Source organism: Carya illinoinensis, chromosome 3 (genome assembly GCF_018687715.1).
Source record: "Carya illinoinensis cultivar Pawnee chromosome 3, C.illinoinensisPawnee_v1, whole genome shotgun sequence".
In the NCBI taxonomy this organism is placed as follows: Eukaryota; Viridiplantae; Streptophyta; class Magnoliopsida; order Fagales; family Juglandaceae; genus Carya; species Carya illinoinensis.
In genome coordinates, this window is record NC_056754.1 from 39,819,222 (window position 1) to 39,891,310 (window position 72,089).

At 33.3% G+C, this 72,089-nt stretch overlaps 3 protein-coding genes and 3 long non-coding RNA genes across 10 annotated transcripts in view; 5 read left to right on the top strand and 1 right to left on the bottom strand.

The window, feature by feature from the left end:
* The first annotated feature begins 243 nt into the window (after nucleotides 1–243).
* On the top strand, nucleotides 244–6,216 carry LOC122304216. Of its 2 annotated transcripts, XR_006240964.1 has the most exons (5): nucleotides 244–436; nucleotides 535–570; nucleotides 663–1,183; nucleotides 5,091–5,189; nucleotides 5,294–6,216. It is a non-coding gene; the product is annotated as an uncharacterized LOC122304216 (long non-coding RNA). The 2 variants fall into 2 exon arrangements; XR_006240965.1 differs by having other exon boundaries at nucleotides 5,091–6,216.
* An 11,806-nt stretch (nucleotides 6,217–18,022) lies between these two features.
* On the top strand, nucleotides 18,023–20,639 carry LOC122304217 (pectinesterase-like). Its single transcript, XM_043116335.1, has 3 exons — nucleotides 18,023–19,197; nucleotides 19,480–19,640; nucleotides 19,783–20,639. Exons 1-3 carry the CDS (start codon nucleotides 18,272–18,274, stop codon nucleotides 20,475–20,477), a joined length of 1,782 nt encoding a protein of 593 aa, XP_042972269.1. The 5' UTR covers nucleotides 18,023–18,271; the 3' UTR covers nucleotides 20,478–20,639.
* A 537-nt stretch (nucleotides 20,640–21,176) lies between these two features.
* Nucleotides 21,177–24,818, top strand: LOC122304218. 2 transcript variants are annotated; one of them, XR_006240967.1, is made up of 3 exons: nucleotides 21,177–22,009; nucleotides 24,124–24,495; nucleotides 24,578–24,818. It is a non-coding gene; the product is annotated as an uncharacterized LOC122304218 (long non-coding RNA). The 2 variants fall into 2 exon arrangements; XR_006240966.1 differs by having other exon boundaries at nucleotides 24,124–24,818.
* Nucleotides 24,819–36,218: 11,400 nt separating this feature from the next.
* Nucleotides 36,219–40,491, top strand: LOC122305668. Its single transcript, XR_006241197.1, has 5 exons — nucleotides 36,219–36,410; nucleotides 36,556–38,066; nucleotides 38,158–38,201; nucleotides 40,119–40,211; nucleotides 40,294–40,491. It is a non-coding gene; the product is annotated as an uncharacterized LOC122305668 (long non-coding RNA).
* Nucleotides 40,492–62,851: 22,360 nt separating this feature from the next.
* LOC122304219 (DNA repair protein RAD51 homolog) lies at nucleotides 62,852–66,346 on the top strand. Its single transcript, XM_043116336.1, has 9 exons — nucleotides 62,852–63,076; nucleotides 63,569–63,713; nucleotides 63,839–63,949; nucleotides 64,135–64,226; nucleotides 64,650–64,744; nucleotides 64,833–64,946; nucleotides 65,300–65,429; nucleotides 65,605–65,726; nucleotides 65,815–66,346. The coding sequence occupies exons 1-9, from the start codon at nucleotides 62,981–62,983 to the stop codon at nucleotides 65,936–65,938; spliced, it is 1,029 nt and encodes a 342-aa protein (XP_042972270.1). The 5' UTR covers nucleotides 62,852–62,980; the 3' UTR covers nucleotides 65,939–66,346.
* A 2,383-nt stretch (nucleotides 66,347–68,729) lies between these two features.
* LOC122304221 (dnaJ protein ERDJ2A-like) overlaps nucleotides 68,730–72,089 on the bottom strand; it is a 14,055-nt gene continuing 10,695 nt past the window's right edge. For all 3 annotated transcript variants that reach the window (XM_043116337.1, XM_043116339.1, XM_043116338.1), the window contains 3 exons: nucleotides 71,312–71,398; nucleotides 70,109–70,219; nucleotides 68,730–69,701 (listed from right to left, as the gene is read on the bottom strand). In XM_043116337.1, the coding sequence (XP_042972271.1) occupies nucleotides 68,868–69,701; nucleotides 70,109–70,219; nucleotides 71,312–71,398 (1,032 nt within the window). In that variant the 3' untranslated portion in view covers nucleotides 68,730–68,867. The remainder of the gene's footprint in view (nucleotides 69,702–70,108; nucleotides 70,220–71,311; nucleotides 71,399–72,089) is intronic.

The following is a 72,089-nucleotide window of genomic DNA, read 5'->3' on the forward strand; positions in this document are numbered from 1 at the left end:
TTTGAATTAAATTATAGGAATGGAGATGAGAAACCGAATAAAAATGCTCTTATAGTTATTTAGTAAGAGAGACTATCACTATACCGGATCTCAAATTTACCACTAAACTGTAAAGTGGACTTCAAATCTCGTTCCCTTTGAATAGTTAATATTTCTCTTACCGAAACTGCCCCTAATATTGAGGTAGAAAGAAGAGCTCCAAACATTACTTTTCCGTCCATTCCCTTTGCTTGATGTCTCTGTCTTCGCAGCTGTAAACCATTTCCTCATCAAACTCGAACTCGTTCACTTTACTCTTCAGGAAACCTGTTTCTTTGATTGGTTTCACTTTGCTTTCTTATTTCTAGGCAACTGACCAACACAACGGACGAAAAGGGCTATGGGAAAATTTTGGGCGTTGATTACCCATTATACTACTCTTCCTTTCACTTCCTGGGTAAGCTTTTGTTTGTATTAATTTTTCTAATATTTTGTTTTCTGATCTTGAAGTGTTGCCACAATATAAATTATTCCTGTTATTAATGATTTCTGCAGGCCGGTGTTGATGCTAATGTGCTCCTTCCCTTATGAGTATGTGAATACATTGTAATTTTGATATATTACTTCTTTCAGCATTCCATTTCTTTTTATCTTAGCTTTCCGCATGGTTTTCTCTTCTCTAGGTAGCTGACATTTCTTCAACTCCAAGATACTCAAAATTATGCAGAAGCTGAAAGAGAAAAAGGTCGCTGAGATGCAGGATAGATTCAAAGGAGCTGGCTATTAACGTTAAAGTGGTAGTGGAGAGCATTATGCATACAGCTCGCCATCTTGGTGAGTATCACGAAAATGGAAGTACTCACTACTTGGAAGAACACCATGGGAGGCAAAGTGCTTGCTCCTAAAGTAAGTATCATATAGATCAAAAGTGCTCGCTACTAAGAAGAGCATTATGGGAGGCAAAGTGCTCGTCACTTTGGTAAGTGCCTTGAATGAAGCACAACGCTCTTCATGTGAAGGGTATAAAACTCGTCATATCAGCTCATGAAGAGAGAAAATATTAGCCTCGAGGCGAGCACCATGGAGCATTGTTGAGCTGAAAAGTGCTCCCCCCAAGTGAGCATCACATGAATAAAAGTGCTACACATCTCGGCGAGAACCAAGGGAAGCAAATTGTTCCCCACCCCAGTGAGCACCATGGAAGGTAAAATGCTCTCACCCAGTTTCAGTATTATGAGAGCAAAAGAGCTCGCCCCCAACTGAGCACCTTGGAGAGTAAGGTCTTATTTGTGTAAGAAGGTATTCTTAAATATTCTCAAATATTTCCTTTTAAAACATCACTCAAACAATAAAAACTTTTTAACTTCAAATTTTTAATTTTTCCATATAATTATTACCTAATCAATATTAAAATACAAAACCCTATACAACTTTTCCAAACACCCAAACAAAAATTAAAAAAAAAATACAATTTTTTTCAAGTAGCAAAAAAAATATGTATTAGAAAAACATATTTAAACAATTTTTTATTTTATAATATTTTTATTTAATTTTTTCTCTAATTTTTCAAAACGTAATAAAACATTTTAATTTAAACTATTTTATTACTATTTACTATTTACAAAATATTTCACTATTATTCATAAATATTATAAAATATTATAAATGTCCAAATGAAACTTAAAAGTGCTTGTCACCTTGGATAGCACCATGTAGCATTAAACTTGCCACATCGGTGAGCATAGTGGAGAGGAAAGTGCTCTCCCTGTTAGCAAGCACTATGTGGAGCAAAAGTTCTCACCACCTTAGTGAGCATCATGGAAATTGAAAGTGCTTGCCCCCTGGTTGATCATCCTGGGGGCGAGCACTTTTGCTCTCCATGGTGCTCGATTCAAGTATAATAATTTTTCCTCCTACGATGCTCACCACTTGGGACGAGCACTTTTGCTCAACATAGTGCTCACCTGGGGGCAAGTGTTTTTCCTCCCTTGGTGCTCGCTCTGGGAAAGAATACTTTTGCTCTCCCGTAATGCTCATTTAGGGGGCATGTACTTTTGCTCTCCACAGTGCTCACCACTTTTACTCTCTCTGATGCTCGCCTGAGAGATTACACTTTCCTGACATGGACCTCACCTTGAGGGGCGAACACTTTTGTTCTCCCGTGATGCTTGTGTAGGAGGTAAGCACTTTTACTCTTCATAGTGTTCTCCAGTGGGCAAGCGGTTTCCTTCTCGTGGTGCCCATCCCAAGGGGCAAACACTCCCATGGTGCTTGCCTAAGGGACGAGTACTTGTGCTTTCTTTAGTGCTCTTCATGAGGGAGATCACTTTCCCTCCCATGGTGCAAGCACTTTAGCTTTTCATGGTGCTCCTCCGAATGAGCAAACACTTTTTCTTTTCTTGGTGCTCTCCTCAAGGGCGAGCGCTTTCCCTTTTCTGGTGCTCATCCCTGAAGGCAAGCACTTTCCCTTTCACGGTGAAAGGAAACATGCTTCCAAAAAGATTTCCCTTTCTCGGTGCTACTTCGCTTCTTAGGTAAGCACTTTTACTTCTGAAAACTAATTTGAATAGAAAATAGTAAAAATAAAAATTTATCATTACAAGGATCGGGCTTTGAAATTTATTCATAGTAGATGCTATGGCATTACAATTTTTTTGAAAAATAATTTTTTTTTTTTCATCAGATTTCGAGTAATCTTTACAGGGGAACAACCCCTAATGGTCTATAAATTACCATGACATTTTCTATTAATTTCTTGTTTGTATGGACAATGCACAATCCCAAACACACCGAAATGCCTTGATCAAAATCTTTTTCATGAATAAAAAAAGAAATATGATTCTTGAGAAAAAATTATTTCATTCACAACAAAAAGTATTACATGGAAGATCAATGATTGGTGGACCTAGGATTTCAAGGAAATAGATTTACTTGGACTGATGGGAGACATGGCAATGCTTTGATTCAAGAAAGATTAGACAGAGCTATTGTCAATGGGGACTAGAGGATCAGATACCCAAGAGCAAAAGTTAGTGATCTCCAAAGCTCTATAGATTTAAAGCAACGTGGATTAGAGATATGAATAACAAAGAGATCGTTTCAAAGGCGTACTGCACCGGCTCTCCTCCTGCCTTCAGGCTATGTTGGAAAATTAGAGGGGGCGGGGGGGGGGGGGAAGGCTTTCAGGAAATGGAATGAAGAGAAATTGGGCACAGACCACCAAAAGATTAAAGAGATGACTGAAACCCATGATGATATCCAAAAAGCCAATAACTTGGAGGATAGAATTGAAGAGGAAAAGAAGCTGAGATCGAATATCATGGAAGAATTAAGAAGGGAAGGGTCCATAAGGAAGCAAAAGTATGGAATTACATGCCTCAGGACATCGGATCTTTAACTCCTAGTTCTTCCATTTATCTGTCGTTAAAATGAGAAGGGAATACCATTGAAGTAATAAAAACAAACGAAGGAGAGTGGCTCACAAATAGAACATAGAAGCGGCAACGCCTCCATGTCACATAAATAGAACATACTAACAATTCTAGACTTTCTTACTAGATTTATATTATAATACAGTCTAATTATAAATATGTAATTAAATGCTAGAAAGTTTGGTATGAAATTAAGTTGGAAATAAGTTAGACACTAGTATAATAATATAATCAAACATTATAGTATAAGGCCCTATTTGAATGTTGAGCTAAGTTAATATGAGTTGAGTTCTTTATTAATAGTGACGAGTTGAGATGGTGGAATAAGTTTTATAAGGCCACCTAAGATGAGTTTAAATGTGTTTAGATGTTAAGATAAATTTATATAAATTTATAGAAATTTGAAAAAGATTGTGAGTCTCGCATGTAAATGAGTATTAAGTTGAAAAATGTTGTAGGTCCCACGTGTAATGAGGTTTTGAGTTGAAATAAGTTTAGTAATTTGAGATTTTAGTGTTTAGATATTAGACCTTAATTTAAAATTAGATTGAACAGTCTAAGTTCCAAATAGGGCCTAAGTCTTGTAGAGAAATAAATTAGACACTAGTATAGAAATAACTAATAAATCTAGTATAATAAATTAACAATACATAATATCAATTTACTAAAGTATAATAATATGTAATTAGGCACCATAGTTATAAAGAAGTTAGTGCCTAGAAACAAGTCTAGTATAGGAATAAGTTATAAATAAGGTGGACACTAGTATAATAATATGTAATTAAACACTATAGTATAAATCTAGTATAGTAATAAATTAGATACTAGTATAGAAATAAGCCTAGTATAATGTTAATAAGTTAATAACACGTAATACTATAATATAACAACATATAATTAGACACTAAAAATTAGTCTAGTATAGAAATAACTTAAACACTAGTATAACAATATGTAATATTATAATATAATAACATAAAATTAGACACTATAATATAAATCTAGTATAAAAATAAGTTAAATACGAATATAGAAATAAGTCTAGTATAATAAGTTAATAATACGTAATACTATAGTATAATAATATATAATTAGACACTAATGAATTAGTATTTATTAATAATTAAACTTGGTGTTGAAAAAAGTAGAAAACCCATAACTAAATAAAACTTGTGGCTAAAACATAGATTAAAATTAAATTTAGGGTTTAAAAAATAGAGTTTGGTATAGGGTTTAAAGCAAAAAAAAAAGGGGCCCAAAACAGGGTTTAGGGGAAAAATGGGTTTAGAAGCCCAACACTGCAGTAGCCCAGCCCAAAATAGGGTTCAGGATCAAAACGGCATCGTGTCATCAAGGTAACCGCACAACACAAGTCCTATAATGAAGCAAAACGACATCATTTCTAGAGTATAAAACGGCGCCGTTTTAGAATTGTTAGGGTCTCTAAGAGATACCGATCTCGATTGAGTCGGTGCCCCACCTAAGGCCCTACAAATTCTTCACTCCACAAAAGGGTCTAGGACAAGGAGAACCTTTATATGCATTCTTGTTCATCCTTGTAGCTGAAGTTCTTTCGAAACTTATTTTTAAGCAATGGAAGGATTCACGTATCAAAGTAGCAAGAAGGGCACCTGCTACAACACACTTGATGCTTGCTGATGATCTGATTTTGTTTTGTAGGGCAAATATGTTAAAAAGGAAATACTAGCAGATCCTCCATCTTCTTCAGCCAAAAAATCCAACCCAGAACGGCAATGATAGAGTATTCTATCAAAAATGGTAGGGTGGAAATCAAAAGTCACTAATTAGAGCAGCAGCAACCTCTATACCCATGTACTGGATGTCTTCTTTTCTACTAACAAAGGGCTTTTGTGGTTCTGTAGATGCCAAACTCGAGACTTTTGTAGATGTCTTCTTTTCTACTAACAAAGGGCTTTTGTTTTTATGGAAAATAGCATGGAAGGCAATACCATTTAGAGCCCATGCATGTGTGAACAAGAGACAATTGAGCATATATTTCTGAAATGCCAGGTTACGATGGTGGTATGGAGGGAATAGCCATTGCCAAAAGCCGTCACACTTGTCCATGGAAGAGTGGATAAACAATGTACTGCATCCCTAAGAAAAGCTGAACCTTGATGGAGAAAAAGAGCATGAATTAACCTTGTGTGCTGCGATAATCATGGACTCAATGTAGTTCAATAGGAATCAGAACGTGCACCGTGGGAAACTTCTAAATGCGTTGACTATTGCTAGAGATGTAAAAAGAACTCCGGAAGAACATCCACTGGAGGAATGGAAAGAAGACAACAAAGAGAAAGGCACATGCTGGTTACATCCAGAAGAAGGCAAATGGAAAATCAACTTCGATGTTACAGTAAAATCAAACTGCTCAGCCATTGCTGCAGTATGCCGTAATCACAGGGGACAAATAAACAGGGCATGGATGGAAAAAGTTTATATAAATTCGCTGCACTGAGTGAAATGGAAATCAGAGCTGCAAATGTAGCATGCAGGATGGCAAGCAATCTAGATATCAAACAGGTCCAATTAGAATAAAGGATTGGGCCGAGGAAACCAGAGCAGTTCTGAAGTACAAAGTAGGCACACAATTTAGCTCAATGGGCAGCAAAGGATAATATTCTTGGTTTCTTTTGGGGCTTTTATATTCCACGGCACATTGTAAAATGGGATCGGGTCATATCTATATATTCAGCAAAAAATAATAATAATAATAATAATAAGGAAAGAATAAGGTTTTCTTAGTTGGATTTGTTTATAATTTATATGATTTATGATTTATCTATATAATTTATGATTTATTTTTATTGTATGCTATTGAGTTACCTCATAATTTCATTTTTTTATTGATCTGTCTCAAACATTTCACGTGCTAAAAGGATCTTTCATTTTATTTTCTTCATCACTATCATAAAACTCACTCAATTTTTTGGAAGTAAGATTTTATTTTAAAAAATAAATGGAAGACAAAAGGTTTCTTACCCTTTAATGATTACTAATTCAATAGAGAGGAAAAAAATTTCATCTTTTAGTGTCATGAATTTCCTATTACGTGTATCTTTAGCTTTCCCACCACTTTTAACTCTTCTATCATTTCATCATTACCTTTCCAATAAAGAAAAAAGATTATTCAACTTATTGTAACTATTGAATATTTGTCATTTACCTCTTTTATTTCCTCTCTTCTTAACTATTATACTTTAAATTTTTCTATTCAGACTATCCTTTTTTTTCGAGAAAAAAAAAAAAGATGAACGACACCTCTAATTTTATTCATAACTCTCACTTTTGGCGGAGAAATACCTTTGACAAGAAAAGCTCGGGGATTACAAAAAAATCCAAAAACAAGCTTTAAAAAACACTATCTCTATATTATACTAATTACAATAAAATCTATACTTAAAACAGAGTTAAAAGCTACAACCATCTAATTTTAGTGCCCAAATCAAGGTAGTCTCAAAACATCCAGTCTATACTCTACCAAAGCCAATGTCGGCAATTGACTAGCCAAATAAGAATGTTGAATAGAAAAGGAAAGCAAGAAGTCCTCCCAAATGTTATATAAGTGCCATGGTGGAGCAGTGGAATTATGAAAACATTGAACAATGATTGCCGAATGAGTTTCAAACTTTCAAATATTACACGAGTGGAATCTAGCTGCAAACAAAATAAGAGGCTTTGTTTTAGAGCCATCAACTCAAAGTATTAGTTCCGTGTCCAAAATGGAGAGAAAAGGCAAATGCAAATTCGCCAGTTGCATTTCTCAAGATACCTCCACATCCTGCCATACCAAGATTCACAATCATAACCCGTTATAACATTCACAGCCCACATCCATATTGAAACCAAGCAATATGATGACGTGTGTGTGCTAAATAGAAACACGGGGTTTAGATAGTTATATTGAATTTGTACTTATATGGAGAATTAACATGTTAGTGATTAACTTACTGTTTAGGTTGTAACATTGATAGAGCTTGAGTCCAAAACTTTAGTAACTCTATGCAAGAATTAGGTAAACAATATTTCTATACTAGACTTTGCATAAAAAGAAAATGAACTGAAATTGATTTATGAAAATGTGCATGATATGTTTTGAAAAGAAATGTGTAAACAATCTCATATATATGTTATGCATTACTCATGAAATATGTATAAAAGAGAAAATGTTTTCTGACATGACCGATGTAGACATGAGCAATATTTTGACATATTGTTTTTTAAAAGTACAAAAGAGCGAATATGAAATCTGGAAATTTTCTACATGTTATATAAAGATATTCTAAATTTGATTATGTAAAAAATGATATGAATATGTTCAGCACTTTATTTGATATGATATGCATCTGAAAAATCTTTGACATGACTTTCTGATTTTGTTCTGATTCTATATTTAATTCTATTTATGGTTCTGATACAACGACTATGATTCTATTATATGGTTGCATGTACCAATACCTCTGATATGAGTATACCCACTTTGAAAATAAAATATTTTTTTTTGCATGTTCTTTCCTGTGTGCACACTCAAGGCTTCAAAAATGAATAAGAGAAAGATTTACATTCTGATATTATATGGTTTGGCTACCAAGGATAGCACAACTCTACCATTGGGCTTGAACATGGTATGCATCTGAAAAATATTTGACATGACTTTCTGATTTTATTTTGATTCTATATTTAATTCTATTTATGGTTCTGATACAACGACTATGATTCTATTATATGGTTGCAGGTACCAATACCTCTGATACGAGTATACCCACTTTGAAAATAAAATAATTTTTTTACATGTTCTTTCCTGTGTGCACACTCAAGGCTCCAAAAATGAATAAGAGAAAGATTTACATTCTGATATTATCTGATTTGGCTACCAAGGATAGCACAACTCTACCATTGGGCTTGAATATGGTATGTGATATGGTAATATGATATGATACAAGACGATATGATATGATAAAATGAAAATGTTCAATCATGTTATGCTAAAGGGTTTTTAAATATGAAAAGTTAATTTTAGAATATGAACTGTTTGAAATGTCGCTCTGATTTTCTAATAACACGTTTTGAAATATGCATATTGAAACTGAAATGTTTTGTTTCTGCATTCTGAACTCTTTGAAAAGACTCATGTTTATGTACTAGTATATATTTTTTACTTACTAAGTTATTGATAACTCACTCTATTATTTTCATAATATTTTTAGATAATGTTGATGGTTCAGTTGGGGATTAGGAATAGAGATTGTGAGCAAGACAAGTTAAGGATAGGAAGTTCACCTATGGGTACTAGTGAGTAATAGAGGAGTTTTAATTAGTAGTCTAGATTTCAGTTTGTTATGGTTTATGGGGATTTATGTAATTAATTGTTCATTATATCGGGGTACTAGAGATTGTGGAAATGTAGATTTATGTTTATTGGATTTATCATATTGATGACCTTGTGAAGGAATTAATGCATTACGTTGAAATAGATGAATTTATGCTTTCATGTTTTGGAGCTTTTGGAAATGATACATGTATTTTAGGGCTGAGCAACCGGGTACTGGACCGGGTATTTGGGTATACCCGGCTCGGAACCCGGATTCCAAATCCGGGCCGGAGTCCGGCCCGGATATACCCAGGTTATGACCCGGGCTGGAACTCGGATTGATTCGGGTTTTTACAACTCGGAAATCCGGGTTCCGGCCTCTACTCAGATTTTTTTTTTAAGCCTATATTATCAAACTTTTTTCAGAAAAAATATATTGTGACACTCTTTTTATTTTTCAGATCTTTGCACATAATGTTCCTTCAAAATTCACTTCAACAGAAATAAAGCATAATATAAGCAGGCTTAAATGATCAGCAACTTACACCAACTACTTGGGTGGTTCTGTATATTGAAAAAAAAAATGATGGAACCGCAAAAACAATGAACAATACAGTTTCTTTCTTAAGCATTATACATAATACAAACGAGTAACTTCTAAATGTAAGGATCACAGGCACGAATTTCATGTCTAAAAGGAAATGGAGAGACAAAAAAGAAGAAGGAAGAAGAAAGAGATCCTGGGGCGTTTGACTTGTATAGTCTGAGGGGGCACTGCAAACAGATAAATAACAGTGAACTTGATCAAAAAATGAATATATACATGAGAGAGAGAGGATTCAACAACCACGCACCAATAGATATATGCTGAAATTGCATGCTTTTCCAAGCAGAACACATTATTTATTTTGACTTTCTAAAAATTATAGCATTGGGACAAATTCAGATCATTTGGTGGAATGGAAAAATTCTAATAAGGAATTAATTATATGCTTTTTTTGGTCCTCGGCTCAAAGCATTACCAAATGGTTGCACAAGTTGCTGAGATATGAGGGCCCCTAGAACCAGTTTGAAGGCATAACAACTAATTATTTAGTTGGAAAAATCAGTTGGTTAATTGTAACCAAAATGAGTTGGTATTCTAAATCCAAAAAAATCAAACTGAAAATTTGGCAAATAAAGAAAGGCTTCAGGTTCAAGATTTGAACTTTCGGAGCAAATATGGTTCATTTGCAGTTAAATGGTCCAGTCAACTAATCACTGCTCATCTAACGACTCTTTATTGAAATCGACATGTGAATATCAATACTTTCAAATCAATATTAGCATACTTAAGTAGGACGGATTTGTATACAAATAAATATTAGCATACCTAAAACACCAGCAATCATATATCAAAATGGATTGGACAGTCACTATTCGACACAGGATTTATATGAACAAGTTCCTAGATATTAGGAAGTAACCACACTCCAACTTAAAATTAGTTAAAATTTTGAATAGGTTACTTCTGTACCACAACACCACCAATCATCCCATAAATTGTTTGCATCCAATGGAAAATATTCAGGGGAAAAATTAAAGTCGTGCACTGATTATCTAAGCCTAACTAAAGAAATCAAGGGTGTGCACCATTATTCCGTGGCTGTATTTTAAATATCACACCGATCAATATAGGCATAAGATGTCTAATAATATAAGCAACTACCAAGACAGCCCACACGCACCAAAATAGACAAAAATAAAGGGACATGAACAAGACACTCACATAACAATCTTTGCCTTCTAATCCATACTTTGTCTCCCTCAGATCTGCAACACTGCGCCTCACCTGCTCACCACGATACTCAACCACCTGGAGACACATACGTAAAATCAGTTGTATCACACCCAAAATCAGAAACCCTAAACAAATCACACCCAAATCAGAAACCCAAAACAAATCACACCCAAAATCAAAAACTACACCAAACAAATCACACCCACTAAAAAAAACCACACCATAAACTAAAGAAACCAAAATGGAAGAAGAGTTTATCAAAAACTAACCTGATTTGTAGTGTTTCTGAGGATGACCAGATGAAACGACGACAGGATGACGGCGACGATGGGATGACGGCGACGACGGGATGAGTGGATGACGGCGATGGGATGATTTGTAGGGTTTCGGGAAGATTCTTTGAGAGAGAGAGAGAGAGAGAGAGAGTCAGATTTGGGGGGGGGAGAATCGTGAAGCCGAAGGCGAGGAAGGGATATAACCCAGTGCCAAAACGGCGTCGTTTTGGCACTGGGTTTGGATTTTAAAAAAACCCGGGTACCGGATTTAAAACCCGGGTACCGGCTTTTAAATCCGGTACCCGGCCCGGGTGCACCTGGGTTTTAGAAAACCGGGCACCGGCCCGGGTGTTTTCCGGGCAGGTGCCCGTAACCGGAACCCGGTTATCCGGGTTCCGGACCGGGCTGGAAAAAAATCCGGCCCGGTTGCCCAGCCTTAATGTATTTTTGTACTAAGAGACATGATTATAGGTGACAGGTAGTAACTCTCTAACCCATCCGAGTATGGGGCGTTAATGGAAACCTCTTACAAAGTTCCACAAATGTTATTCCAATATGCAAGATCTCCACGTAAAGTGAATTTAACCAACTTCTATTGAGGATGATGATTGAGGGTTCTCAAAAATAAAAGATAGTAAAATGAAAGAAATGTAGTTGAAGAAGGTGAATGTGGAAGAATGTATATATGGATAAATCAAAGAAGATCAACGAGAAACATATCTAATGATTTGACTCGGTCCACTAATGTATCGGCAATTGGGAGGGGTATTTCCCGCCCGGCCTCAGCACGATTGGGCCTAAGCCCAACACTGGTCGTCTAGGTTTGGTCTCATTATCTTGAGGTCCCAATTTCGTCCAAAGGGCCCAAGCCCTCAAAAGTTGCATCGGAGAAGGAACACAAGAAACCTTCCATAGGGGACAAATGTGACCCACCGACTCTAACATCTCCTATTACATCTAGCTTTAAAGACTTACATCAGTAGAATAAACGAAAGACCTGGATGACACTCCATTCTTTGACGAAGGGGACCAAAAGTGACCGCTCCGTTCACATACTGCCGGGACTCGCCCTAGGAGTCATGCCGCATTAAAAGCACCATGCCAGAAGCCAAACCACATTAAAGGCCCTTACCCAAGCCATCATATTGCATTAAATGCTTAACCTGACCTACACCACAATATGCATGAGGAGACTAACTTAGGCAACAAATCGGAGGCTCTCCGAACGACCCTGAGTCCACTTTCTTCTTTGTATTCACAGGTGAAGATACTGGCCTGAGTTGCTAGAATCTTGCCCAGGTGTACAAAACACAACGTTAGCAGCACTGCTAGGTATATATAAGTGGTTATTGTTTTGTTTCAGATTTTAAGATCTTGATTTGATGAATTAATTATCATCAAAAAATATGAAAAGTCCCACCACTTGCTCCCAATATGTCAAGTAAGGTAAGAGGCCCAATCCAAGAACGGCACAATATCGAGGAATATATATAGCCTTTATACCTAATATATATGAAGGATGTGGAACGATGGATTCATGCACTACAAGAGATATGATTTTTTGAGACAAAAAATTTTGTCTCAAAAAATGGAAATTTCGTCCCTAAAAGTTTTGGGAGATGAAAAAATTTCGTCTCTATTTTGTCTCAAAAAGGCTGTCTCAGAAAGTTTTTGGAGACGTCTCTGAAAAGTATTTTTAGGGACGAAATTGGGCAGAACCGATCGAAACCGTTCGAACGAAAAAAATTTTCTGAGACAAAAAAATGTCGTCTCAGAATCAAGTTCGAACGAAAATATTTTTGTTCGAACAACATGAAATGTTAATTCGAACCAATAACCATATCTGACCAAGTCCGTTCGAACAAACAAGTTCGTAAGTGACTTTAGTTCGAAGAAAAATATTAACTGTTCAAACAAATAATCTATTTACAGAAATCTTCTGTTCGAACGGACTATTAGAAATGAATTTATTCGAATGAGTATTTAATTGTTCGAACGAACGCATGGATTGTATTTCCCGGTAAGTTCGAATGGGTATATTTTTGTTCGAATGGGAATATTTTTGTTCGAATGGATATTTTTTTATTCGAATGGGAATTTTTTTGTTCGAATGGATATGTTTTTGTTCGAATGTATGCATAAATAGTAATTTACCATTCGAACGGTATTGATCAAACAAAATGAAATTGATACTAATACAAATTTTAATCTATATACATCAAATTGTAATTTATATACATCAATTGTTCAAATGTTTACAAACATCATAAATATTAAAGGTAATTAAAAAACACCAAATGAATTATGATTGTGGTGGTAGTGGTGGTATAGGGTTTTGAGACATCATTAATTGAAATTGTTCAAACATTTTTTGGTTATTTAATTGTAGCCTTTCTTCTAATCTTGCTTCTAAATCTGCTGCTTGATCTAATCGGGTTAGCAACTCTTTTTCCTTCGATCTCAATCATTCTATCTCAAGTGCAGCTTCCTCTAATTTTTTAGTCTTGTCGTCATTCGATCTGGCTTTAGAAGATGATGAAGATGTTGAGGATGGCTTCACGCAACGTTCTAAGCCCCTCAAATATCCAGAACGTGATCCAAGAACTTGAGAAAAGATTTGAGCATCGTTGACAGATGATTCATCAGATAGATCCACAACAGTGTCTTTAAGAGATATCATCTTGTCCTGGAAAAAGAAAAACATTAAAATTAGTATATGTAACAAAAATATATTTAGACAATGAAATTAAATAAACTTAAACTTACATAATTTGCCTCTGCCTCAGGATTGCTCCAAACACCATCACGATTTTTATGTGCTTTAGCATACAATTGGGTCAGATCATAATCAGTAAGATTTTCTTCTTGCTGCAAAATGAAAATTAATATCATAATTTATACGAAAAAAGTGTATATATTAAGATTTAATGGAGACAATATGAAAAAATAATATCATATTTTATTTAAAAGATATGCAGTGATAAAATACCTTGTTCTAGCTTTGGTGATGTTGGCCCACCATTGTTGACAGGTGAATCACACGGGAGTTAGTAAGTGGTGGGGATGTCTCACGTGTTCTTTTGCGTTTAGGAGGCATTTCTGTTTGAAATTATAATAAATGTATAAAATGAAGTATTAATCTATTTAATTAGACTACTTAAATATTTTTAATTATACATTATAATTCTTTAATTAAATATTATATAAGTATATTCCATCATGTTAATCATCTTAATTAGAGTACTTAAATATTTTTAAATATTTAATTATAATTTTTTAATTAATTATTTTATAATTATATTTTAACTAATTAATATTTTAAATGTCGTCTCAGAATCATATATTTTAATTATATTTTATTAGAGTACATAAATATTTTCAATAATTCATTATAATTATTTAATTAATTATTTTATAATTATATTTTAACTAATTAACATATTTAATTAGAGTACTTAAATATTTTCAATAATTCATTATAATTACTTAATTAAATATTTTATAAGAATATTTAGAGTATTAATCTATTTAATTAGAGTACTTAAATATTTTCACTAATACATTATAATTCTTTAATTAAATAATGTATAATTAGATTTTAAGTATTAATCTATTTAATTATAGTACTTAAATATTTACAATTATACATTATAATTACATTTTATAATTACATTATAAAATGTCTACGTAATTGGTATTGTTCGAACAAACACTCAAACTGTTCGAACTAAATTCTGGTCGAGTTAGATTCCGTTCGAACGGAGAAAATTCAATTCGAACGGTATTCAGAGTGTTCGAATGGGACCAAGCCAGAAACCATTCACGAAACAGAGCAAAAAACTGAACCACAAAACACAATTTTCACATACACTACAACATATTTCAATATAATACATTGAAAACTAAATGATTATCCCTAAATATGATTATTAAATAACTTAGAAAACTATAAAAACTTACCTCTAATTTTTGCAATCTAATAAAAATATTAATCCACAATACCTATATGTATAAAACACATTAAACCGTTGTTCTATCACAACAAATAAATGCAGCAAATATCAAGATACTTGTAAAAGAAAATTGGAATGAAAAATAACAAAAAAAAAACATATTACCTCTTGTCCTTGTCTTTTCTCCCTCAAGAATCTCTTTTCTCTCACTTCTTTAAGCTCTCTCTCTATACAACACTCTCTCAAAGCCTCTGTCGCTCTTTCTCCCTCTCTCAAACTTCAATCCGAGTGAAAATGAAGTGAAATGATCGGTTTAATAATATGTGAATTTACGTTCTAACGGATTTTTTAGCAGTTCGAACGCAAAAATTCAAAAAGACCGCTAATTTTTCCCACAATATTTTCTCGTTCGAATTAATAATATAAGCGTTCGAACAAAAAAATAGAATATTCTCCAGCATATACTGATAATTTGGCGCGAATTTTCCCTCCAAACAAAAAAAATTTGTTCGAACATACTTTATCTCTATTCGAACTCTTTTATATTCGTTCGAATAGATAATTCTAGAAATATATAAATATACACATAATATTTTCAATATTATTATTAGTATTTGTAAAAAATATATACACTATATAATACTAAGTGTCACTAATAGCATAATACTAAGTTTCTTACCAATCTATAATATTAAGTATTACTAATAGTATAATATTTTATTTAGTATCACTTATAGTGTTATACTTATAATTAGTATCACTATAAGTATAATATTAAGTATCACTAATAGTATAATACTAAGTGATATTATAGTATAGATAGCATAAATATATGAAAACTAATAGTACTATAATATTTTATAATATATTCTAAGTACTTGGTTTATTACTAATATACAAACTAAATATATTAAATATATGTATTTTGTACTTATATTTAATGCAATGTTTTACTATATACTTAGTATATTACTTTATAATGCAATGCTTTACATAATACTATTTTATACTCATCTAATGCATAATATATATACTATTATATATATACTAGTTACTTACAATATATATAAGTAACTAATTAAATACTCTATACTATATAATATAGATATCTAATATATATTATATATATACTATATTATATATACTAGTCCAAAATTTTTTTATTAGTACTAATATTAGTATTATATACTAGTATTAGTAATATAAAATGTATTGTTTTACCTCTTGTACTTATATATATATATTTTTATGAATTATTATATAATTCATTCGAACTTATACCCTTTTCGTTCGAACGAAATTATGTTATATATGCCGCAATACAGTTTCTTCTCTGACCCTATTTTGTTGTTTTTTAGACTAAATGACACAAAAGTAATCGGTAGAAATGATAGAGCTTTACTCCTAAATCATTTATACCAATTAAAATCTTGAATTATGGTGAAAAACTAGTTTGTAGATTCGGGACTGAGTCGACTCAACCATGTCTGTTTGGCTTAGTTCCGTTCGAATGAGCCTAAATTCCATTCGAATGAAATTCAAGACCATTCGAATGGAATTTATTGTCATTCAAATGGAATAGAAGTTCATTCGAATGGACTTTAACGTCATTCGAATGAAATTTTCGGTCATTCGAATTGAATTTTAATCATTCGAGCTAAAGATAATATTTGGTAGCCCTTATTGTTATTTATATTGAGGGAATTCATTTAGCCCATCATGGAAAAGTTAAAGGACCTGGAAGGATGCTTACATACCTTACATGAAGATTTTGATTTACTTAATAAATAGATATTGTTAGTTATTATTTTACTATTTTTATGTTGTATAGAACGTCTAACTCTTTTTGGAATGTAATTAATGTATGGTTTTTATTTTTAGTATTTGCTAGCCTCTTTATTATTAATTATATTTTCTTCTCATTACACTTAATGTTCACGATAATTAAAAAAATGACAATATCTTTAAAATAATATTTATTTAACTAAAATGTTTTTAAATTAATTATTACATATTTTTTATATTTTTTAATATAAAAAATATGTATTATTATAATTTTAACAATATATCTTTTCAATTAAATAATACCGTTCGAACAAGGTAATACTCATTCGAACCAATTATTTTACATTTGAATAGATTAATTATCTGTTTGAATTAAATTTTATTAGTTCGAACGGTTAAGATTTTTGGAGACGATCTAATTCGTCCTAGAATCTCCGGTTCTAACTAATATGTATTAGTTCGAACAGATTTATAAGGTACTCCATATTTTGAGACGAAATTTAAATTTCGTCTCTGAAAAGTATTTCGTCCCTAATAAATTTCGTCTCTAAAAATTAAATTTCTTGTAGTGATGATATTTGTGATCAACAGCCTTGAACAAGAGCTAGGGACCGGTGACAAAGTGTGCATAAGAAGCTTGGGCGCGCCCCCCTTAACTTTATCATTCTTCGAAAAGGCCAACTTGAGTTAGCATCAGAGTAATCACCCATCGACGTTCCTCCGACAAGTTTTGGTGCGCGCTAACGTCTTTTGTTTTGCAACTTCTTTCAATCGGTGATGATCATGTGACGACAACATAAATTAATTTTAAGATACGAGTTAGTAGGAATAAATGCTTTCCTTTTTTTCCCTTTGTTTTTTGATGCAGATCTCTCAACTCACAAATTTTCAAGACTCTCCATAAAGCTAACAAACGTATAAGCAATTAAATAAAAACATATACAAATCATTATCAATATTGATAAAAGCTTTTCATTAACACTACAAGGATGTATTAGATTCACATCTTCTTAATTCAAGATGAAGAGTAACATTGCTCTTATTATCATTATTCTTATTATTATTATTCTCATTTTGGGGTTGGATTGAGCCGATTATATAATCATCTTGAGTTTCAATGGGATGGGTCAGATCCTGGCCATACATCTCGACTTGCTTTAATCCAGCCCCCATAATCTCTTGACATTGATAATCAAGAGAGAATAGGAATAGTAAACCGATCGATCGAGGCAATGATCTCTTAATTAGTGCTATGATTCTTATAAAAAAATATTTGGATTTATAATTAATCTCAGTTAGTCATGGATTAATACTAATCACACACATAAGGAAACAATAATATTGTTTATAGCAGCTTCTTTATTTGCTCTTTTGTGTTTTGGGAGGGAGGGGAGGAATGAGCTCAAGTAGGGAAAAATGTATATAATCAAGATGAGGTGGAGGAGAGGATGTAGAACTCTTAATTACCATTACTTCAAAGCTCCTTAACCAACTTTTAAAAATAGAACGAATGCCTTGAAACTCTCTTGTCCAGACCTCTATTTTCATTTTTTTCCAAGGAAAACAGATTCAGGTATCAAGATCCATGCAACAGAAAGAAACACAAAAGGCTTAAAATTAACATCTTTCTTTATTTTTTTGGCTCGGCCTTAATCTCCCATCTCTTTCCACCTCTGCCTTGGGCCTGAGTCTAAGGCAGAGCTAGCTACGTAGCTTCTGCCATAGACATTCCCACAATGGTATTTCAAGATTTTGATCAGATAACGGAACGCCGTAGAGCTGAGCGGCAGCAAAGGATCAGGAAGAGGATTATCGTTGGTGCAGTTTCGGCGTTTGTTTTTGTTGTTCTTGTTGCCGGTGCAGGCTTTGCGATAGCTTCTAACTCCAGCCATGTTGGCACCCAACCTGCAGCTCAAACTCATGATCATCAACATGGGACGACGGGGGTTTCGCACGTTAGTCGTGTTATAAAAATGGTTTGTAACTCTACAGATTATGAGCAACAGTGTGAGAATACCCTTACCAAGGCCGTGAAAACAAACCCTAATTTATCTCAACCTAAAGACCTTCTCAAGACTACAATATTGGCAATTGCGGTTGAGATTGAAAATGCCATGACCAAGACCAAAACGTTTAAGTTCAACACCCCATCAGAGAAAGCAGCGTTCGAAGATTGTAAGGTACTCGTGAAGGATGCCATGGAGGAATTAAACGAGTCCGCCTCCAAAGTTGGCAACAATAGTTTGGCAAGCCTATCCTCGACAACCCCTGACTTGAACAATTGGCTGAGTGCTGTCATGTCTTACCAACAAACATGCATTGATGGTTTTCCTAAAGGAAAGTTGAAGAATGACATGGAAAAGGTCCTCAAGGTTTCCAAGGAACTAACCAGCAATTCCCTCGCCATTATCTCAGAGCTATCATCGTTCCTGTCCACATTCCAGGTACCAGGACCTAGCCGTCACCTTTTGACACAGGAATCTAGCTCACCGACAATGGATAATGATGGATTTCCCACCTGGATGACCCCTGAGGACCGGAGGATGTTGAAGGGAAAAGCTGATAAGCCCAGACCGAATGTAATTGTGGCAAAAGATGGTAGTGGAGACTACAAAACAATTTCAGGGGCATTGGCAGCCATGCCGGAGAAATATAAAGGACGGTATGATCCTTTAGTATTGCAAGTACTCCCTATTATCAAACAATATCCGGTTTGTATGTGGGATTGGAGTAGTAGGTTCAATATTGAAATTAAATCTTATTTTCTAGGTAAAAAGAGAAAAATATAACTAAAGAGAGTGTAATTATTTCCATCTTTTGGCCAGATTAATGTTGATGATGAGACCTCATCGCCCTTTAAAAAATTACTGATTTTTATTGAGGTTCAGTTCATTTAATTCATACGTAGTTCTTCTTTTCTCATTTCTTTTATATGCTTATACAGATATGTTATCTACGTTAAAGGAGGAATATATGAGGAGACTGTGACCGTAACAAAGAAGATGGTCAATGTCACAATGTACGGCGATGGATCACGAAAGACCATCATCGCTGGAAGCAAAAATTTTGTCGATGGATTAACCACTTTCAAAACTGCAACTTTTGGTAAGAAATTCCTCTCGTTCCTCCCCACCCACCAACTTCTCCCCAAAAGGAAAGGAAATTAAAGAATATATAGTAGTAATTAATAATAAAACAACAGATCATTCCCTTTTCTGATCTTGTATGTAAATGATGCCTAATGCAGTGGCTTTAGGAGAAGGCTTTATAGGCAAAGCTATGGGATTTAGAAACGCTGCTGGCCCAAAAAAGCACCAGGCAGTAGCTGCAAGAGTCCAAGCAGATCGTTCAGTTTTCATCAACTGTCGTTTTGAAGGGTACCAAGACACCTTGTACGCACAAACCCATCGCCAATTCTACCGAAGCTGTGTGATTGCTGGCACTGTTGACTTCATTTTCGGTGATGCAGCCGTTATATTCCAAAACTGCATGATTGTATTGAGGAAACCTTTGCCTAACCAACAAAACATAGTCACAGCACAAGGAAGGACTGACAAGCGTGAAACCACGGGGATAGTTCTGCAAAATTGTCGTATTTTGCCAGACAAGAAACTCGTACCTGTAAAGTCAAAGATCAGGAGTTACCTTGGGAGGCCATGGAAGGAATACTCAAGAACCATCGTGATGGAATCAACAATTGAAGACATTATTCACCCAGATGGGTGGCTGCCATGGGAAGGAGATTTTGCACTCAAGACCCTATATTATGCAGAATTTAACAACAAAGGACCTGGGGCCAAGGTTAATGCCAGGGTCAAATGGTCTGGTTACAAGGTCATTAAAAGGCAAGAGGCAACCAAGTATACAGTAGGGCCTTTCTTAGAAGGGGGGTCTTGGATCAAGGCATCTGGAGTTCAAGTTCACTTCGGTTTATATAACTAAAGCTTCCCAGGTTTCCTTCTCATTCTACAATGCTTGTAATTTATTTATCAATCAGAGTCAGAAGAAAGTATTTGAATGCAAGGTTATATGCATACCAGCTATATATAGCATAATGTATGAAATTAATGAGCTACCGGATCAATAGATAACATAAATTGAGAATTGCTATTCTTATAGATGGGGGATCCTGAGAGTGTGACCAATCGCTCTAGTCACGAGTTTCGTTTATCCATTTTAAATATTGAAGCCGTGTTTTTAAATATCAAAACTGTGTTTTTAAATTTATCTAGTAATTTTGAAATGAAGTTCAATGTTTTAAACTACTCGGAATATTTTAAATGTTCAAAAATTATTTTAAATATAGATATTTTGGTATTATTGCACCAAGTCTAATTTTAAGTTAAGCTTTTTATATTTCGAAGTCCTGAATAAAAAAATAATTTTAGTACTTCAAAAATATTATTTAATATTTATTGTTTTATTTTTTGATAAAAATTCTAATTATTTAGATGATTTTATTTCTCTTAAATTATTTAATAAGCTTTATTATTTTATTTTACAGTAAAGACTATTATTTTTAAGACTAAGAAAATAAGTTAAATTTTTAAATCTAATTTTATTTTATTTTTATTTTATTTTATCTAATTTATTTTCACTCCTTATGTTTTTAAATCTCTATCAAAATTAAAACTGAAGATCAAAGGCTACGATTAAAACCTAGACCCTTATTTTTCCCTCCCCTCTCTCTCTCTCTCTCACCCTCCAGCCGACATCCCCCTCTCCGTGGGTCTTCCCCTTCACGCAGCAGCCACCCACGCCTCAGCCCCTGCTCAGCCGCGCGCCACCACTACCCACCGGCGACCTCCATCCGCCTCCGACCTCCACCCCACCGCAGATCCCCTTCCAGAAACGCACCCCGTTCCTCTCTCCCTGATTTCTCCCTCACGACACCTCTCCTCAGCCAGCTGCCGCCGCGAACCCTTCCCTAAGCCTCTGTCACCGGCGAATTCCCCATCTCAGGTGCTCTTCTCTTTCCCTTCCCTAAGCCTCTGTCTCTCTATCTCTCGGTACCCACCGTTTGCCGCCGCCCAATGCCACCGTTAGTCCCACCACGAGTGATCCCCAGCCCTCCACTAAAGCTTCCCCTCACTTTTCCGTCGAGTCCCCCCTCCCCTCACGGATCCTCCTACCCACGCCTAGCGCATCCGCGAGATCCCTTTACGCCACCGTCGTCCAGCCACCATGGGTAGCCAAGCCCCCGATCCCCCACCGTGCGAAGCTCTCCCTCACCCCTTGCCGACGTTCTCTCTCTCTCTCTACCTCTCGGATTTGGGTAGATCCGTGTGCCTCAACCTGTGCACCACCCTTGGCCACCCACAGCCGCCGCTCAACCCTCCCAGGCCTGTCAGCCACCTTAAGCCACCAGTTAGCACGAGCCCGCCATCCACGACCAACCAACCAACCACCACCCCACGTCGGGAAATGCCCAGCTTTGCTGTCACAGCAACTGTAAAGCTCAGCCCCACACTCCGGTATAATTTCTATTTTGTTTATTTTGCTATATTGTTTATGTGATTTGACTGTGGGTTGTGTAAGTGTTGGGATTTGGTTGGTGCACTGTTTGGTAATTGTGAAAGGAGTTTTGTTAAGTATAAGTAAAGTTGCGTACTAATTTGTATATCAATATTAATTTTTTCATATTTAAAAATTAAATTAGTATTATTTTTAATAAAATTTACTTTTTGATCAATCACAATAAATTAATACACATATTAATGTATAAATATATTTACAACTAGACTTTTCCTTATGAAAGTGTGTCGTGAATATACCGTATTGTGGTCTGTAAACGAAGAAGTTGAGATTGTTAAAAATGAAGTGTTGGGCACTTTTGGATTGTTGCAATTTGGCTCCACAGGCTGTCGAGCGTGAAGTTGTGGCGTGGTTGTGTAGCGTGGCTATAAGTAGCATGGAGCCATGGGGTGTTGTGCCGTGTGAGATAGTTGGTGATGTGATAGTATGTTAAGAAGTGAAGGGTTTAGGTGGAGATGTGACCGTGATCGTGTTAGCTATTTTATTGGAGTTTAAATGTGTTATGGATTTAGCATGTGTTTTGGTGATTGGGTGTGTAGGTGCAGTTGCACGATTGAGTGTCGGATTAAGGAAGTGGTAGTTGTGCTTATGGTAATTGGAGTGGGGTGATGTCAGTCAATAATAATTACTGAAGTGATAAATGGTTGTAGTTCAATGGAGACATGATTGAAACTCATAGAGATTTGTAAATGTGTGGTTTAGATGTATAAACAGTATAGGCGAATTTCATGTATCGAGTATATTGGTTAGCAAGGGAGAAAATAGTGTGTATTTGGGAGTGTACGTACTTTGAAGATATTATGTATGAATGGTATTATGAATACTTAAATAGATTGTATGTTGATCTTAAGTGATAAAAGAGTATAACACTTGTATGTTTGGTAAGTAAAACCAATAAATAATAATTCTACAAAACCAATAAATATAATCTCACATACATTTGCTATAAGAAAAAAGACTATTCGAAACAAGTTATTAATTTGTGATAAAAATAACTATAATATGGGATAAGAATTGACTCATTTTATGAGAAAATAATTATTTTCGTCACAAATGACTGACCAAGTGTTCATCATGATAATCATTTGAAGAGATTTGATTTACTTGAATGTACATTTATCTATCAGGATGAGTATATATAATGCAATCCCTAATTTGATTTTTAGAGATGAAATATGTTAGGGATGAAATGGAAGAAGTTTTTCGAATAACTATTTGAACACTTAAAAAATTGTTTGAACGCTTAAAAATACATTTGAACAGTATTTTACTTATCGTTTAAATGGTTACATAACTATTTGAATAAAAGTCGTGGCAAGAAAGTATATACAATTGTACCAAGGTAAGGTAAAAATCATTTAAACAAAAAATTTGAATATGAACTGTAATTTTGGTGGGAAGTTATAAATAAATATAGCGGGAAAGTTGCTATATTGTTCGAACTAACTCATACAAATTTGAACAGTATTTTAATTCTCGTTCGAATGTTAACATAACCGTTTGAATGCATTTATTTTTTTGTGAGAAATTATAAATAAATTTGGCAAAATGGTTACTACATAATTCGAACAATATTTTTATGTTTGAACCGAGTTATAAATCGTTCGAATACTTATAATAAGTGTTCGGATGGTGCACTCAAATATTTTAAAAATAAATATTATTTGAATTTATTAATTATCATTTTCTACCTATATGGATTTATTATTATTTATGTTAAATAAAAGTATATCATATTCCTAGGAATTTTATAGAATTAATTTAAAAATTAATTAATAACTCTATTATGCTAAATAAAAGTTTGCAATTAAAAAAAGATTACCTTCTACGGATTGTCATTTCTTACATTATCATAAATTAGTAAGTAAAATAAGGAAAATGATTTTTGATAAGAAACAAGTTAGCTATATATAACAAATAAAAAAAAAAGAAATATTAATTAAATCAATAACGTTCGATACAAAACAAAAAGTTAAATAAAAAAATACAACTACTGTATAAGATTATCTAGGTCATCTTGGATGATAGCAATGCGCCCCTTAATCTCTTGCAGTCGAACCGTGATGGGCACAGTGTTCTTTTCCATCTCCTGAATTAAAAGTGTGCGATGCTCCTTCAGCATGGATCGTATCTCTATGATAGTAGCCACTACAACCTGTCTATCAACAGCAGTATCAGTTGAAGCTGGATCACGCTCTATGCCACTATCTTGTGCTGCTAGAACATTAATGTGAGATTTTCGCAAGTGGCCCTCGCTCTTGTTGAATGTGATCTTGTTAAAGGGCTCAATCTGTGGTTGTCTCTGTTGTCATTAGCACATTAATCCTCAATTGCACTAGGAGGTTAGAGATCATCGACGCATACGGTAGACTACATCTACTCAAATACTATGACTCAGATCAGATGCGAATGAGGAAGTATAAAGGTAGATCAATCGGAGCTTCTCGTGCTATTCATAACATAAATTGAGCTCGTTTGATATCGAAATCAGTCTTATGTTTCTTCAGATCAATATTATGTGACACAATCAATTGATGAATCTTGGCATGGGTGGGACCCTCATCTGTTGGAGCCTCATCCTCAATGACACACCATCTATCCTACTGTTGATTGTTGTGCAAGGTATACACTAATCTCACGAGGGATCGCAAGAAAATCAAAGATAATATCTACTGATGTAGTAGTGGTCACTCCTCTTTAGGCTCCATTTGACACATGCCAATAAAACTCAATGACCATGTCTGGATATGCCACGCCCCTCTAGTGACAAATCGGGCCCCATCTTCTATCGCTGATAATAGAGAAGAGGTTACAACTATTCTACACAAAATCATAAAAGTCTTCTATAATAATCTCCCACTTGACCAATATTGGCATCCTCGTCTCACTACCTTCACTGCTAGGTTGGCTCTCTCTCCCACGTTTTTTTCCACCGAATATCCTTAATTCACTGTTCATAAAAACAAATGCACGACAAATATAAATAAATAAATTCAAAAATTCTAATTATACTACTGTGATGTTCATATTAGAAACAACTTCATTCGAACAAGAACAATTCCAAAATAATACCGTTTGAACAAGGTGTGTGGAACTTTTTATAACCATTCGAACAACATTCTAACATGTTCGAATGCTTACTACTCATTCGAACAGAGCAGTATGTCGTTCAAATGTTATAAATCCTATGAGCTTCAAAATACATTAATGTGTCATACGAACAGGGAGTCAAACCTATTCGAACTAAATGGCAACTCAATTTTTAGCATTTGAACATATGTTTCTCATTCAAACGCTAAAATGTCTGTTTGAATAATTAGCATTCAAATAGGTTTGAGGTTGTTCAAATGCTATCAATCATGAAATCTATGGCTAAGTCAGCTTAAAACCGAACGTGCAAACCAAGGATTCATGATGAATCTTTGGTTTTAATCAGTCTAAATTAACATGGAGTGAAGCCTAGACGGAAGTGTGAGAGGTTGGAAAACACTCAAAAGAGGTCAGATTGATTTAAAATACGACCCTTTTTCAACCATCATTTTTGCATCTGAATTTACACACTAAAATGGGAGTGTGAGAGGAGTGATACCTCTAAGATGACAGAAAAGGTCTTCGAACAGTGAAGTTAGTAGCGTACAACAGAGGTTTGATTTTCAAATAGCGAGTTGGTGCGAATGTAAACGGTTCAACATTTGAACTGGGTATTTTGCATCGAATAGTCGCGTTCAAACGAGTATTTTTCCAATTCGAACGCTTTTTCTATCTAAATAATTTGTTTGAAAGGAATTTTTTACGTTCGAACAGGATACTTCGTTTGAATGCGATCAGTGTTTTGAAAATACTAATCTATCAAAAAAAAAAAGTGTTTTGAAAATACTAGTATGCTATATTAACTATATAAATAAACTATATTATAGTATACTATTATATACATATAAGTATATATGTATATAACTTGCCTTACGCATGTACAAAGAGTAATAAAAGACAAAAAAGATATATGATAAAATTAAATTTATTAAAAATATAATACTTACAAGAAAATTAATTTCATAAAGATTGGAAGTAGAAGATATGAACAAAAGTTTACAAGAGAGTATTTTAAAAGTAAGAAGGACGAAAGAAGGAATGGCTTCAGTTGAAAGTTTATGAATGTCTTTCCTTGTTTACAGATTCTCCTTTTATAGACATTTGCACAGTATAGGTCAATAATATGTGCCGCCTAACACTAACACAGTAAAAACTAATAATATGTGTCATTTGACACTAACACAGTAAAGACTAATAATGTGTCGTCTGACATTAACATAGTAGAAACAAATAATATATGCCACCTAACACTTAGGCCCCGTTTGGTTATACAGATGAGATGAGATGAGATGTTTTAAATAATAATAAATAAAATATTGTTATAATATAATTTTTTAATATTAATTTTGTATTGGGATTTGAAAAAGTTAAATTGTTTATTATATTTTGTATGAAGATTTGAAAAATTGTAATGATGAGTTGAGATGAGATTTTTAATTTTTGTTAACCAAACAAGGCATAACATAGTCAAGATCAAATATACAAAGTCTCTTGTCCTATTAGTCTCTTGTCTTCCTTTGTCAATTGAAAATAAAATAAAAAATAAAAAAATAAAAAGAATGTACAAAGTCCATTATCCTATTCTTGAATAGTGACTTCTTGTCTTAACTTTTCAATAATCTAATAAGAATGGTAGACAATAATTTTGATAATGGACGAAGTTGTATGTCTTTATCCTTTGGAAAGATAATGATTCTGACGTAGTTGTCATTTTGAATAATTAAATGAACAATACTCTTCTGGAATCACATAATATGTGGGCCATAATTTGCAAGTCTCAAATCAAATGGATCTTGAAAGTCTATCAAATGTAGTGGATAATAAGATGAGTTGCCTGAGAATGAGAGGCATGTTGAGAATGAGAGGTCTGTTGAACTAGTGATGATGTTGCTGCTTGCTGTAATGGGGATAATTTGATTTGATGATGTGGATCTTCTTCATCATCATTGTCTGAGACTTGTGACATTAGCTTAGCTAATTTTTTTCAAGTCTTTTTTTGTTGATAATGGATACTAATTGGTCCTGAAATCTACTCCATTGGACTATAACTTCAGGGGCTTTGGTATTTTTGAAAACATTTTTACAACATGATCATAATTGTATTTTCCCTTCCATTTGACAAAAACTTGGCGGGTCAAGAACATAATATTTTTGAGAGAGGGATAAGATTTAATGACATATTCTCACTTCATAATCCAATTTAATTTTGTTTTGAGAAAAAAGAGAAGAAGTGATGAACAGTGCATTAAAGATGGTAGACAATCATTTTGTAAAGTGAAAATCTAAACTTTTTTGGAGAGGGATAGGAAGAAAAATGGATTCAGATCCATAATATTCCCGCCCATAGTAGAAACCATCGTGAGAGTGTCTTAATTTTTTGTAATTTATCAAAATAGAGAAACCAAGAATGGTGCAAATCTTTATGTTGCTTAAGAAACATTTTTGTCCACCTTTTGATAATCATAATTGTGATGATCTGTTTTTACGTGTATTTTCACTGAATAAGTGTTTTTAATTTAATTAATATAATAATTCTTTTATTTTAAATTATTATATTTTAAATTAGTTTTTATTTTATTTGATGTGGTGTTTAATTTATTTTAGTTGTTTCATGTTTTTAAAATCATTTTCGGCGGATCAGTTTTTGGTTTCCGGAGTGAGGATTGGACCTCATTTTTTTCCCTCATTTTTTCTTTTTCTTTTCTCTTTTTCTTTTTCTTTTTTCTTTTTCTTTCTTTTCTTCTTCTTTCTTCTTTCTTCTATCCCGCGTGCGCACAGCAGCCCCTTTCTCCCATTCCCGTTGCCGCCGTTGACCCGCCCAGACCTGCCGCCGCCGGCCGACACAGCCACCGGTGTTCGATCCTCCTCCGGCCGGAGCACCACCCCACCGAATCCTAGCCCCATCCGGCCAACCGTTAGCCCCCTATGCCCCTTCTAAGCCGCACGGATTCTTACTGATTCTGGCGCCGTCGCTCCACCTCCAGCCACCACCTCTTCACAGCTTCTTTCCCTACCTCTTGCCGACTCAACCCACCCATTTTCGGCCTCGATCTGTTGCCAAAGTAGCTTCCACAAGCTCAACTCCGATTTGGGCTTTTTCCGTTTCCACCGCCGTTTCCACCGCCACCCACGGCCAAAGCTCACTTCCTTTAACTTCATAAACATCTCAAGACCATTCCCTATCAATTTCGTGTCTTGGTTTGTCCCCGTTCGAAAATGTGTAATTTATTACCCACGGCCACAGTGTAAATTACATTGTTGCGTTACTTTTCCTCCGCCGTTTGCAACGCCGCGAGCTTTTGAAAAATACCGTATAGCACTATAAGTATTTTCCAAACTCTACTTTTAGATTTAAATATATTATGCTCTTACAATAATTATTTATCTGCTGGTTGGTTGATTCCGGACTGAGTCCGAGGAGTTCGGGGATCGGATGGATTGAGGACGGAGTTGCTTGGATTGTTGATTTGTGATTGGTTGGTTGTTTTGTGCATTGAGGTTGCATTTACATGGTGCATGCACGTGCATTTTATTTAATTGATAAAATCATGTTTTATTGGCATAAATGGATTTTTGGGTGCGTGTGTTTCACGACCCCAAGCTGAGATGGGGTATGATCTCGGTGGAGCTCATTTGTTCACTCGAGAGCGTAATCTACTAAATGATGTCCCCTGAGTTGTCGCTGGGCGACAACGGGAGTGGGCGGGATGGTAACGCTCTACATACCGACTCCGTGACCCTTCACTGGCGAGGGCTAGAGAATGCCTGGCTACGAACGCGCAGGGCGCGGAACTAGGCATCGCTCGTTTAGGTGTCACACGCGTGGTCGTTACCTGCGGTGTGTCACAGGAGCCAGGGTGTGCGGTTGACCCCTAGGGGAGGTCATGGTGCATACGGATTAATTGGTTAATGGATTGAGTTGGATATGGGTCAAATGAGACTTTTGGCGTGAGTTAGAAAGTAATATGTTTTTGGGCCAAATGAGATTTTTGGCATGCGTGCAAAAAAATATGGTTTTATGGGTTATGTGCATTAGCATCCTTTCATGCATATTGTATGAGTTTTAATATGTTTTTATCTTGTGGCTTTTGGATTATTACTTATCTGCGGCATCATTTTTGGTACCGTAGATTTTGGTGCAGAGTTCGAGTAGGAGGAGGAGGTTGAACCCGAGGATACGGCTCCGCCGGAGTTCTGAGTTAGAGTTATGCTTTATAGTTGGCTTTGAAACTATGTTTATATCTTGTAATATTTTATGTATGTTTTGAACAGTTTTGTATTAAACTAAGAAAAATTCTAGTACTTAGTTATGAGACTTTTGTTATTCGCTGCGTGTTTCTTTTTACACATTTGTTGCTTTTACACACACTTGGCACTTGTCGATAGGGTGGTGACCCGTGTTGTCATCATCCGGACGTCTCGATTTCCCCGCATCCGTATGTGGGGATTTGGGGGCGTCACAATAATAATCAAAATAAGATGAATCATAAGGTTGAGAAAATTTTCTTATTAAATAGCGATATTTTCCCCATTGTTCTAATGCGAGAACTTGTTTAATGGTGACTTTGTGAAAAGCTATAATTAGATATGAGGGTGGAGAAGATTGAGTTTAGAGAGAGCATTAGATTTTAGAGAGAATAACAGAATATATATATATTTACTAATATGAATTCATAAAAATTCTGGGTTTTCTTAATCTTTTACGGAATATAATGCCAGTTTGGTAAAAGAAATGTATCAAATAATTTTTTAGGATCATATAGGTGTTGAAATTCAGATTCAATAGGGAAGAGTGGGCCAGTGGGTCTTAATGATAATGGGAGATGTAGAAAGTTGAGATAATAGTGGAGAATTAATAATTTGAGAATGGGTAGAGGAAGAAGGAGAAACAGCCTTGGAATAAGTTGGTAATTTCTAATAAGCTAATGGTGAAAATGAATTTTGAGGATGACATGATTTTTCCTGTAAAAATTCTCGGAATAGAAAATCGGGAAGAGAATTAAATTCTCCCTTAATATGTTCAATATCCAAATAGAAAAATACTTAACATAACTTGTCATCTAACAAATACTTGTTTAGCAATCAAGTTTTTTACATTTTTAATAAAAACTTACTTGGCTGATTTACAATCTATTCTAAGTAAAAACTTTTGATTTAACAAATCATCTTAAAATTTGGAACTATATAATACAATAGCTAAAATTTCTTTTTTAATAGCATTGTAATTATTTTGGTTAGGATTCCAACATCCTAAATGGAATTGAATAATTTGTTCAGAATCATTTGATAATTTTTGTTTCATAATTCCTCCATAACCAAGATTAGAGGCATCTGTTTCAACAATTTTAAAAGTATGAAGAGATGGGAGCCCTAAGCATGATAATTTCTTAGCATGGGACATTCTCTGTTTTATAATATTTGTATGCTTTTCAATCCATGGAGGTTGATTCCTTTTTAATCTTTTAAATAATAGTTTGCATAATGATTTAAAAGATTGATAAAAATTTGCAATATAATTAAGGCTTCCTAAAGATCTTTGTAATTGTTGCTTATATTTTATTTCATCAGGAAATTTATTATCAAATACTATTGCTCTACTAATTTGTGTAATAGTTCCTTGATAGATATAATGTCCAATAAATTTAATTTTATTTTGAAATAATTTTATTTTAGGTAATGAAACAACTGATCTATTTTGTGTAATAATTTGAACAAAAGTATTTAAATGTTTCCAATGTTGTTCAATAGATGAAGAAAAAATTAATACATCATCTATATAAACTATTGAAAAATGAATTAAATGAGTAAATATTTCATTCATAATATTTTGAAATTCACTAGGGACATTTTTAAATCTAAATTGCATAACATTTCATTCATAATATCCAAATGTGACTGTGAATGATGTTTTATATCTATCTTTTTAAGAAATTTAAATTTGCCAAAATCCACTTTTCATATCAAATTTTGAAAATACAGTAGCATTATAAAAACGAGGTAATAAATCTTTTTTATTAGGAATCAGATACCTAATCCATTGTAATATTTTATTTAATGACTAATAGTTAATTACTAATCAAGGAACTCGTTATTTTTTACATAATTTCAATAATTCATTATTCTTTTAAATTGGTCTAGTTTTAGTAGAAATATTCTTTTAAGAAAATTCTTTTTCATAAGGTAATTCGACTATATGTTACTTTCTACTCTGAAAAGCATTAAGAAAGTTGGAACATACTTCTTTTTCAATTATAATTTTAAACTTATTAATTTTTTAAATTAATAATAAATCTTTTAATTGTTTTTCAATTCTTTTGTATTTTAATTCTTGTTTTAAGAAATTAATGTGTTTTTCTTTTCTTTTAATCTTATTTTTTGTTAAAAAATTAATTTCTTTGGTTAATGAAAATCTTTTTAGTGAATTCATTTCTTTCGAAGTCGAAGGAAATAAAATTTAAATTAACTTTCTTGTCCTATTATTTTAGTAGAAACTCATTCTTTTGTTACAAAGTAAGAGTAAAGTAAGGCAATGAATGGATTTCCTAATATTATTTTAGCGTTAATATTTTTTACTAAAATAAATGTTATTTTAAAACGAATTCTACTATTACAAATATGTGCATTAGATCATTTATAACTTATATTTAATTTTGTTCCATTAGTTTGAGTTGATGTTTCTTTTGTTTTTACAAAATATTTGGAAGGTATTAATCTTTCTTATATAGAGTTTAAATCTACTCCTATGTCTAATAGGACAATTATTGTAAAAGAAAATTCTTGACTAATAGACATTGTTACTTCAATGTACCATTTTTGAAAATTTATTTTATCAAGGATATTAATAAAATTATCTGTTTCATCTTTAATAACTATTGTTGAACATTCCCCTTATTCTTTATTAAGAGTATTAACATTTTTATCTATTTTTAATAATATAATTTCTTATAATAATTGTTCATTTGAAACTTCAAGTTTATTAATGTAAATCTTGTAATGTAACTTTTTGTGTTTCTGTTTTAAATCTATTTATTATTTCTGAAAAATTATATGATGATGGTGTTGAAATAATATGATTAGTGAAAGTATCTTTTAATTTTACTAAATAATCTTTTCTTTTTTGTGGATCATTAATTTTATCAATTAATTCTAATATAATATCCTCATGTTTTGAAAGAACATTAATGATTTTGTTACAAATACAATTATGCTTATATAAGCAATTACAAACATATACCTTGTATTCGTCTGATTCACTATCAAAATATTGTTATGAGAGGTTTAATTTTTTTTAATTGATAAATTTATTCTTCCAAAGAACTTTCTACCTCTTCACTTAAAGGTATTATAAAAATATTTAATAATTTTTCTTTTAAAGTTTCAAGTATATCTACTCATTAACCTTACAATTTGACTTGTAATGTCCATTTTTTCCACATTTTTAATAAACAATTTGTTTTTTTCTTTTTATTATACTTTTTTTGTATTTTTTTATAGGTTTATTATATATATCTTTTTTCTTTTTATAAGATCTTTTATATTTTCATTTTTTGTTAGAATGATTCTTATAAATTCTTTTTTCCTTTTGTGTCTTCTAGAAAGAGCCAATAATGGAGTATAGTCAAACTGTTCACAAAATGTACCTAACTCTTTTCTAGTAAATTTCTTTTCTTTATCCATTTGTTTTTTTAATCTTAGATCATTATACATAATTAAACCAGTTATATTAATAGTAGTTATTATATCCCATATATAAGATTAATAAAATCAATAGTATCATCTGGTTTTTCTAATAATTCTCGTACCTTTTGGGCGAAGTAATATAGAAGTCCACTATGAACTTTTCCTTTCAGTATGGTTGTTGACAGTCATTTCTAATCATAACTTTAGTTAGAAATACATCTTTATACCAACAAAAATCAAATAATTTAGGACATCTTAAATTAATTAATAAATCACTAGTTCTTTCTTTAAATTGAATAGAATCATTAACGAAATACTTGGTCAGTATAAATATTAAAGTATAATTACAAGCATCTTCTAATGGTTGACCATTTTCTATTTTAATAATTTGCATATTTTCATCACGTTTATATTGGGATAATATTTTAATCTTTGTTATTGTGAAAGATAATGATCCCACCAACCTTTTAATTCGTCAGTGAAACCTATAACAATAATATGAACTACTTGATGATCTGTTTTTCCATTTCCTTTATAAACATTAGCAACCATAATTATTTATTGAAAATGATTTAAGATTTTATATTCAGATAATCAATTTATATTCCATTCATATAGTACATTTGGTGAAAAAATAGATCTTACTATATGTTCCATTTTTTCGAATTGCATATCCGGTTGAACCCTTGGATACCAATTACGAGTAAGAGAAACATGGTGTTTAGAATCCCTAGCTGAATATTCATTAGCATAATCTCCTCTAATCTTATTTATTTGTAAATCTAAATTTTTAAATTGATTTTCAATATTACTAATTTTAGAATTAGATAAGACATATAAGTCTGTCTTACTTAATATATTAATATGAGATTGTTTTGAAGTAGATGCATCATTAGTAATATTTAATTTTTATAATTTATTAGAGATTTTTTCTAATAAATCATCTTTAATTTTAGAAAATTTGGGTTTTAGGTGAGATGGAATTTCATGAGGAATAAATAAAGGGGTTTCTTTCATTTCTTTAATAGTATGATTGATATTTGATATTTTAGTTTCAATTATTTCTAATTGTTTACTCATAGTTTTTAAATATAAATTAGTATAATTATTTTGTTGGATTATATTATCAATATTTTTACTTTCTATTGTAGAATTATATTTTTTTTATTGGTGAAGCTAATATATATATATATATATATATTGATAAAAGAGATATTGGTGAGGCTAATATTTGAATACTTTTTTGGTTGTACTTAATAGTTTCAAAAGGAGAATAATCTTCATTAATAATTTGATTATTATCTTCTTTAATCTATTGATTAGTAGCTGTACTTATGGTTGATAATTGATTTGATTTATATATTTCAAATAATGTAAAGAAATGTATGTTAACTTGTATACTTTCCAAATACTCATAATATTTTCTTTGAATATAATCTCTTTCAATTTTGTGAAAGTTGAGAAAAATGCTAATCTTTTTTGTTTATTTTCTTCTTTTCATATAATCTTGTTTAAGATATTATTTATTAATTTTAAATTCTTCTTTACTCAAGGTAAATATTTGGGCATCATCTCCAACTACTTGTAAATACGTTGGAGAAAAATGTTCTTTTATTTGTTGGGGATTATGAGAGGTAGATGCTATATTAGGATGATTGATAGTATATATTAGTGTATCAATAATATTTTTAGGAATAACTCCCCGGATCTAAGTGTCCAAATTTTGAGATATATTCCTAGAAATTGAAGTAAGAACATATATGAGTGTGTAATAACTAGAATATGCTGATAAAGAATAATATGACTGTGATAATGATCTTCTAAAAGGTTGAAAGGCAATTTGGGTTGTTCCGTCTGTTTTTTTATCTATGTAATTTAGATCATTTTTAGAATTGTTTTCTATTTTAGGTAATGGAATAATATTTTTTAACTGTCATTCTTTAGGAAGAGTAACTTGATTCCAATTAATCTATTTAGGAATTTGTATACTAGAATTTGGTGTGCGGGATTATAATAATAATAATAATGTATAGCATTTTGGACTGGTAATAAGAACTTGTGGCTCTAATGTTTTTTTCATCAGTTTATAATGGATTCTATATACTATAGTTAAAGGATGTGATCCTTTTATCATATGATAACTATTTATTTTAATATTTAATATTAAAGCATGTAAAATATTATAATCAAATAATGAAAGTGAATAATTCGAATAACAATAGAAATAAACTGGTCCTTGAAATAGGCTAGATTCTACGATATTAATTAATGAATCATGAAAATTATATTGTCTTTCGTCTCTTAAACAGAACAATACTAAGGCATTTAATCTGTTTCTGGTGAGTGATTTTATAACCACTTGTACTCATCCAAAATGTATGAAAGAAGATCTTTATTCCTTATAATGTATAATAGCCTATTTTGTTAATAATTGTAATGATTCATAATCATTATTTAAACTAATAGTTTTTTTCTACTATTTTTATAGTATAATTAATAAGAAATGATAATTTAGAAGAAAAAGTGAATTGTTTGTATATCTAATTTTTTGGAACATTAGGAATTGTCTAATCTTGTAAATTGCTTTCTATATCTATTATATTATAGTCTTCTTGGTTAATGTTATCAGGTTTAGATTCTATAGGTATACTAATGGTGGATGCATCTGACTTAAATAAACAATTCATTGAAACAGGGTTTTAAAGTAAAGATTTCCTATATTCAAAGAGAAAAAAATAGATTAAGATCTTTAGAGAATACCACCGGGATGACCCTTAAATCTCTCCAGCATACATGAGCTGACCAACTAATTTTCATAACTTACCAACACAAGACTCTTAATATATTTCATTTTCTTTTATATAGGTTATCGTTGTTAAAAATTTGTATCAGTGAAATTTTTATTTTTGATTTTTATAAAGCAAGAATATTCATATGGTTTCTTATACTTTTCATTTCTGTTCTTAAGAAGTCACAATGATCTTTCTATTCTTCTATTGCTGCTTGTCTATTTTGAAATACATGATGAATTATTATTATACTTATAGTGTTGGATTTTGTAATCTTTATGATTTAAATTGTCTAAAATATCATTCAAGACTTGAATTATATCATTTAATGAATAATTTAAATGAACTTAAAAGAAAACAATAATTAATGAAACAAGATTATGATTTAAATTATATAATATGTATATTATATATATATATTTATAAGTATAGATTAATATATTATATTGACTATGTTATATATAAATAATATCAGCACTTCTATGTTTGAACCGGTATACTACCATTCAAATAATATCAGCACTTCTATGTTTGAAATAATATCAGCACAGGGTTCTGCTACGTACAAGCCATCTGCACACTCGTTTGTGTACCGATGCTTACGTGGATAATATTTTCAGATGCTTAATTTAAAATAAAAATAAAAGAAATAGAGAAAACATGAAGGAGAGAAGAGAAAAGAGTCAGGAGCGAACGTCGGCTTCAAGCTTCATTTTCTCGTCCTAACAAATCCTAAATCGTAGGTTTTCATCTCCATCTTCTCCATTTGCTGCAGATTTCAGTGAGCTTCATTTTTTTTTCGCTTCATTTTTTTTCTATTTGTTCCAAGTTTTTATCTTGGGCAGCTCCTTCGTCCCTTTGTTTATTTATGTTTTTTTGGTATGAAGATGATGATGTCTATTTATGTTTTCCTGGGCTGCTGCCAGCCATTTTAGATCGGCAAGATAGAAGGTGATGGTTTTTGCTTGTGTGGGCCTTGTCATTGCGACTGAAGGTGGTGGCGATGCTCAGAGAGAGGGAGAGAGAGAAGAAAACGGAAGGGTGGTGCGACGTTGAGGAGGAACTCACCGTGCGATGGGACTGGGTGATGGCAGAAGTGGTGGTCGTGCTCGACGTGGGGAGCAGCGGGGAAAAAATAGATATGTTGCTCTGTTTTGGATAGCAAAAACAGAGAAAAATTTAAGATTGAGCACGACCCAAATCTTCCTCTTCTTTTTCATCTTTTCCTTTCTTCATGACCCAAATGAATTATTGTTCAGAAGCCTCAAGACCCATGGCAATTTCCATTGGCTGAGAATCGGTTAAGTTGGCCAAACTTCCAAAGCATATATATACAACTGAATCGTTGTTTTTTGTATTAAACCACTTCAAGCATTCTTGTTTATCGATGGAGGATTCTTTTCCCCTCTGATCTCTGTCTTCAGCCTCCTTGTTGCATAGTGAAATTGGACCTATATGCCATGCCTTCCTTCCCAAGACCTTTATGTAATGATTTGCATAAGCTGGTTTGAGCTCATAGAAGCTGTTTAAAACAACCCCACAGTTCCTCATCTCTGCTTCTTTGGTTTCTTTCAAAAACTTTTTATGAGGTTTATGATGATGAAAGGTTTAGAATTAGATAAAACTTTTTTATGAGGTTCATACACTTGTAGACTCACCATTGTAGACAGAGAGAAAAAACTAGTTCCATGAAAAGCAAGCATTGGGATGCCAAATTTATCAGCAACATCAGTTGCCCATGGCAAGAACATGTCGGCAACAATGCAATGAGGTCGGTTATCTTGTAGTAGCTGCTCGAGGGGTTGTCGGAGCATTCTCATGGCTGTCATGAAACTAGCAGAGTTTTCATCGGAAATTTGGGGGAAGCGAGTTTTTCCCTTCCCGCTCCAGAAGCAGTTGTTTGATGAAGACAAAAACGTCTTCCCGCTCCTGTTGCACGAAATCACTTTCTCCAAGCTTTGAAACGCGCCATTTCATTTGAAATGTCAGCATCGGTGCACTTTCTGGTCCGTAAATGGCTTGCAAAAAGAGTTTTCCACCATTAAAACACTAACTATTGAGGTGAGATCACGTAAGTGGGAAAACTTTCCCCCCTTTGCCTACATTTAAGAGAATATGCTGGGAATATTGGAATATGTTGAGAAATATTCCCTTATTAGCATTCAAATAGATAAGTACTTAGGCGCCAATTTGAAAATTTTTCATTCAAACTGATATTTTACCCGTTCGAATGGGAAGTTTCAGAATTTAAAACCCTTCTCTTCCATTCTTTCACTCACAACACTCAAATTAATTTCAAAACAGAGCAATTGAGGGCAGAGAAGATACTGGGCAGTGTGCACCTGGAGAGAGAAGTGTGTTAGAGAGAGAGAGAGAGAGAGAGAGAGAGAGAGAGAGAGAGAGAGTTTGTGGGTGAACTTTGAAGGAAAAAGTAGAGGTTTGTATTTTGTATTTTTTGTATTTATTTATGTATTTCAAATTAATGTAAAAATATATGCATTTTGGTTTATGATTTCTCTCATATGTAGGTATTGGTTATTTGGAGAGATTTGTTGGACTGCACAAATTTGAGGTTAGATTTGTTAAACATTTGAGGAATAATTTTATGTTTAGTTGTGAAAAAAAATGGAATAATGTTGGGTGATTTGTGTGATTTGTTTTGGGTATTTGTTAAAATATGTTGGTATGTATATTAGTGTATTTGCATAAAATTCGAAACTTGATTTATTTGTTAGTGTATGTATGCATGTGTATTTGTTAGTGTATCATGTTATTTGTTAGTATATGTTATTTGTTAGTGTATTTTGAACTCAAATAATTTCAATTATTTCCATAAAATACCCAAATTAAAATAATTTCATTAATTTGCCCTAACTAAAATATAAACCATAAATCTCATAAGATATTAGTTTTGAACCATAATAATTTCAATTATTTCCATAAAATACCCAAATTAAAATAATATCATTAATTTTTCCTAATTAAAATATAAACCATAAACCTCATAAGATATTAGTTTTGAAACCTAATAATTTCAGTTATTTCCATAAAATACTCAAATTAGAATAATATCATTAATTTGCCCTAATTAAAATATAAACTATAAACCTAATATGATATTAATTTTCAACTCAAATAATTTCAATTATTTCCACAAAATACCCAAATTAAAATAATATCATTAATTTGCTCTAATTACAATATAAACCATAAACCTAATAAGATATTAATTTTGAACCCAAATAATTTCAATTATTTCCACAAAATACCCAAATTAAAATAATATCATTAATTTGTCCTAATTAAAATATAAACCATAAACCTAATATGATATTAATTTTCAACTCAAATAATTTCAATTATTTCCATAAAATATCCAAATTAAAATAATATCATTAATTTGCCCTAATTAAAATTATTTTCATTAATTTGACACCCGAGGTTTTATAAAATGTCCATATAAGAAATGTAAAAACCTTAGTTCTTATAACTTGGTAGTAGTGGAGGAGCATTTATATATCAATAGAATCAATCCTAAATACTCACCGTGGGTCTTACATGGAGGACCTTTTCTTAAAGGAGTCAGATTTTGGACTCAGTCCAATCAAACTATGGAAGGTAACGACAACGACATAGATGACATAAATGTGGATGTATCTGATGATATGCCTCCCAAGCGCAAATCAACTATTGTACCATCTCCATCCATTACTGACTCCCTAATTGGTTCGCCTGCCATGTCTGGTGGGCCAACATCATTAGACCCAAAACAAAGTATGTTACATAGAAACTTGATTTTATGTGATTTAAGTAATAGTGTTTTAAAAATAAAATAATTGTTTTGATATTTTGTGCTTTAATTACTATATAGCTATTGTAAACCATCGCCGAGGTTGAGGTACTATTAAGGGTGTTTGCATAAAGAAAATAAGAAAAATAGGAAAAATTAAATTAGATATTCCTGATGGTCACACCGGTGGCTCTAGAAATTCGACAGCTTAGCTTGCTTTTTATATTGGTACCCTTACTCGCACATATGCACCGATGGTTACATCATTCTGGGCTAAAGTTTCCCAAGATGTGAAAGATCATATCAAAAACTGTTGCCTGGTAATAAGTCACTTAGAAAATAATTTAGTATAACATGTTAATTTATAATTAGTTTGTATTTGGACTAATCGTTTATAATTTTTTTAAGGATAAGTTTGAACTTAATTTTGGCCACCAAGAGGATCAACTAACGGTTGATGAGCTAATGTCCAATGCATTTTAGAGGTATAAGGGTAGATGCCATGCACACTATCAGAAGTTTAGTAGTGCAGTAGAGATGTGTAAAATCCATTCTAATAGATACCACCAAATGAATGAGAGAAGTTTGTGATATGTTTGAAGATCCATCATATCAAGTAATTTCACTGCAACCTTTCTTTATGGTATATGATAGATGCGTTAAACTAATATAGTAATAATGTTGTTTCTTTTTTTGTAGCAATGAAGTACTGTCAACAAAGCAAATAGAGCAAATTTAACGATATACTATCATGCTGGTTCTCAATTTTTTCATTTACTATCAAAAAAATTGGTAAGGTTATACTAATCCCCCGTTAAATATTAACATATTAAAATTTGTGATTGAAATTATAATATAGATTTTCCTTTTGCAGGAAGAAGAAAGTCCTGCTGACTATAATCTGATCAAATAGTATGCTAAATCACATAAAAATCATGATAGTGTTTGGACCAATCACGAAGCATGAGCAAATTATATAAGTTTCAGTTTTTTATTTGTATTGTCTAATAATATTTTTATTATTTATAACTATCTTTAATGATTTTTTTATAAGACAAGATGGTATCACTCATGGAAACTGTTGCGGCTCCATCTTATGAATCATCTATGAACGATGTTCAGATTTTTTCTCAAGTTCTTGGACCACGTTCTGGATATTTTAGGGGTTTATGATGTTGTGTGAAACCTTCCTCAACATTATCATCATTTTCTCAAGTTAGATTGAATAACAACTCTCGAGAATTAGAGGAAGTAAGGTTGGAGATCAAACATTTGAGATCCAAGTAAAGAGAGTTGTAGACTCAATTAGATCGGGTAGCGGATATAGAGGTAAGATTAGAAAACATGCAGAAGAAGCTGGAGATTCTATCTCAATAAATGCTCGAACAGTGGCAATTAATGATATTCCAAAACTCTATATCACCACACTCTTAGAACTTATTTTTTTTACTTTTCTTTTTATTATTCTGACTTGATACAACATTTGAACAAATGTGATATTTTAATTATAATATTTACTCCCGGATTGGTTATACAAAACCAAAAATCTCATCTCAATTCATCATTACAACTTTTTCAAATCCTCATACAAAATATAATAAACAATTTAACTTTTTCAAATCTCAATACAAAATTAATATTAAAAAATTATATTATAATAATATTTTATTCATTAATATTTAAAACATCTCATCTCATCTCATCTGTGTAACCAAACGGAGCCCGTTTCATTTTTGAATTTATAGTTTACTGTAGCATGAGTACCATTCGAATGTAAAATACCAAGTTCGAACGATACTTTACAATTTATTACCCTTTGAACGAATTTTTTATTCTATTCGAACAACCAATTAAAACCATTCCAATGGGTTGAGACCCGTCTATTCTATTCAAACAAATTAATTTCTTGTTCAAACAAACATCGTGTTCGAACATTTAAACAAATAAATCTTGTTTGAATGAATTTGTCATCGTTCGAATGTACCATACACTTTTCGAGTAAAAATATTGAACCACCCATTCGAACATATATTTTCAATTCAAACGTATATAAATCGCGTTCGATCAGATTATTTTTGTTCGAACAAAAATATATTAGTTCGAACATAAATAAACTGTTCAAACAGTCCCTCCATTCGAGTAAGATCAAATAAAGTCGGGTCATTCAGAGAAAATTTCAATTGCGTTTGAATATTAATTTCTCCATTAGGACGGGTTTTTGGGATGAAAATGTTTCATGCCAAAAAATTTATCTCATTCAAACGCTTTCGACTAGTTCCACCACATTTCATTTTTGGGGATGAAATTTGAATTTTATCTCCAAAAACCTTTTAAGACAGACTTTTTAGAACGAAATAGAGATGAAAGTTTTTTTTTTTTTTCCTCTAATACTCTTTAGGGACGAAAAATTCATTTTTTGGGATGAAGTTTTTCATCTCTTTTAGTGGAAAAAAGATAAAGCTAACTAAAAAACAATTGAATGTAAATTTATTAGTTTGTATTTGAAGAGTAAATAATTACTCAAATGATCTTGTACATTGGTCTGAGTAATACTAACATTTTGGGAGTAAAGCATAAATATCATTCGATCGTTAGTTTCACATTCAAATGGATCTCATGTTCATGTACATGTTCAAAAGGCCATTTTGATACACTAGCTAGCTCGAAAGTATTTTTAATTGTGATCAGAATACTTTTTTAAAAAAAGTTTGAATGCTTATAATTATAACATGACATTTATTTGCTATTTGAAAATAAAATTCAAAACTAAACCTTAACCAATTTTATCCTTTTTCTCTTCCACCACATTAAAATTTTGAAATAAACACTTAAAATATTTAAAGTGTAAAAGAGATTAGGTTAAAGATAAACGACATTAAATTACTAAAAAATATTACAAAAGTAATAACCAGAGGAAACAAGAACAAAAAACTTATAACCAGAAAAATTATTAAAAAAATATAAATCTAAAATTTAATTTTCATCCAATTAGAGACTTGTTTAGAAACTATCATATTTTAAAAATAATTGATATTTTGGAAGTTTAAATATTTTTTAAAATCTGGGTTTTTGTTTTCTAATATTTTATTTTTTGTTAAGTATTTTATTTGTTTAAATTTATTAGGTTTAATAAAAATAAGAATTTTAAAAGCAGATCAAGAAGTAAAAAATTCGAACAAAACATTATATCAGGGCAGAGCAGCCTCATAATGAATACAATGAAATATTGGGGACAATTTTGTAGTCATTTTAAAAGATGATAATGTATATAACCATTGACGATATAGTATAAAACGTAAAACAAACAAAAGATATATATATATATATATATATATATATATATGGTAGCCAATAAGTACCCCAGAATAAGCTAAGGTTTTAGAATCTTCAAACATTACAGCTCCATAGTCCATAGTGGCTAGACAATCCTCAACAGGAATCAATCGACAAGACATGGGCACCATTATTCACTTTGTAGTGTTGTGTTTGCACACTACCAAAAAAAAAAAACAGTTTTTGCCGCAAAAAATGGAATTGGCAAGTCATTTTTGGGCGCAATAGACCATAAAACACTATAGCCGCATTTTTATAGTGGTGACTGAGAAATTCTCCATTAGAAATACATTTTGCGTCAACAATGTATATTTGCAGTGACTTTATATTGTCACAAACAATGATACCGTGAAATTGAATGAAAATAGCATATTATTTATGTTGCGGCGACATGTTTATCGCCACATTAAGTCAGAAGCATGAAAAACTACTCTCCACAACATTTCACTGATACTCTCTCTCTAACTTCCAAGCAAACCGTGTGTTTTCACCGCATGGAACATCGTCGCCCACTGGTGGGCACAATCTCGCAAATTAACCATTATAATACTTTTTTGTTGTAGCCATCGTGAGCCTCCACCACCAAGCATGAACCAACTGTGCCTAGCCACCCTGCCCTATATTCCAAAACAAAGCAAAACCCTCTCCATCAGTCCATCCCAGCCTTCACGTTGAGCAAGGTCTAAAAAAATAATGCCATGTGCCACGTCAATCTCCACCTTAGTCGATTCTTCTCTGTGATAGATCAACTTCCTTGTTGCACACTGTCGCCTCCTCGCCTAACCGATAAGTCTCCTTCGTCTCTCTCTTTATCGTTCACCGTTCGTCTCTCTGTCTCTCTCTCATTAACTTTCACACAGATACTTTGTGAATAGTAGTACAAAATAGTACTATTATTTTGAGGTATGGACAAAATCTCCATAATAAAGAATATCTATTCTAGCACAAGGACAAAGTGGCAGTTAATCCAAGTAAAGTTAAAGTAGTAGTAAACTGGCAGAAACCAACGAATGTTCATGAGATTCAAAGCTTCTTGGGTCTTGCCAAATATTACAGAAGATTTGTAGAAGGATTCTCCAAACTATCAAGGCTACTCACAATGTTGATAAAGAAGAAAGCCAAGTTTGTATGAATCAATGTGAAGCCAGATCCCAAAAATTAAAGAGAAAGCTAACTTCAATGCCAATATTAGCTCTGGTAGAAGCACAAATTAAAAGAAGTTTGTTGTGTATAGTGATACATCATAGTATGGATTTGGGTTCATGCTAATGCATGAAGGAAGAGTGGTGGCATATGCTTTTAGACATTTGAAGAATTATGGGTGTAACGACAGGCCTACTAATGACCTTGAGCTTGCCGAAGTGGTTTTTGCCTTCAAAATATGGAGGCATTACTTATATGGTGCCAGGTACGAGACCTACTCTAATCACTAAAGTTTAATATAGGACAAGACTATTATGCCACCTAATTTATTCCACTCAAGCTGCCAAGTGACTTAATAAAAAAAAAATTAAAAAAACAAACATAAAAGGGAAGGGGAAATCTACGATTTTAGTCTTCATCTTTTTATGTTTTTAGGCTCCATTTTGTTTTGTATATATATATATATTTTAAAAAAATTAATTGTGATGACCCGCTTTTACATGTATTTTCACTGAATGAGTGTTTTTAATTTAATTAATATATTGGTTTATTTATTTTAAATTATTGTATTTTAAATTGGTTTTAATTTATTTGTGTGGTGTTTAATTTATTTTAGTCGTTTTACGGTTTTTAGTATCGTTTTCGGCGGATCGGTTTTTGGTTTCCGGAGTGAGGATTGGACCTCATTTCTTTTATTTTCTCTTTTTCTTTTTCCCTTTTTCCTTTTCTTTTTCTTCTTTTCTTTCCTTTCTTTCTTTTTCTTCTTCTTTCCTTCCCGATTTCTCTCTCCTCGCGTAGCTCTTCTTCCTTTTCTCCTTACCTTCGCCGCCCCCTTTGACCACCCGGTGCGCCGCCGTGTAGTACACCACCCCCACCATTCTCTTTCCCTCCCACCAAAGATCATCCCCACCAATTTTCAGAGCCATCGGACCAGCCGTTAGCCGCCACACACGATTGGAAGTCACGGCACCAGCCCTGTTTTTCCCCCTGTCGCCGGTTGCTTTCGCAGCCCAGAACCGCCACTCGCCAGCGGCGTGGCCTACACCACCCACCCAGTTTTCTTACCCTCTCACCGGTGAACATCCCCACCAAGTTTCACCTCCATCCGAGCTACCGTTAGCCACCACGAGCTCCTCCAAGTCATACGGATTTTCACTGATTACGACGCCGTCGCACCACCTCCGGCTACCATCTCTTCACAGCTTCTTCTCCCACCTCTTGCCAACCTAACCTACCCATTTCTGGCCTCGATCCGTTGCCGGAGCAACTCCCACGAGCTCAACTCCGATTTGGGCTTTTTACGCTTTCACCGCCATTTCCACCACCACCCACGGCCAAAACTCATTTCCTTTAGCTTCATAAACATCTCAAGACCATTCCCTATCAATTTCGTGCCTTGGTTTGTCCCCGTTCGAAAGTGGGTAATTTATTACCCATGGCTACAGTGTAAATTACACTGTTAAGTTGCTTTTCCTCCGCCATTTGCAACGCTGCGAGCTTTCGAAAAATATCGTATAGCGCTGTAAGTATTTTTCAAACTCTACTTTTAGATTTAAATATATTTTATTTTTACATTAAATATTTATCTGTTGGTTGGTTGATTCCAGATTGAGTCCGAGGAGCTCGGGGGTCGGATGGATTGAGGACGGAGTGCTTGGTTTTGGCTGTTTGTGATTGCTTGGTTATTTGTGCCATGAGGCGTGCGTTACATATTGCATACATGTGAATTTTATTTTAAGTGTGAAAATCATGTTTTGTTGGCGTAAATGGATTTCGGGTGTGTGAGTCTCACGAGCCCAAGTCGGGATGGGTTATTATCTCGGTGGAGCTCCTTTGGTCACTCGGGAGTGGATAATACTGAGTGAATCGCCTGGGTTATCGCAGGGCAACGAACGGATCGCACGATATGGTAACGCTGTCGTGTCGACTCTGTGGTCCCTAGAGTGGCGGGGACTAGAGGATGGCCTGACCAGGTACGCGCTAGGCGCGAGTCTGGGCATCGCTCGTTTAGGTGTCACACGCGTAGTCGTTACCTATGGTGTGGCACAGAGCCAAGGTGTGCGGATGATTCCTAGGGGAGATCATGGTGCATGCATAATTGGATCGTTTTTATGGTTTTCGGATACAGGCCATTTTCTGGGATAATGGCGAGGATGTGTTGAGGCTTTTGATCCATTTTCTGGGAAAATTATGGTTTGGGCCATTATCTAGGATAATGGCGAGGCTTGATTTTAAGCGATATGTTTTTTGGCCAAATGGGTTTTTGACGTGCGTGGAAAAATATGGTTTTACGGGACATGTGCATTGGCTTTTCTTTCATGCATGTTGTTTGAGTTTTATATGTTTTTATCTAGTGGTGTTTGGATTTTGCTTACCAGCGGCACCATTTTTGGTTCCGTAGATTTTGGTGCAGAGTTCGAGGAGGAGGAGGAGGAGGAGCCCGAGGATGCGGCTCCGTCGGAGTTCTGAGTTGGGTTATGCTTTGTTTTTGGCTATAAAACTATATTTGTGTTTTGTAATATTTTATTATGTATGTTTTGAACAGCTTTGTATTAAACTAAGAAAAATTCTGATACTTAGTTTATGACTTTGCTATCCGCTGTGTGTTTTTTCGTGCACATTTGTTGCTTATACACACTCTTGGCACTCGTCGATAGGGTGGTGACCCGGGTTGTCACTATCCAGACGTCTCGATTTTCCCGTGTACGTGCATGGGGATTTGGGGGCATCACATTAATAAGTCACGTGGTACTACATTGTGGTATCACATCAAGGGGACAAAAGGAGTGATATAAATTATGGAATATAGTAACATTTTCCTTTAAAATATTAGTTTGACCACAAAAAGATATGAATACTAGGCACAAGAGATAGATGGAGCAGAGTTTTAAAAATCGTATTGTACCTATCGAATTAGCCGAAATTTACCATGCCAAAACAATAATCAACACAGAGGAGGTCTACATTTCATACTGGGTCAAATACCAACCATTTCAATCAATACCAACCGATTTCCAGTGTTTCACCCTGTATGTAAAACCCAGTGGCATGATATCAGTGCATGGAAATTTTGTAAATAAACTTCCTAACAAGGGTTTTTCCTTAAAGTTGAATTCAAAATGAGGGGCATTTTCGATTTTAAACTTGTTGACATGAGTTGTTGGACACGGTCTCCCTCTCTCTCTCTAATGACCAAGTCTCTCTCTCCTACTAAATACCATTTCCATTAGGCACACAGTGATTTACTTTTGGTTTTTTCAAATTATATTCACATTTCAGAATCTATATGAGTTATTAAAAATATGCTGAGTGGGTAGTTGTAACTTGGTAGTTCATTGAATTAATTCTATTAAAATTATTGGTAACTTGTATTGAGAAGAAATATTACGTTTCTCCTTATATTGTCGTTATTTTATAATATAGTTTATATATATAATTAATCTATCCATATAGACTATTCTAAAATGATACTGGTACTGAAATAATTCGTTCTAGTGCCTCGACCGAAACGATATTAAAAACTTTGGGATGGAGACCATTAGTGACTATCAATGTGAAATTAACTACCATCCAAGGAAAGCTAATATGGTTAGGGGTGGCAAATTGTGTATTTTTGTCATATTAAGTCATAAACATTCAACTATATAGTCCCATCAAACCTGATTTGTTAAGCTATATATGTCAATATTTCAAACCAAAACTCAACTCATTTACATAACAATTTGTGTCATGTCGCTCATTTTGACCCGTCTACTAATAATTAAAAATATTTTAACATGATGTTACTAATTTAAACCCAATTTATGTAAATGGGTTGAACTAACACGCATAACCCATTTAACCTAATTAATATAATTTCACATTAAATTTAAGATTTATATTTATTAGTAGTCACAATATCTTAAAAAAAATAAGACCTCATACTAACAAAAAATATCAATATTTTTCAAATTTTATAATATAATAAAACCAATATTACAAACATTACAATAACAAATACGAGCATAGGTACAAAATTATAATTTTGATAATAAAAACATAAGCATACTGAGAAATACCAATATTACAACTCAACAATAATGAAATTTTGTCAAAATTGGTTGATTTCGGGTTAAGTAGGTTGACCTATTACTAACTCGTTTATAAATATTGTCTTAACAGGTCATCCGTTTTGACCCAAACCCATTAACATCAAACTCAAATCCACTAATTTCGTATCGTATTCGTGTTGGGTTCACATGTCACATATTACCACCCTCTAAATATGGTAGCAAATACACTTAGTCATAAGTTATAGGCTATTTTGCTTCTGTACTAGCAAACAGATCCTATTGCAAAAATGGAATTAAATTTTATGAAGTTAATGTTTTGTTTTTTGGTTTTTTTTGTTTGAGAAAAATATCTTGTGTTGTCATTAACTAGATCAAAGTTTGGATACAAAAGGGAATAGCATCAACAGAAATGATATTATTACTGATGCTTAGAGCATCTTGACATAAAGCATAAGCTAAAGAGTTACAAGTTCTCATAGTATGCCTAACTGTTCAGTTTATAAAGGAGTCTAATGTAGATTTTGTGTCCCTTATCAGAATGCCTACATAAGAATCTGCCTTTGTTAAGGACTTGAGGTTGTTCACTACTTGCAAAGAGTCGCCTTCCATTATCATATCTTGCTAATCTGGTGTTTTTAAGAATAAAGAAGCTTCAAAAACAGCAAAAGCTTCAGCTAGTAAAGGATCAGGAAAAATTGTATGATTCATTCTCAGGGTAGCTCTCACATTCCCTTCCCAATCACGAATAATAGCCCCCACCCCCACCATGTAGTTTGTTTTATCCAGGGCAACATCCCAATTGATGATCAGTTATGTTTTTTGTTGATAAGTTATTTAACAAAATTTAGAGTTGGGAGTTAATTGTGAATTGATTATCAGTTATGTCTATTGCTTTTACAATTAATTTTGAAATAAACTATTCTTCTTAATGTAAATATTTATTTTCTTCATATATTTTATATTTTTGCATTAAATTAGGAAGCACAAAAACCAATGGCAATTATATGTCTAATTTATAGATCTCGAACATTAAGATGCAAATCTTACCGCAGTCTCAATATTTACTAATAACAAAATTGCAGATTTTATGATAGGGACACCTAACCTCATTCTAGAGGAAGAGGTTGTCGACAAGGATGACAAGAATGAATATGAGCCTCTTATGCACTTATATAAAAGTTTTGTGTAAAATAACACAATATTACACCACAAGAAAAATCACTTTTTGCGGTGTCTAAAACAATGGCAAAAATCCTTCACAACATCTCAATTCAAAAAATCGCCCAAGCTCTATGAATCTTCGGGCGTACTGTACCACGGTCATACTCTTTTGGACTAAGCTTTAGAACTCTCTTGCTTTTTGCCACCTCACAGAAGCGGGAAAGAATCGGTCATTAAATTCTTTCTTAAAGTGCTGCCAGGACACAGTGGCGAAAGACTGACTCCAGCATTATTCTCTTTGTATCCCACCACTCAGAAGCGATGCCTTGCAACAGATAACTGGCATAGAGTACTTGTTGCGCCTCAGTGCAACCACATACTTTAAAAGTTCTTTCTAAATCTCTGACCCACTTTCCAGCCCGAAGTGGATCATCTTCTCCTGTGAAGGGTGGAGTTCTATGCGCTAGAAAGCGCTCATAGATGCACCTAGCTTGCATCACTCCACACGGCCCTCCTTATTGTAGCCAAGGCCCTCTTTGTTGTGGCCAAGACCTTCCTTGTTGTGGCTAAGGACCTCCTTGTTGCGGCCTAAAATTTTGCTGCATGAACTCCATCATTTGCCTTATCGTTTGGGCTATAGCATCATCTCTCGGTGTATCGTCCCTAGGCTCTTGAGTAGATTTTCTTGGCCTCACCATCTTCCTGCCACAACACAACCTTTGACCCCCTTTAAGAAAACAAATAAAACCAACAACATAAAACCAAAAATCAAAACCAAACCACATAACAAGAAATTAAAACATACTAGCATGCAATAACATAACTAAATAAATAAATACAATCAAACTAGCTCAAATAAATTCAAATCACATAAAACATGTCAAATAGTAACTTTACTTAAAATAAATTTCAAAACACAACTTTAAAAACTTTCTGGTACTACACCTACGGGACATGTGGTTTTACCCAGAGCCAAACCGCTCTGATACCACCTGTAACGCCCCCAAATCCCACGTACGGACACGAAAAAATCGAGACGTCCGGATGATGACATCACGGGTCACCACGCTATCGCCAAGTGCCAAGTGTGTGTATATGCAATGAGTGTGCAAAAGAAATCACGCAGCGGATAAACAAAGTCATATAATTAAGTACCAGAATTTTTCTTTATTTAATACAAACCCGATCAAAATATACATAATAAAATATTACAAGTTACAAATATAGTTTGAAACCCAAAAACAAGGCATAAACTCCAACTCAATACTCTGGCGGAGCCGCCTCCTCGGGCTCAGCCTCCTCCTCCTCCTCGATCTCTGCATCAAAATCTACAGTACCAAAATGATGCCGCAGGTAAGTAAGATCCAAACGCCACTAGATAAAAAAATATTAAACTCAAACAATATGCATGAAAGAATGCAAATGCACATGTCCCATAGAAACCACTTTTTTCCACGCATGCCAAAAATCCATTTTGGCCCAAAACAAAACCTTTATCACATGTCCTTGCCATTATCCCAGATAATGGCCCAAAACAAGAAACCACCATTTTTCTAGAAAATGGATCACATAGCCTCAAACATAACCTCGCCATTTTCCCAGAAAATGGCCCGCAACTAATAACCAAAACCCCGTTCCAATTATTGCATGCACCATGATCTCCCTTAGGGATCATCTGCACACTCTTGCTCATGTGCCACACTGCAGGTAACAACTATGCATGTGACATATAAACGAGCGATGCCTAGTACTCGTGCCCGGCGCGTACCTGGACCAGGCCATCCTCTAGTCCCCGCCAGCCTAGGAACCACGGAGTCGACACGACAGCGTTACCATATCGTGCGATCCGGTCGTCGCCCAACGACAACCCAGGAGATGTCACTCAGTATTATCCACTCCCGAATGACCAGAGGAGCTCCACCGAGATAATACCCCATCCCAGCTTGGGGTCGTGATACACACTCACCCGAAAATATATTTACACGATTAAAACCGGATTTTCTCAATTTAAATAAAATGCACATGAATGCATCATGCAATGCACGCCTCAAGGCACAATTAACCAACCAATCACAAAACAACAAAACCAAGCAACTCCGTCCTCAATCCATCCTACCCCTGAACTCCTCGGACTTAGTCTGGAATTAACTAACCAGTCAAATAATTAATTGTAAGAGCAAAAGTATATTTAAATCTAAAATAGAGTTTGAAAAATACTTACAGCGCTATAAGGTATATTTTGAAAGCTTACGACGGTTGCAAACGACGGAAAAAAAGAAACGTAACAGTGTATTTTACATTGTGGCTGTGGGTTGTAAATTACCCACTTTCGAACGGGGACAAACCAAGACACGAAATTGATAGGAAATGGTCTAGAGATATTTATGAAGCTAATAGAAATGAGTTTTGGCCGTGGGTGGCGGTGAAAATGGCGGTGGAAGTGCAAAAAGGGACAGGGCAGATCGGAGTTGAGCTCGTGGGAGCTGCTTTGGCAACGGATCGAGACCGAAAATGGGTGAGTTAGGACGGCAAGAGGTAGGGGATGAAGTGGTAAAAAGATAGTGGCCGGAGGTGGAGCGATGGCGCCAGAAATGGCTCAAAACCGTGCGGCTTAGATGGGTTGTAGGGGGTTAACGGCGGCTCAGATGAGGTTGATTTTTGGTGGGGGTGTTCACTGGCCGGAGGGGGATTTTTTTGGGTAGGAGGTGTCGGCCACGTCAGTCGGACTGCGGTGAGTCAAGGCTGAAAGCTGGACGGCGACGGGAAGAGAGGGAGAGAGCCGTGTGCGCGGGAGAGGAGAAGGAAAAAGAAGAAGAAGAAAAGAAAGAAAAAAGGAAAAAGAAAAAAAGAAAAAGAAAAGATGAGAGAAAAGAAACGAGGTCCAACCCTCACCTCCGGAATCCAAAAACAGATCCGACGAAAACGATTTTAAAAACATAAAACGACTAAAATAAATTAAACACCATATCAAATAAAATAAAACTAATTAAAATACAATAATTTAAAATAAAAGAACTAATATATTAATTAAATTAAAAACACTCATTCAGTGAAAATACACATAAAAACGGGATATCACATATGTCCTCGCCATGAATTGTTTTTAGCAAATGATATTAAAGAACATTGAATTTTTGTTCAGAAAACATAATAGAAATAATTTACATTTTAGGAAGATTTCACATTCTAAAAAGTAGCTTAAATAAACATTAATGTTTCAATTTTATTTTTACAATCATAAAAAATTTATGAACCTCAAATCATGATTTGATCATCAAAATTTCAAGTTAAACGATTATGTAAAGATTACCACAGTAAGCTCTTGACTAAGAATCTAGTTGAATTGTTTGAGTTATCCCTGATCAATGAAAGTGGAATACTTTGACTATTAATATAAACACAATTTTCAGAATTCCAATTATTATACATATAGGTCTAGTAGAAAAAATCTAAAATTGTACACATATCTCATATCAACTAATTAAAAAGATTTTTGGTTACATAGTTCAGATGAGATGAGATGTTTTGAATAGTAATAAATAAAATATTATTATAATATAATTTTTTAATATTAATTTTGTATTGAGATTTGAAAAAGTTGAATTGTTTATTATATTTTGTATGAAAATTTTAAAAAGTTGTAATGATGAGAGGAGATAAGATGAGATGAGATTGTTTAGTTTTTAGTAACCAATTCAAGAAGTTTCATTAGAATCCATCTCATCTACGTATGCACAGAAAGCTGCTGAGAAGTACTTTTTTTCACATACATTTGAGTCAACTAAAGTACCACAATATATACATATAATGTACCTAAACACACTTCAAATCAAACAACTTCTTGTTCTTGTGCACAAGCTTCATGCTTTATATTATACAGACAACTTTAGTATATACTATGCACACTACATATGTGACAGACTTCATTTAAGTTGTTTTGTGATTGAAGCATGGTCAGAATTTGCCCAAGTTCCTTAGATCCCATCTATTTTTGATCACTCATGAGCTTGGCGATTGCTTTGGTAAATTTTTCTACATCTGTTTCTTCTTACAATTAAATAAACCGATTAATCTTATACTTGGATTGAAAGACTTGTAATTCAACATGTCTTGAGTTGTTTAAACAACATCGCATATACACGCATTTATGAAACCTCTTTAGGTTGTTAAATAAACAATCAATTGCAAATGACGTCTAAGTATAGGAAAACCCAAAAAAACATTGGTCATACACATGTAAACTCTTATGCAATGCACCAGGAAAAGGTCCACCCTAACTACTATGCATAAGTGAAGCTGATTTTGAGAATACAAAATCATTAACTTTTATTTTAACATTACACAAGTCCCCAAAATAGATAGATTATAAGGGGTCTACTCATATACTTGAGACTTAGTTGCCCAATTTTGAATTCATGAAAATAAATGATAACATTATTTTTAACCTTTTTTTATTCTAATGATTGTAAATCATGTTATTGAAACTCTTTGCCTAAAATACCATCACAAGAGCAAATGACTAAACTACTCTTAATATTCAGCAAGGACTAAACTAATAACACACGAACTTGATAAATCTATCTATATATCATTGTAATTTACAATAATATTTTAGACTAGTCTTACCTCAAAGTGGTTTTCAAAGCCGATTACAATATCTTAAACCACATACTATATTAATTTGTAAGCTAAGATTATTGTATACAATCAGAAGTTTACGAATCTTATTATTGTATACAATCAGAAGTTTACAAATATTAGATAATTATTAAATTGTAAATCATATTAGTTTACCAATCTTAGATAATCATTATATATCCAACAATAGAAAATCAGTAGATCATATATGCAGTTTTTATAATTAATTCTTAAATTCTAATCATCATTGCAACCTATTATGCATACACATTGAATCAGAAATTGAAAGATACATGTTTATGGTGTATTGCCATAAAACAACTAGAATGCATGTAGCTGCCCAAGCATTTTGCCAAAACTTTCCCTCTTCAATAGTCCATACCAAGAGCCCACTTTAGCCTCATCTAACAAATTTTGCAACAGCCTAAATGAATTTCTTTAAATCTTAGAAAACGTCGTGAAATCTCAAAAATATTTCACAAATCGAGTGATCGATTTGATTTTAGTCTGTTAGAATAGTCGGATTTCGAACCATTATAGTGATAGAGTTTCCTTTCTATTTATTTAAGACATTTAGGAGTATAAGTTTTTGAAATGAATTACACAATTAGGCTTGAACAATTATTTAGAATTTTACGTTACAATAATACGCTTTACATTTTTTGGATAATTAGTAATTGTGAGTGTCTTTTTATTTAATCGAGACATTTAAAAGTTGAATTTTTCAAAACGAGTTGCACCCCTATTCTCATATAATTATTTCTAATTTTATGATACAATAATATTTTTCACAATTTTTTAGGTGAATAGTAACATCTGAGATAGTGCCACGTGGCATCTAGTTCAAACGATTGTCAAATTGAAATGTAGTTCAAATCTACTTATAATCACTAGGATTACTTTTGAAATGGACACTTGACACATTCCTAGCCAATTTTTAGAATAGTAATATGACACTTGTCATGAGTAGATTGATTTGTGATGGAACAAAGAACATATCAAGCCAAGTGATCATGTCACCTATGTAAACACTATTCTGACCAATCAAAACACGTTTTGATCAACAAAAGGAGGATTTCAACTCTAGTGAAACCCCAAAACATTATATTTCAATCAAAACCATAAACCCATGATGATGGCTAAAATCCTAAACTTGGTTTGAAACCCTGTAGTGGGAGTTTTGATTAAATATTTAATCACTTGGATTAATCACTTCCACAAGTTATTAATCACTCAATTTTTCACTTATATACCCTTAACCACTCTCTTATATCTTGGTACTCATATTGAGACAGAATTATCAAGAAAATAGAAGCTCTAAGATTGGTATTATGTTTTGATGAAACTTTTATTATGAGAATTCGGATTAAGTTAGAATTTGGATATGAGGTATATGATTCTAGAATATTCATTTCATTAAAATCAAGGATCTAGTGATTTTGTTTTAAGTCAAAAGCAAGATATACATAGTTGTGATGTTTTAGTACAAGCCGATTAATTTTTAAGATTTTGGTTATTTAATCAAGCATGTTATCACTTAGATTTTAATGATGAAAATGTTAAGAGTATGATTATGGACTTTTGAAATCATTAGAAATGATTTGAAATGTCTTAGACCAAGAACATCAAAAGTTGGTCCTTTTTTTACCCAAACTTGTTTCTTGGCATTCTTATTGATATAGTGAGTTTAAGGCCCTGTTTGGATTTACAGTTGATCTCAACTCATCTAATTTAATTATTGCAACTTTTTTAAATTTTCACACAAAATATAATAAACAATTTAACTTTTTCAAATCTCAAAACAATAATAATATTAAAAAAATAATATTCTAACAATATTTTATTCAACTTTCATTTCATCTCATTACATCTCAACTTACTATCCAAACCTCAATTAAAACTTTTATGGAATAATTTTGTTGATGTTTTAGCATGATTTTAAAACCTAGGATGTGATTTTTTTAGTGTTACAAAAATTTGTTAAGCGTATTAGTCTGATATTTGATCAAATTGTAACAAAAATCAGTTTTTTGCCTTTAATGTAAATCAACCAAGAAATGGTTCACCTAAATTTATTGTGTTTAAACTTTTTCTAATTGGATATTTGATCTTAGGACAAGATTTATATGAGAAATGTAAATTTTGATAAGTTTTGAAGTTAGTATATAAAATTCTTATTTTAAGGAAAAATTTATAATTTTCCAAAAGTATAGGTGTAATTTTGTAATTTTAGCCATAAGTCAGTAATTTTTATATTTCTAAGTATTTACTAAGATATTCTAACCCTTAGAAATATTTCATTTCAGTTCATACTCTTTCTCGCTATATTTTACTTTACGTGACAATTCTGTTATAGTCTATAACTTACTCTCAAGATAATTATGTATGTATGGTGGTAATATCCATGCAAGTTATGTTTATGTTTCATTTACGTTTATTAAATTGAGTTTGGTATGTCATGCCATGTTGTTAGTATATCAAGCATGAATTTATGTTTTATGTCAAATAATTATGTCATGAAGCATATGATTATTAATAAGTTAGCCACTACCTTACTCTTGATATTTATATATGTATGGTGGTATGACCCATGCAAATTATGTTCGTGTTTCCTTTAAATTATTAAATTTAATTGTGCTATGCCAAGCCCTTTCATTTATTATAGTTCATTGCAATTATGTATATGTTAACAAGTTTTCAAGTTCATGTTCATGTACATGTCAAGTTATGCCAAGTTTAGTTCTTGTCAAGCTCATGTTATGCCCATGTGCAGTCATGTTATTTCTCAAGTTAAGTATATGTCATGTTATTTGCCAAGTCAAGTCACACATGTTCAAGTTCATGTCATGATGCATACATGTCATTTTACTGTCATGCATGCATATGTATACTATTGGTAGATTAGTAGCTTACTTAATGTCACTTGGTAGTCCCAACTACCATTCTCACCGAAATAATAGACAATTTGTTATGAAGTCGTAGAAGAAGACACTATCACTTGAAGGATGTCCAGTAAAGCCATGGAGGAGCCTCGGGGAGATTAAGAGTTGATACTCTGGTTTTTGAAACATTATTTTGTTTATTAAAGCCGAGCTACGTAAATGGCTTAGTGATTTAATTAAATATTTTATATTTGATGTATGTACTTATGGAGCATTGTCCCTAGTACCTTTTGGATACAGACTTATTGGATAAGTGTCATAACATTTTGAAGATGTATTTATTATGAAAATATGAATTATATTTATAGTTTGGGATGTAGTATTTCTGATACATTGTGTATTGCTCAAAGAAAAAAATTATCCACTGGGAATATTGCATACTTCTAAATACATGTTAGGTGCATTGCATCTTTAATTGTCATGAACGAGGATATATAATCTTATGTTGCATGTCCTAACACCTCAAACTCTTTCAAATCTCAAGTAGGATTGCAGGGGTCACAGAGTCAAACCAAAAAAGAAATATCCAATCTCTAATCTAAAAAATAACATTGTTCCATGTTATAAATTCCCAAGTTGTATCAGTGCAACCTCGTCACATTACCAAAAATGTTGGTAATCAATTATCATCTTTCAAGATCTTGAGTGCACCCAACCATGCCTCAAGACCTAGCTCAAATAATATATCCCACTAGCCACTAAAATGGAGCCTCTCTTTGCCTCTCAAAATTTTAAAAATTCTAAAAACTTATATTTACCACGATTACTTAACTCCCTGAGTCTCCCTCGAAGACACTCTCTGGGATTGCTCCTACAACATCGAGTAAGTCATGAATTTATCAAACTCAACTTGTATCTATAAAATTTTCCAAACATTTGCTTTTAGCTCCTCAAGTTAGTTCTTATAAGACTACACATCCTATGACAATACACCTGCATTTTCATCACTTTGTATTATATATGTTGATTTGGCTATCACCATCTCCCCAAAACCCCTTGCATATTCTAGTCTTTTGTTGAAAACCTTCCTAAAGATGATCGTCACTATCTCCTTAATTTGAGCTTCCGGTCTCATTGCATTCAGCTTCTCCACCACTTGGTTCTTCCATATTAATAAAAAATTCAGTTTCCTTTCCCGATAACAAAAGCATGAATATATAAATAACTATGACTCAGTCAATTACAACATAAATAACTTACAACTTCTTTTAATATTTAATTTTACTCACATAGAGATCTTTTGTCAAGTCTGTTACAAACTATCCCTTCTTCCTCAACCCTTGGGACTCTTTAAAAAAATCTACTAGATTTGTTATACTCACCCACTACAACTTCCAAGAATAAAAATCACTTATAAGACCGATTATTTCAGAATTTGTACCAACTCCAAGTCATTATGATATTTTCATTATTTAAATAAAATAAGCACATAATTATTACATTTTCTTCTAGTAATCAAATTTGACTAAGAGTATCTCACATTGATCAACCACAAGGGTTTATGCAAGCTTGTGTGATATCAATAACCACAACTCATTCAACTCACATAAATTAAATAAATTAACAATAATGAAGCCAAACGAAAATTGCTATAGAGTCGAAATTCAAACATGTCAATTCACGAAATCGAGACCGTGCATCATTAATCGTCAAAAAAAAAGTAGAGAATAGAAGTCGATCACATGTGGGCCTACTTGTACCGATATAAAAAATCCTCTTAATCATTTAGGATTTACCATCTGTATGATCGTTTTTCTCAAAGTAAAATCATGCAAGGATTCAATTAACCGATCAAAAGCATATGAGGAATGGTCGAAGACTCTCAAACCCCCTCAGCAGGATTGGGGCTAATTTTCAATTTAGGGAGTGTAAATGAGACTTCTAATTGCAACAAAATTAACCGTCGCAAAATCAATACGTTTTGTTACAACTAGGTATACATAATGTTGCGACGGCTTGGAATTGTTGCTTACTGCAAGGAAATACTTAAGCTTTTTGTGTTGATCATAAAACGCCGCAAAAAGCCTATATGGTTGCCGGAAAAAGATTTGAAATAGTAAAATCACCAAATCGCACCATTAGCAACATAATGTTGCAACAAGGTTAAGTTGGATGCAAAAGAGGAGTATTATAATTGATTTCTTTGAGGATGGAAAAAAGTTAATCACAAAAACTCAATATTCTAATAGTGCTAGCTAGTGCTTGTGTTTAAAAACCATTGTATAATTATATTGTAAATTAATTTGTTTAGGAAAACTCACGTTTGAAATACTAGTTTTGTAACTTTGTATTGTGAAGATTTGTTGTATATATTTAAAGGTTCTTCGTTTTATCTTTAGTACAGTCATTGTAGTCAGTTAAAATGCTTCCATTGTATTGATACATCAATGAATACATAAAAAAATATATATCTCACTTTTCATAATCTTTTTAAATGACGGAGATTATATATAATTACGTGTTATTGATTCGATGCCTTAATGACCCAGTAAGATAAAAAAGGGGAAGGTAGGAGGCATCACAATATGTCAAGGGCATAAAGATAGAACTAAGAGTATGAAAATTTTTGGAAACATTATTCTAACTAATTCCAAGAAATACTAAGATTTCCATTCATACATACAAAATAAGCTATAAACTAAGGCCATGTTTGGTTGTCAGACTCAACTAAAATCAATTCAGTTCAGTCTAATTTTAAGTTGAATCTAATATCCAAACATCCAACTCTCAAAATACTAAATTCATCTCAACTTAAAACCCTTTTAGATGTGGGATGCATAATCTTTTTTAATTCAACACCTCTTTATACATGAGACCCACAACCTTTTTCAATGTCTTATAAATATCTCTAAACTCATCTTAATATCCAAACACATCTAAACTTATCTTAGATAGACCCTAAATAACTCATTTTACCAATTCAACTCACTACTATTTATAAAGAGCTTAACTCAACTTAATATCCAAATACACCCTAAATATATTCATTGTAATTAAAGATCGATGCACGCCTGTTCTTAAATATCAAAACTCAAGTGTTCATTATAACCGAATCATATCAATATAAGACTTATAAGTCTGGCCAATAATTCTTCCATGCAAAAAACTGAAACCATAATGTGATAATTTTTAAAAAAATACATGGAGTTAATTCTAAGTCAGATATAGCATAAGGGATGTGCGACAAAATTTACCTAAGTTTTATGCATATATGTGACTTGTTCCTTTAATTCATTTCAGTTGCAATAAAGGCATTCAAATAACTGCCATTAAATGTGCCAAAAATAATATTCTGATAACAATTACATAATATAAACTTAATCCTACATAATCTTATTACTGATAGATACATACATCCTGTACTCTTTTATCCCAATTTATAGTCATAAAATATTTACAATGCATTATTGATTAACTAAAATATTTACCTTACAAAGCAAATTCACAACTCTACACTTTTATGACTCTATAATTCATTTTTCATAGTAATTAGGGTTGCAAATTAATAGAGTCAGGTTGAATCCAAACAAGGGTGCTTGAGTATGATTAGCATATTTACTTGCTTGAACTCAAATAAAATTTGAAAATTCTTATTTGAACTCGGCTTTTTAAAAATTAATATTGTTCGAATTTAGCTTGAGCTCAACTAAAAATAAACCAATGAGTTGAACTCGAGTAGTTTGAGCTCGAATACACATATGATTATACAATATGATAACATATGAATACACAAAATGGTTATCATTTGTTTTAGCATAATGAAAACCATTTCAATTTTATTCTAGTATGATATACTAGAAATATTATCAACTTACGCCATGGTATGTATTATTTACATGAATTATAATTAATTGATTAGAGTTAATTTGGTAATCGTTTCAAGTAAATGTGTATGCACTCCTTCATTTATAACTATTTCAAAAGGCTATAATCTATATAACAATAAGAAAATTGATACATAACATTAATGTTATATTACATAATAAATATTTAACAAAATATATAAAATAACTTGTATTATAAACATAAAATAGCTTTATATCATATAACCCTACCAAGAAGAATTGTACAAGGTATCCTATATACTTTTCGGAATAAAGTAAATATATTAAATAAGGTAAACTATAAATAAATTATTAATATATAATTAAGTATATAAAATACAGTTAACATGTAATAAATATAACACATATACGAGCATCAAAACGAGTTCAAACGAGCAAAGCCGCTATAGAACTTTATTCACGAGTCTAAATCGAGTCAAGTCAAGTTTATTCAAGTTTTATTCGTTTGATATTCAAAACAATTATATTACTTTTTACCAACACCTCATTTAATAAATGAACTAAATTCAAACCGAATATATACAAGCCAAACTCGAATGGTTGTTCATGAGCTCCTCTATTCATTTGCAACCCTAAAAGTAACCTTCTAAATCATGGTCTTGCTCTACTATTGAGTCAATTGTCATTGCCATAAATATGCAATTCCATTTAAAACTATTGCAGGTTGGTCTCCATGATATGAGAATTATTAAAATGTTAAAAATAAACATTCTAAAAATCTAGAATTATAGAAAATGTAAGAAACAGACATGGGCAATATTATAGCAAGTGGCGAACCCTAGGCAAGATGAAGATATAGCATGTGGAGATAGAGAGAGAGAATCTTAAGAGCGACAATATGTGATACGACCCATAAACCTAACATGAATATGATACAAAATTAGCAAGCTTGAGTTTGATATAAATTGGTTAAGGTCAAAATTGGTCGACCGGTTAATATGTGATTAATAACTTGCTCAACACACTTAACTCAAAATAACCTGCAATAACACTTTTAAATTTTATTTCAAAATTACAATTTTTTTTATTGTTAGATTGTAATAATGAGTATTTCTCAATATGTTTATATTTTTAATTTGTGGTTACTAATAAATATAGATTTTGACTTTTATATGAAATTATATTAATCAAATCAAATGGGTTATGCAGATTAGTTTAACCCTTTTACATAAAACGAGTTGAAATGAGTCTTCTTATGTTGATCTATTTCTAATTAACTATTAAATGAGTCAAAATGGTTTATGGGTGACACAACATGACTCGTTATTTAAAAGGGTTGTGCTAAAATTTGAATATTTGACCCATTTAACTTAACGTGTCGGGTTTTGATTAACTTATATAATTGAATGTATATGACTTAAACACGACACAAACACGACCTGCGAAAACAAATTGCCACCCCTAGATAACTAGTGCATGTGTTTCTTGAGAGAAAATAAAGAAGCTAAAGAGCAAGTATTGTGAGTTGTCTTCTCATTTGATAGGACTGGACTCAAGTTTGTGTCTCCTAATTTATTTTATTTATTTATTTTTAAATGTTTAAAAAATTATTATCAATGAATTGATATATATATTTTCTTATCATTAAAAAAATAAAAATACGATATAGAACACTTTTAGGACAGGTTTGGGGCATGAGATGAGATACAAAATTCTTATCTAATTTATTTTATCTCATATCATCTTATTTTCAAATATAATAAAAATACAAAATTTTTAAACTAATCATTACAACTTTTTCAAACTTTCAAATAAAAAATAAAAAACAATTACAACATTTTCAAATCTCCAAATAAAAATAATATTATAAAACTATATTCTTACAATATTTGAACTTTATAATATTTTTTATTTAACTTTTTCTATCCTTTTCCACAATCTAAAAAATACTCAACTCAGATTATCTCACTACTATTTACAAAACTTTCATCTTATCTCACTCTTCAAACTTGCCCTTAGATGCATATTTGGAAGGCGCTATCATCCTCCTATTTTGAAGGAACAAACAAATTGTTGGTTTATGAGTTTCCGCTTATTATACATTGAAAAAATCTATTCATCATCATCTAATTATTTCATGATGTGATATTAGATTATAGGTTCACAAGTGAAATATAATTAGTAGTTTTCAATAATTTAATGTCACATAATAAGATAACGAGAGAATAATAAAAATTAGAATGATTAATAGGTCCAAACTATTTGGGCCTTAGTTCAATGGGCCCAAATAGCTATCCGAGAAGCTCAAAACGTACCCAGCAAGCCTTTGCTTTTGGCGCCTATAAAAATCCTGTTCGAAATATATCATTTCCCCCCGTTCCCGTGCCAATCCTTTTCCGATCAATTACCATTGTAATACAATTCTCTCTCTCTCTCTCTCTCTCTCTCTCTCTCTCTCTCTCTCTCTCTCTCTCAGTGGGTGTGGGGGAGGGGTTAGGATAATAGCAATGGAGCAGCAAAGGAATCAGAAGATGGCACAAGCACAACAAAACGACGAAGTAGAAGAGATACAGCATGGGCCATTCCCTGTTGAACAGCTTCAGGTATTTTCCTACCTCACACGTCTCTGCCCCTTTGATCCCCAGGTTTTTTTATTTCAGGGTTGCACCAAGAATCATGGGCACGGTCCAAACTTTGGCTTTTTTTGATATTGATGTGTTCTACTTGTCTGGGAAAAAAGCAAAGAATTTTACTTTCAGTTCGATCTTTTATAGGCTGGTAGAATGTTGTGTTAACCTCGAGATTCAATAATCTTTTTCCGTTTTGCATTTGGACATCTTTGTTTCTCGTCATGTGGATATTGGGGGAGTTGCGTTTATTTCAAGTCAATCGAAAATAATAGTGTTATCCAATTAATTTGGGGTTTTGTCGATTGCAAACCCAATTTTTTAGATTGCAAATGAAAGAATTAGTAGTTTTTGTTGGTTTTTCCAATGGGTTTTTTTCTCATCCCTGCCCTGAAATTTTAGGTGTAGTTTAAATCGTTTAGTAATTTGCTTGTGTTTGCTTTTTTTCCTTTTCATATTCAACTCAAGGCGTCGGGCATTGCTTCCATTGATATTAAGAAGCTCAGAGATGCGGGTCTTTGCACTGTCGAGTCTGTTGCATACTCTCCTCGGAAGGATCTCCTGCAAATCAAAGGAATCAGCGAAGCTAAAGTTGACAAGATCGTTGAAGCAGGCACGTCCACGCCACCCATTTTTATGTCTTTTTCTCATCAGTTTCATATTTTCCTTTGCTATTGTCTATGATATGTTATTTGAGATCACGTTGTTTGGATTTGTTTGTGCCTTCATTTATCACAGCTTCCAAGCTAATCCCTCTGGGTTTTACTAGTGCTAGCCAACTTCATGCCCAAAGGCTTGAAATTATTCAAATAACATCCGGATCAAGAGAACTTGACAAGATCTTGGAAGGTCAGCCTTTCAATGATTTGTACCAGATTTTTAGTCAAACTATTTCTTTAGCTGACTAGCCAAATAATTCTGAGCCACACGCAAAACAGAAGAAAAAGAGATCATGCTAATTTTGTTCACAAGCGTTAAAGAGTCTTGATGGTGAAATTGCATGTTTGTAGCTTGACATAGCTAGCTAATGACAGGAGGAATCGAGACAGGATCTATTACTGAGATATATGGTGAGTTCCGTTCTGGAAAGACTCAGCTGTGTCACACGCTCTGTGTCACTTGCCAAGTAAGAGCTCGTCCTTATTTTATTACGCACCGCACCTTTGCTTTACATTAGAAAACAGATTCATCAAATATCATAAGAAATAGATGTATATGTTCTTTTCCTGTTGAGAAATTGAAATATACACTTAATTGCACTTGTATGATCCTTCATAAGCAATAAGTTTAGAGTCCTATTATTTGTAACACTTGTGTAGCACTGCTGATTGATTTGAATATCGATGGTATTACGTTTGCTCTACAGTAAAGGTGTTATGAGGAGATTTCCATAACTTTACATTGAGTTGCACAGATTTTGGAGCTTGTAATCTGAATGTCAGTCCGTTGAGTAGATACAACCATTTGATTATCCAATGGATGCAACTACCATCCGTTACCTAGAATGCCAATATATTCAATTGCACACTAATGCCCTTTGATATGTCAGCTTCCGTTAGATCAAGGAGGTGGTGAAGGAAAGGCAATGTACATCGATGCAGAGGGCACATTCAGGCCACAGAGACTCTTACAGATAGCAGACAGGTGTCATGCAGTTACCTTAAGATGAATATGCTTCTCTCCCGTGTGTCCCGTGTGTCCCATTTATAGCTGATGCTTCTGAGTGCTGCAGATTTGGACTAAATGGTGCTGATGTCTTGGAGAATGTGGCCTATGCTAGGGCATATAACACTGATCATCAGTCGAGGCTTTTGCTTGAAGCAGCTTCAATGATGGTGGAAACAAGGTGTAATCCTGTATTTTGTCTTGACTGTTATCTTTTGTCCTGGAATTCTGAAAATGCTGAAACAAGCTCAACCTTGAACATGGAAACCTGTTTAGAAAGTTTTTTTTTTTCTTAAACAGTTGAATCTATTATCAGTTTTACAGCTCGGTAATCTAAATAGGTGATATTTGTTCAATTCTGGTTTGTCAGTATTTGTTCAGCTGACGATTACAAATTTGATCTTTCTTACAACCTGTAAAATAATAAAGAATTTTTTATTACATGCTATAGCTTATTGAGTTGTACTAGGTAGCTGTTATTGGTGGTTTGCAATTGCAGCTAAGACTAATTGTTCAATGGGTTTACTTTTATAGGTTTGCTCTTATGATAGTAGACAGTGCTACTGCTCTCTACAGAACAGATTTCTCTGGAAGGGGAGAACTTTCTGCCCGGCAAATGCATCTTGCAAAGTTTCTCCGGAGCCTTCAAAAGTTAGCAGATGAGGTAAGAATCTTATATTTTGTTACTTAAGTAACCTAGCATCATTCAACTGATATCTCGGTGAAGAGATCAATTCTAAATGTTTTCTGATTATGGTTATTGTGATAAGCATTTTCACATCTCAAACTTTGGCAATCGTCATTCATCACTGTTTTCCTTCTGCATTCCATGGCTGTAGTTTGGTGTGGCTGTTGTTATCACAAACCAAGTGGTTGCACAAGTGGATGGTTCAGCAATCTTTGCTGGGCCTCAAATCAAGCCTATTGGTGGTAACATTATGGCGCATGCTTCCACAACAAGGTCTGTAAACGACATTCCCCCAAAAATAAAAGTGGTTCCTTGCTTGAATGTGACTAATGACTATGGCAATTTCATGCTTTTATGACAGGCTTGCTCTGCGGAAGGGAAGGGCAGAGGAGCGCATCTGTAAAGTAATAAGCTCTCCTTGTTTGGCGGAAGCTGAAGCACGGTTTCAGATTTCTGCAGAAGGTGTAACTGATGTCAAGGACTGATCCATTTCAGCCCACCATTTTCCAGTTCTTTTACAAGGCCCTGTTGATCGCTTGTCCTTGTATTTTTCAATGTTTTCTGCAACTGAGTGATATCTTTGTAATTTTGTTGACAGTAAGGGGCTTCCAATGAAGCATTTTGGGGTCTTTTTTTTTTTTTTAATCCTTCTATATTCTGTTTTTGTTCATGTTTTGTGCAGTAGTATCAAGGAAAAGGATTTTTCATGGATTTCTACAACATTTTACGAGTCTAATACTTTTTGTTTTGAGAAATGTTGATTGTAAGTAGATAAACAATGCAAAACATACTGACGGCAAGGATTGAGGAGGTCCAACAGTAGTCATGGACATTTGAATTGTGCTGATAGAAAACCTCAAAGACCAATATCTCAAGGAGGGGATCCATTGGAATGACTGGAGTTTATTTTTATATATTTTTTTCATACAGCTTGATTATATATATTTTTATGCTAATTTATGAATATAATTATGGCTGTCGAATTCGAGATGATGTTAACATGGGTTCCCTTGTTACCCTGCTAATCAAAACATACCGGATAATTAACTTTGAGAGCACTTCTAATGGCTTATCTGTAATTTTATGTAAAATAACTAACCAAAGTCCATTCTATCTATTTTAACTAGTCTTTTGTTAATTTGTCATACACTACACATTGACTTATTTATTTCTTCTTTATATTATTTAAATATTATTTTTTAATCTTTTTAAATATCTCCTCTAACTGCCAATATCTTCGTATCTTTTAATATTTGCAATATTGAGCCTTGAGGCAACACTTGATCCAAAGAATGTTGTGGTTTTGGCGTATAATTTTAGTTAGCTTCTTAATCCAAGTTTTGTGACACATAAAAGACGTGCTTCACTACATCAAAAGACAATGCTTCTATTAAGATATGCAAGTACTAATTTTAGACTGCCATCACTATTACTTCACTTAAATTATCACAAAACACTCGTCAATGCATCAACCAAAAACCACAAAATCAAATAACCCAATGAAACAAACTGAAATATGAGAAATAAATAGCAAAAACAGGAATGTACTCGAGATCTCATAACACTAGAAAAATAGCCCCTCGAGTTCATGCCCAATATTCATAAAATGGAACCGCTCCATTTGTTATTGTCCGTATAAATATTTCGATTGAATTGCGATGTTTGGAAACACATTTTTCATTCCATCCATTCTCATCTCATTCCATTTTATTTATTTCTTAAATATCATTTAGACATAAATACTTTCAAACCCATCCTCACAACTTTTTCTAACTAATCATTACAACTTTTCCAACTTTTCAAACAAAAAACAAAAATAATTCAACTTTTTCAAATCTTAAAACAAATATTATATTCAAAAAAATATTTTAATTTTATAATATTTTTAATTCAGCTTTTTCTCTCACTTTTTTCAAAACTTAATAAATACTTACTTCAAACTATCTCATTAATATTCACAAACCATCTTACTATTATTAACAAAAATTTTATCTCATCTCATTTCTCAAGTATCCAAATAAGTAATTTTCTGATAAGTAATAAATGTTATATGGTCTACTATTTCTTTCCTCATCATCAAGTTGAGACAAACTTGAAAGGATCTTACTCCATACACAACACTTATATGCAATGAGAGCAATAAAACAACGTCCAACGATAAACCGAAATAATAGTAAAACCCCAAATAAACAAAAAACTGAAAGTTGGAAAATGTACCTGGGTGGCTGTGAGGGAACTCAAGTGCCGATAGCTTCCTCGGCATCTTCTTTAGCCCAAATATTTACGATCGGAGCTATTCTATTCAGGAGCCTGACATTACTCACTCATTGAAAAAATAAATAAAGATGAAAGGCTTCTTTTGAGGATTCTGAATATCCCCTATTCTCTTAAAATGATTATGAATATTATTTATCGAGAAATGCTTCAAAACAATTTTACACTATATCTCACCTAATCAATATGTGATTGATTATTATTTTTATTCTTTTTAAATACACATATTTAAACATTAAAATATAAATACAAAAATGACAGATCACATATTGATTAGATAGAGGTGTGTCACGTAAAACTTTCCTATAGAATTTTTCTTATTTCTCATATGTAATCATCGTGAAAGTATTATTTTCCTCAACTGCCAGCGTGGATTTTCTTCTCTCTGCCCCAGTTTGGTTTCCCCCTAAATCTTTCCGCAAATCAACTAACTTGTCAAAATCCAAAGTTGCAGAAACTGAAAAATATGTATATCTGTCTGTGAAAAGCATTCCAGCAACCCTGACAAAGCAAAGGTGCTCATCTTTGTGATATAACATTCATAGGAAGCTGCTCTCCACTGCATTTTCAAGGCATGTCTAGCCAGATTCTCCTGTATTCCTTAAGCAATAGCTTCATCTATGGTACAGGGGAGAGTGCAACCAGACCTTCGGACTGGGGAAAGAAATCTGGTGTGCGGTGTAAGGCTTCGGTATAGATGAAATTGGGGGTCCACTGTCTTCTGTGTATTTCAAATGCATACACCACAAATTATACGACCAAAATAGTTAAGCGAAAGGGAAGATGAAGTAATAATTTTGGTGTCGTTTGAAATTCTAGTTTCATAAAATCATGAACACCAAGCAGACTGGGATCTTTATCACGCCATCACGAGTTAGATGCCCGGATTGCAATGTATACATGCATACACAATCCCTTCAACCAATGGTATCATTTGGGATTATAAGCACAGCCATTGCATCGGTTAATACCTAAAATTTGTCTAGCCGCTGGACTAAGTGGTGGGGGAAACAAACTCGTAACGAGTTCCTTCAAGTATAAAATGACTCACTGTACTGTTAAAGGTGGTAAAGTTTTTCCAAAGATCAGAGTAGCAAAAAATTAAGTTTATTTTCGTTACTAATAAAATAAAATTGTGTTTCACTCGTCATCTGTGCCTGAACCTTCTGAGCTCGAGCCTTCTTTATGGACGGTGCCATTGGCAGCAGCAGGGCCTTTCTTTTTAGCATCTTGTCCATCCACCTCGTCTTCACTGTACTCACTCTCGTAATCATCATATTCTTCTTCTTCATTCTCCTCTTCCTCTTCAACTCCATCCTCTGCGATCGGTCCCTCTTCTGCAACAAGGCCACCTCGGCTGCCAGCCCTTGTCCGTTTCAAAATCTTCAGTTTGAAATTCATCTTTCTGTCACAGCCTATCCATGTGTCACACAAGCAGTAACAAGTCAAATTGTAATTACCCTCTGCTGGGGCTTGGAACTTGCCCATCACAAGTCTAGACCCAGCCTTCACCTTCTCAACTGCCTCTCTTACTGCCACACCGGTCTCCTTTACACTTGCTCCTGATCCTTCCATTGAGTCCTCAATTGACTTTGAAGCGGCAGCTATAGCTGCAGCTTCATCCATAAAACTAACCTTCTGGGAAAACCACACGTTATTTGAAACAGGGTCTGCAAGCAAAAACCAGAAGTTCTCTTCCTTGTGAAATGGATAATTAGGGGCATGGGGAAGGGCACCTATAAGGCCGTTAGCACGTTTGAGTGTTACCCAAGCTTGGACCGTGACAATGTCACCCTCTTGTATACCATCTTCACCTTCAGTCTCACATGCGACTTCAATTGTTATAGAAGGCATCATTTCCAGCACCATCTCAACATCTTGTACACAGTCAGGCGAGAATCCAGCTATCTGAGCAAGCAGCTCAGCACGTTCGGGCAAACTCATGTCCCGAAGCTCCTGAAATGTTCTTACCTTCTGCAAATGAAGAATAAAAAAGCTTTTAAAATATATCCAGAGAAGATGAATATGGGGAGTGAGTCTTTTTCAGGGTGGGAGGGGGAAGGGGAAGCACTGGATGTATTCATCACTCAAACAAACAATATGTTAAATGCCCCATTTTGATCATTATCAGGATTCAATGTCATGCAAAATCCATTCCAAAACTTCATCAGATTTGTATTTTCAAACACTAATTAGATGGGTTTAGAAAACTTATAGGAGTTCAAATACAAGATAAGAAGAAAATATACAGATATACAAACTACAAGGTAAACAAGGGCAGCCATCAGATAAAGTTGTGGTTCCACCATCAAAAGCTACACAGGAGGCAGGTTAACTACTCTAACTCAACATGATACTAGAGAGGGATTTTATCTGCTTACTTTGCGTGCCATCTTTTTTGTAACAGCCTCACTGAAATGTGGCAGCTGCAGAAAGGGTGCAATGCCTTCAGCAGATCCACCAGTTGCCTTCTTTGCACTGAGAGGAACAGCCTGCATCATGCCAAACAATATAAGGAATCCTACTGTGAGCAATGAACTAGGAAAAGATATAAATAAGTGTTGCCCATTCATCAAAGGGAATCCATCATTTTTTGTTGCAAAGCACTTTTGTTTAGTCATTACGTTTGTTTTACTAATCAAACAAAGTTTAGTTATTAAATACTTGGGATGCACAAACCCCCTCAAACTACTACCCAATGTACAGTCACCATAAAAAACCATCACCTTCAGCAATCATTCCCCAAATCCCCCAAACTACCAAAAAATTTTCAAAGTAACCCTTTCTCCCTTTAAAATAAAACTCTTAAAAAGGACAAAATAACCTATTAAGTCAAAAAATATATTTTTTTAGAAATATTCTTTTAAGAATAAAAGAAGTAATTGCAATAAATATTTTTGAAATATTAAAATATTATTTACAAAAAAATTAAATATTATTATTATTATTATTATTTGTCTTTTAGATTTTTTTAATTTCTAATTTTTTTTTTTTTTTAATCAAGGATATTTATATCAAAGTTCTTAAGAAGTAGGTTACAATCTTTTTGTCAGTTGAGCGGGTGCCACTAAAATTGATAATTTGGGAGTAATAGCAGATTGGATGGTAGTTTGAGTGTTTGTGTATTTTCCTGAAAATGAAGGTATCCACGCAGCAACAAGCTTTAACAAACAATAATGAGATAAAAATATAACGGAACTTGCTGATATTTGAGTACCTGACTGGAAAATACGCAAGTACAGTCAAAAATTACAGGGAATGTAGACTAGGAACTCAGAAGGTATTATTTTCCACTCAATATATTATTGAAATTCTTCAAAACTAATTTGGAATAATACTGAGGAAATTAAGTGGGCTCTATAGCGGAAGAAACACCATCCATGCTTTGACAGAGAGAGATGCTGACAAGCTTTAAACATAAAAGAATCACTTTCGATGTATGGAGACGTAGTTTGTAAGGTGCCAGCTACTAGCTTCTAGATAATACACAAGCTAAGAAAGTCACATCCGATCCTCCCAAACATTCCATATAACTTTGGAATGTGTCAAAAAGATTAAAACAATGTCCTCAACACACATCTCACCTGAATGATGCATTGTGAAAGCTCGACTACACCAATTGCAGGCCTCAGCCATCCATGCCCCTGAGCAGTGCGTGGTATAACTGCCATCTGCAGAGAGAAGAAATTGACCATAGTCTAACTGTCACTTTATAGCAATGGAACATGAACTGTCAAAGACAAAAGTAGCATAACAAAGTAATCTGAATCTCAAATGAAGGATCCTATGCCAAACCTGTAAGAGTGTACTTGCAACCTTTGTCTATCATTAAAAACTGCATCTTCTAATTCAATCACTCATAGTTTTTCTCTGTTACATTTCTTATGTTTATATCTTAACATCCCTGCCTTGACTATAATATAATCTCCTTTAAATGTAAACGTTAACATATTTCAAATATGTCCATAATACTCCCATCTACGCTATAACACCAAACAGGTTAATCAATCTGAAGCCTAGCCTTACCTAGTAAGTAGCTAATGTGGGATTTAACACCCATAACTACTTTTATAACTTGCCAACTATATGTGGATTATCATACTGAAGGTGCTAGCCACATCTATGCTAGAAGTAGCTAATGTGGGATTTAACACCCATAACTACTTTTATAACTTGCCAACTGTATGTGGATTATTCATACTGCCGATGAGGGGCTGAGGTGTTACAAACTCCCCCCCCCCCCCCCCTTTTCCTTTTCTCTCCTCTCCTCTCTAAAATTCCCAACGTCCTCTTCGGGTCATGTCATGCAGTGGCCCAGTATCACATGACTTGCCTTACTAGGTACCTCTAATACCATATGTA

Coding starts and splice junctions, on each gene's coding strand:
- LOC122304219 (XM_043116336.1), top strand. CDS start 62,981: ATGGAGCAGCAAAGGAATCAGAAGATGGCACAAGCACAACAAAACGAC. Junction 63,714..63,838: donor TGACAAGATCGTTGAAGCAG/GCACGTCCACGC, acceptor CATTTATCACAG/CTTCCAAGCTAATCCCTCTG. Junction 64,227..64,649: donor CGCTCTGTGTCACTTGCCAA/GTAAGAGCTCGT, acceptor TTGATATGTCAG/CTTCCGTTAGATCAAGGAGG.
- LOC122304217 (XM_043116335.1), top strand. CDS start 18,272: ATGGTATTTCAAGATTTTGATCAGATAACGGAACGCCGTAGAGCTGAG. Junction 19,198..19,479: donor CCGGAGAAATATAAAGGACG/GTATGATCCTTT, acceptor ATGCTTATACAG/ATATGTTATCTACGTTAAAG. Junction 19,641..19,782: donor TTTCAAAACTGCAACTTTTG/GTAAGAAATTCC, acceptor TGCCTAATGCAG/TGGCTTTAGGAGAAGGCTTT.